The following is a 71021-nucleotide window of genomic DNA, read 5'->3' as shown; positions in this document are numbered from 1 at the left end:
TAAAATTCGCAAAATGTACCCTGTTTTTAATTTGTAACTCTTGACAACTCAAAAATATAGAGGGCAAATTTTGCGAATTTTCCAAGTCCGGATTTTTTTAAATCTCCAAAGTAACCTTCTCCAGTGCAAAGACCTTGCGACTTGGAATAGTTATCTCTTAAATGACGTACTTAATTGCCAACGGATTCATTAAATATTGGGCTTCAGTGGGGCTTGGTGTCAATGAGTTGAGCAGGTTCGGATTCTCTTCGTCACATCCAGCGTACTCGGCACATAATGTAAATAAATCTTCTTAATGCATACGTATCTATATTATAAGCTGAAAATGTTTTTTGGCAACGGAAGTGAAAGTAATTTTCCGAAACGGAAGTGAAAGTAGAGAAAACAATAATATTAATTGGTTGAATTTTTAACATAAAATTCACTGTCGCCCGGCGGGAGTCGGGCTAATACGCTAGTATCATAAATTCGAAAAGTCAATCCCGTCAAACTTTCCGTGACATTTCTGTATTCTGATTGGTTACCGGCTTTCTGAATCCGCAAATCACAGCACGGCTATGACCATTTTTATAATTTAGGCTCAATTTGAAATATAATTTACGTTACAACATATGGTTCACCTTACGGTACAAATTATCGTGAAACGTGTTGTACAACAAATGGCACAATATATTGTACAACAATGTTAAGAAACTTAAACGTTAGCAACATAAATAAATTTCCTTAGCTACGTACAAAAATTCCTTAGGAATATAAGAAAAGTTCATTAGCAACGTTAAAAAACTTCCTTATCTATATTAAAAAAACTTCCTTAGCAACGTCAAAAAATCCTTAGCAACGTTAAAATAGTTCCTTAGCAACATAAAAAAAAATTCCCTAGCAACGTGCAAAAGATTCTTATGAACGTCGATAAAATTCCTTAGTAAAAAACTTAATGTGGGCCATCTTTAGGACGGGCTTATGGGCTAGTAAATACAATATTTATAATGCCTAAAATAGTCTTATACCTACATTAAATGGCATCTAAATATCCCTGACCTTTCCCTGACTAGCTAAAATTTTGCGATCGACTTCAAAACTTCAAAATTCAAAATTCTTATTTCAAAACGAAATTGAAAAATTAAGCTCCTCGTGACCGTAAAAGTGTATTTTTATTTAATTTGACCTTCTTTTGTATGTCCTGAGTACGTGGCTTTAACTAAAAATTTTAAATAAATATCATCTGAAATCTGATATATATTACGGAACCTACTCGAACATTTTATGCTACGTGCACGACCGGCAAACTCATCAATAAATTGATCGCATTATCCAAAATGCTACAGAGGAAAGAGGTCCTGATTGAATTATCTATGTCGTAAAAGTAGTTTCCATTTAATCCAGCGACGTACCGAATGGGACGCATGGCGGTAAAGTAGCGTCGCAAGTATTTGTCTTCGGGTCGCCCATTTCCGCTCAATTGAGTCACCCATTGTGCCAGAGAGGTTTTTGAATTTTCTAAAATCGACACGATAACGGGGAGGAGTTGTTCCGTGATGATTAACACGATGAGGATGAAGAAGGGGAAGATGAGATAGAATCCGAGTGGGACGATGTTGTGGAGGCGGATAGTGCCGTAGATGGACCCCGCTCCCAGCCAAATTCCGGTCTGGAGGAGGAGGAAATTGGGCGTAGCGTCGTTCTCCTGCACGGCGAGGACCAACAAGGAAATTTGCGTGTAGGAGTAGAGCACTGGCAGGATGTGTGAGACAGGGCTAAATTTAGGGTTTAAAAAATTTGCATAATTTCATTATTTTTAACCCTTTAAACTGTAACGACGACAATAGTCGTTTTATAAGAAATGGTTTAATTCGGGAATACGACAAAAGTCGTCCTGAAAAATCGTGGTCATGGCGCGGAAGGAAGACTATTGTCGTTTCTAGGAGGTCATTGATTTTCACCATTTTCTCTCTAAAATTTGTTGCAATATTGAGGGATTTCTCCTATGCCAACACAATGCTAAATTTGAAGATTTTCTTCCCGAAAATTTGGATATTTCCCTATACAACGCAATGTTAAATTTTTGATTTTTCAGTTTTTCGAGTGTTATTATAACTCCTGAATTTCTCCTCCCTCGCCATGACCACAACATACTTATAGCGTCCCCGATTTAATGCATTTTCTTGTTAATCATACACGTTAAAGGGTTAAAGGTATTTCAGGTGCAAGTATAACTACCGAAAGTTTGTGTTTTTTGGCATGTTTTTACTTGCAAGGAATAACGGTTAGAAATGCGAGGCGCAAAAACCGGGTTTTTCACCATTATAATTCACACTGCGCGCCTCTAGATGGCGCAGAGTTCTTGTAACCTACCTTTCATGCGTTTTTGGTTTACAGTGCAAGGAATGTAGGAAACACGTGAGGAACGAAAAAATGATTTTACATACTTAAACAAAATTGGAAACAATTATGAATGATTTGGTCCAAAAATTAGTGAGTTTTCCCTTTCATCATTGTTCAAATTAAATAAAACCAAAATAAGCTTACCTGCAAGTCAAATCGATTTTACCCATTTTCCCCACAATTCGGGTCAACAACTGGATCGGTAATACTGCCAAGTATCCAATCATTGGGAAAATTCGGACACTTTCGGCAAAGCAGATGTACGCAATGACGGCCGAAATAGATCTGATCACAATTTGGACGATAATCAATTCATACACGGCTGTTGGGATGAAGTCCTCCAACACGAATTTGTACACGTCAAGGTTAGCAATCATGCCGAAGGGGACGGCGATCAGGGGGATGTAGGGGAGCGGGAAGAACACGGCGGACATGGCGAGCCCAAAAGTGTCAATGTCACCGGACAGGTTGCGCCAGATTGGTTGTTTCTTCGTCTTCTTAGCCTTCATTTTCTCAGATGCACCGGCTGAAAATTTCGCAAGTAATAAAATGTTTGCCAATTTTACATACGCTTTATAAAATTTTTCGAAACAAAAGCTTGTCTCTAAAATATAGGGTGGAAAAACTGCCAAAAATTTCAAGTTTACAAATTTTTCTACGGAATAATTTAAGGAAAATGTAAAAAATTTTCAGTATTGAGATAAAAATTTAAAAAAAATACACATCATTTTATTAAGAGGTGGAATTAGATATTTAGCAGATAAAACACGAACTATCTTAAATAAAAACGAGGGCAATATCCACAATTTAGTGGGCATATTCCAGCAATTTGGGAGGGAACTTAACTTAATTCCTACCTTTACTAGTGGCATTGACCTGCTCGTCATGAAACCGGATCAGCCAATTTACCCTATCGATCGCTTCTTGGCCATATTTCACGACATAGACCACAATTCCCACAACGATACTTCCAGCCCCAGAAACCATCGTGTACAAGATCGTATGAACCATCGTAATGTGTTCTTTAGGTTTAATAAATTGGCGAATCACAACGTACCCCGTACTCCCCATGGTACAAGCGAAAAAGAGAAAAAACACGTTGAAAAACCAAGCTGAATACAGCGCTTTGCTTAACTTTGTAATGGTAAATTGGTTAGATTTTGGGTTGTAACTGATCGGGATTTTGCAGAGGTGGTCGTTCACTTTGAAATTGTAGGTGAGAGATTTAAAGGCAAGTGGGGTTGGCATGGTGACGTATTACAAGAATTTTCAGGTGGATTATGGACTAAATTTTAACCATTTTAGAGACAAAACTAAGAAAGATTTATACAAATCGCATATGCAGGAATGGACAATCGAAGTGGAGCACAACAACAAGCAAATGAGACACGTGCGATATGTAAAGTTGGCAACATCCGTAGAGTAAATTTATTTTCAGTTAAAATATACATGAAATGGGTATAACTTTCTTGGACGGGCTGAACTGTAAATGCTGACTTTATTAAATTAAGACCAAGAGCAATATGTATATCTTCCAGAATAAGCTTGAAACGGAATTTAGGGATACCTTAGAATCATTTTTACCCACCGGATTATACTTTATATTTTGGCAAATTTGCCAAAAATGCCTGCCTACCATTAGGATCCTAAATGGACACGTATCATTCAACAAAGTTTACGTTCCCATGAAATTAATGTCGTATGTAAACAATTTGGAAAGCTACATAATTCATATTATAAACCTTGAAATCAATTGGAGCAAAACTTCTAAACCGTTTACCAATTTTCAACAACGTACTTAACCATTTTGATACAAAACATGAAATGAATTATATATTTACATAAATGGATTAAAGTTGGCACAAGTCTAGCATACAAATCTAAATAAACAAATCTAATAAATAATTTGATCTAACAAAACAGGATAGGGAAAAAATCCTATCTTGCCCATGCTAGCCAGCGTTACGTAATTTATGGACGGCGCCTTTTAAAATTAGCGCCCCAAATAACAATATAGGTAGTTAGGAAGCGCACCAAATATCTGTCAAATCTCAACAGTATATATCATAAAGTATCCTCAGTTCCAAGAGAAGGTGATAAGATTTAAATCATTTCCATTCTCTAATCTTTATTAGTTTCGGAATATACTTGGAAATGGAGAGTGCAACCCGAGCGCATCATTTCATTTTGGATTTCCCAGAGGTGACTTTAATTAAAAATATTTCATACTGATTGGTAACATTTCACAAATAATTCACAAAAGATTTTTTTGTCCAGATAATTTCCAGAATTATGAAATTCCTATCCACGTCAGACTTAGAATCGTCCTCTCTGATCAACCCCACCTGGGAGAACGTAGCACTGGAACACCTCCTGATTCGAAATCCAGTCGATATCCAGCTAAACTCCGATATTAACGATTCCACCGAGCTCACCACCCTGGCCAACTTGTCACCTAAATACGTCAAAATTTTGACATCGGATGACACTAATTTTGACATTTTACTCCCGAAACTAGCACTCTTACATACCTTGAATTTAAATGCCGTAAAGAAACTTGAAATCGAACTCAACCTCGATAACGTGGGGTATTATTTGGTGAAAATTTGCGAATCCTTAAAAAATCTGAGAACTTTAGAAATCAAACTTTCCTACACCATTTATAAGAAAATACTTCCTGCGGATCACCCCTGGCAAAAAATATTTCCCAATGGGGACACCCAAACGGCAAAAAAACTGAGAACTCTGTCCATCCACATGTTTCATTCGTCTTGGAAGGATAAAGTATTAAGGTGCGAAACCGCGGTGTGCGTTGCTACCCGAATTTTACACGTTTTTCGTCACCTGCAGCACCTCAGGTTATCTGGCATTCCTGCATTACCCCTGCTAAATATGGAAGGTATCAATCTACCCCAATTAGAATCACTTTCAACAGAAACAATAAGAGGTTTACTAGCGCATGAAAGGTTCCTGCCATTCTTACAAAGCAACCATTCACCGCGTAAAACTATTTTCGCCAATGTGACCCGACTCGAATTTAGCCTGCTAGCGTACAGTGAACCAGACGATTTCAAAGACCTCCTTACCCTCCTGGCACCCCAGCTGAGACATTTCTGCATCTCTCGAATAAGTTCGGTCTGTTCCTCGGGAACCGTTGTGGTCCCGATTCTCCCCAAGTTAAAGGTTTTTGAAATTTGCAGACGTCAAAATACATGCATGGATTCCACTCTATATTTGAATCCTGGTCTTACCTTAAATTTTGAGTCTGGGGTACGAGACGAGGTTCAGTTAGTGTACAGGAGACAATTTCCCGCTTTGGAGAAATTAATTGTGCGCGTTGCCCCGCAACGTTTGTACGATAAGCTGGATAAAGCTATCCACTTCGAAGCAACGGTGGTTTTCTTGTCGGAGGGTCTCGAACCTTGTGAGACGTTGAAAAATTTGGATATTTCCATTCCCACGGTGGATGAGGTTAACCTGAGGAGGAAAAAAAGGCACCGGTTGTGCACGTGTGGCGTAAAGGTTTGCGGGTATTGTAGTTGTGTGGAGGACATGAGCGACATTTACGACAGGATAATCACCATTTTTCCCAAGCTGGAAGACCACTTGGTCGAAAGGCAGAGTATGAAGGAGAGATCGGCAGATATTAAAATGTTTAAAGAGTTGGCCGACAAGTTGGGGATTTCTGATGGGAATGATTTTAATAGAATGTTTAAAAAATAGTAAGTCAAACGACGAGAAATTTAATTGCACAACCTGGCCACGTTGAACTCAATTTTGTAAAGGAATAGGTTTGTCTAATTGGAAGTTTAATCTATATAGATGGGCAATTTTATAGGTGTAAAGATATCTGACGTGTTTAGATGTTAAATTGTACCGAAATTCGGATTTGGGTGGGGGTGTGGGTGGAATTATAAATGAGTTGAGTAGGTTGGGCTCCAGTACAGACGAAACTTTGTATTATGTAAATACCTAAATATGTACGTTAAATTCATTCTTATGCCCCTTCTGAGTTTACTCTAATTTTACTTGCATATATACAAAACCTCAACTTTCTCAGACTTACTGTGTGCAATTGTTTATCCCAATTTTTATACAAGTCTAGACTGGGTCGTGTTTATTATGTCCGATTCAAATAAACAACATCCTCATTGATAAAATAATCGATTCTCTCAAGTTTAATACTTTACGGTAGAATTCAAAGCATTGTTAAAATTGTTTAGCAATTAAAAAATTCCAATGCAGGATGTTACTCGTTACAGGCAAAATAATGTAGACAGGAAGGACCCGTTCTGTGCGACGTGTTCAGTCATATTTCACAAATAGCAATGTTACATATTCCTCCAAATTTTTTAACGAAACTAAAAATCGCGATTAAAATTAGAAAAATATATCCGTTACATCTTGTCTAAGAAATTTAACACTACAATCAAATTTAAGTAAATTGCTATCTGAAATTAAGCGAAATGGATACATTTTTTGTTGCCAATTGTGTTAAAAGTTGGAGTAAAATTTATAAATTTTACACCGTCTTAATTTTATACGTAATTTCTCAGTCTCAACTTTCCCAGTGTGAAAAGACAGTACTGACGCCTAACGATATCTCCACGATGCCAATAACGATCGCTTCTTACGGTCCGGATGTCGCCCGAGCCAAAAAATACGTCTATTTGTCCGGAGCCGCCTACTGTTTCAACATTCCCGCCTGGAAGTGTCCGTACTGCGAGAAAGCGCAAGGTTTTGGGTATGACTTCCACGCGCTAATTGTCAACAAGCAGGCCAACACGCTGGCTTTTATCGCGATTAACAAGGAGCTCAAGGAGGTCGTGGTTACGATTCGTGGAACGCTAAATGTTGCGAATGTGGTGCAGGATATCCACCCTTCAATTTTGAGCATTGAGACAGGGTCCAGTCCTCTTGGGAGGGGAAAAAGTAAGGGACCGGAAATACGGATCCACACCGGCATGATTAACGCAACCAACTCACTCTACCCGGAAATAGTGGAAAAGTTTGGCAAGGTTTTAAAAGAGAATGAAAACTTTGAAGTTGTGCTTGTAGGTGGGTGAGCTTTACTGTGATTCTTTTGGGGATATTTGTGGGTATTTATAATATTGGTAAAACGGTGCTGGAGGAAATTGCTGGAATTTTGTTAATTTTGGTCGTGATTAGAAATTTGAGTATATTTAGCGTCGGACAAATTTGCTACGTCATATAAACCTTGTAAATTATGTTAGAAATTGCACAACTTTGTAAATTTTGGACACTGAAAATTGTGAAATGTTTGGCGATTGAATCAAGGCCATTCCAAAACGTTTTTAATGGCAAAATTGTAACGCTGTTCACAACTACTTATAATTTTCTCAAATGTTAAAATGTGCACTATGAAGCCTTAATAGTAATTTACTCAATTTGGAAATTTTTGACAGTAGCAATTTTGACCAGTTTTAGACACTTTTGACCAAAGCGATTCCTAAATGATATTAAATGAAAAAATCCAAACGATCATTTTCTCCTAGGATAAAGTGCAAATGATGCAGCCTTAAAAACTATTTTGATCTACAGGCCACAGTCTCGGCGCAGCTGCAGCGTCTCTAACCCTTTTCCAGCTAAAAGAAGAAATCCGACTCCCCGCAGATTTTCCGACACCGAAATCCTACGCGTATTTCGGCTACGGCACTCCCCGTCTGGGAAACCAGGCTTACGCGGACTACTGGAACGGTCAAGCCATGCAAATTACCCGGGTCATAAATAAGGCGGATTTTGCCGCGTACACACCCCCTTCCCTGGGTGGGTATGTCCATCATGGCAACGAATTATGGCTGTCGCCGACCGGGGAAGAAAAAGTGTGTTCCAAAACGGTTTACGAAGACCCGAATTGTGCGAATTCGATCGCTTCGATGTCGAACTTGCAAGACCATTTGCAATACTGGGATGTCGAATATTTATCTTGCGCTCGGGCAGATCCGTTGGCCACGGCGGGACAATTCGTCATTCCGGTGGTTTAATGAGAAGTATGTAATTTGCGGAGGAAATTAGATCAGCATTTTTTAAAATTCATTGGCAATCTTTGTGAAATTAGTGTGTAATGAGTGAATAAAATTTATGGAAATATGCGACATGTAGCTAACTTGTGTATTATTTAGGAGACATTTCACCATGATTCAAGAGATGCGTTGATTGCATAAATATTATGCTATCCAAATATTCTACGTATGTATGTATTTACATACATATAACGGGAGACAAAGTACAAAAATTTAGATAAACATGACGCTTTGTTTCCAACCCCTCAGTTTGAAAATTTCAGAAAATTCTGCCCCATCGATCCGTTTGAGGCTTTAAAAATTATTTTCGGCACGAAATCATTCGTTTATGAGTTGATATTGCTGCGTCCAGAGTTGCAAAGTGCTAGGAATCAGTTAGAAATTTAAAAATAAATCAAGAATACTTTTTTTTAAGACTAAATAGGTTTTGTGTCACCAGCTGTAATGGCGCCGTGCGGCAAACCTACTCTGTGGGCAATTCAATAATTATTTGGGTTGTGTAAAATTTTGTATGTTGAAATATATTATCTACTCTTTGAAAAAAATAGATATTCAAAGTTTACCGATTTTTAAGAATAAAATGATGAGTGAAGAACTGTCGGGCCGAGGTGGCAGCCCGGCCCGAACGTTTTCGTACAGCCTGGCCAAGTAATTCTGGCAGCCATGAGGTCTGACCTGAATTGATATTTTCCACAAGAGTAAAAGCAACGGCTGTAATAATGATCTGCTAAATATTACGCAAATTGTAAGCCATTATATATACATCAAAGTTGCAGGAGTGCAAAAAGGTTGCTATCTCATTCTAATAAGGTCCGTCTATTCTATTAAGGCCTCGGTAAGAATATTTTGCCAAAGGCCCGAGCGGATGGGGCGACTATATAATTTCTTTGTCTAGGTACGGTTTTGGGCTGGATGGGGGACTGGTCGTACTCGAGTGCACTTCATCCATGAGTATATGCACATAAGTGTACATGCAAAGAAGTTGGTTCCTCACTAACTGAAAGAGGCTGCTCAAATATTTACTTTAATTCTGTATCCTGCCATTTCACGAGACAAGTATTCTCCGAAAGTTCTATTTTCCTTTGTTCGTATTGGGTATAATGCTAGTTTAAATTGATGTGAATAAATTTTATAATACGCACGTCCACTTCTATTCGTTGTTCTGGAGAAAACCCAAGCTTAACGTAAAATCTTTAAAATGTAGTCGCAGTTGCTTGATTAGTAGCCGTTTGTTATTTCGTAATTTTACAAATAGTGGCCTTATTAAAATCGGACAGTGTTTCGCTTTTGCCGGCTAAAATCGTTTTTTGTTGGCCAGTGGTCAAAAGTGGTCAAAAGTGGTCGAAAATGGCCAAAATGGTAGAAAGTGGTCAAAAGTGGTCAAAAGTATTCTATTGGCTAATTGTTTGCGCGGCGGGGTTAAACAGACTCTCGGCCAGTATTATTTATTCTTTGCACAAAGAATAATCAGTTCTTACAAAGTAATTGAAATATTCTGTAATAATTACCAATCTAATAAATTCAACGTGGACAAATGTAGTAAGTAATTTATACATTTGCTCGATACTTGAATATTTTAATTGCTCATTTAATTGGTCAATTCATAACTATTCCTGTTTCAATTATTAATGATGCAATGTGTAATTTATTGCTTATTTGTATAGTTAATAACCAATTTTAAAATTTTAGATCCAATCAAACATAGATAAGTAGCCTTCAACTTGCTCTGCTAGATCCTGATGAAATCCTGAATGTCAAATCATTAATTTATCATTATTCATTGTCGCACAATGCCCCATTTTTGCATTTTGGCCACTTTTGGCCACTTTTGACCACTTTTGACCATTTGCCACCTATTCTGGTAAGTGGTCAAAAGCCACTTTTGGCCGCTTTTGACCGGCGGTCTGGCCAATCTGGTTTTTGCCAAGCGAAACACTGAAATCGGATGCTTATCTAAACAATAGCCAGGTTGCAAGTACCGACTTTGTAAATAGTCGACTTCAGCCACTATTTGAGTTTTTACGATACCTACATATTAAAATAAACACGTGTGAAATAAAGTTAGGTTCGACCATCGTTTAAAAATGGTTTAACCTAGGTCCGCCCACTAAGACTCAGAGCAAATTGAGCGAACTGAAGGTCTCAAATTCTCAAATATTATTCAAGATAGCATCATTACCCATAAATCTATTGGGACGTTGATATTAATCATTTTGTTTTACTAAAGCTATAGCAGTAAATTAACAAAAAAATGTTTAACAGAAGAAAATATCAGCTTGTTTGGGTGGTTATACTTTTCTATGCAACATATGCACTTGGAGCTCTTATAAAATTAGGGGTAGAGGAAGAACACAAATTCGAAAATATTAAAATTGCCGATTACTTTATACCGTTTCAAAATTGTACCATCATAGTCAAAATAGGAGCAAATATTTCTTCACACATCAAAACAGAAAATCCTCCCCCTATAATCCTCGAGCTGTATGGTTTTAATGGTAGAGAAATGATAGAAGCCAGATTTTCCATACAGCGAAGAAGAAACCCTTCGCCACATTGTTGGGCATCGTTCTCCATTTTTCCTGAGTATAATGGAAAGGCAAAGTTCGACGAGCCCTATTTCTTCAAGACCTTAGGATTAGGACCCGACTTTATAGATCCTTTCTTGCCACGCCAATACTTTATTTTTGTCACAACTATTAAGCCGAGGATTCAACATTTTGTTAAAAATATGGACTACATGAATTTGCAATTGTTAGGTTTAAGAGAAGTGATAATAGTCAATGTTAACCATAACGGAAACGACTTCATCGATACAGAACTTCCGAGTAGCCACTTATCGATGTATTACCACAACATATACTACATTGATAAATCAATCCGTGGAATGGAACCATCTCAGCAATGGTACCACATAGAATGTTTGCCTCACGAATGCTTCCCCCAAATTGATCTAGTTTCCAGAAATATTTCTATGCTAAACAAATACTTTTGGTATGCGATACGAATCTTTGATAACAAGATGCACCATATTCATCACTTGTTTAAAATGGTAGAACAACGAACTCTCCCCAATTTGCAATATCGTAACATCGCAAATTTGTCAACTTTCAATGGTTTCGTAGCTTTCTGGCTATTGCAGGACTTGATGAAACACGATTATCCAGATTTCGCGTCCATTCACAACTTCCCTCCAATTATGCAAATTCCCAGATATAAGTTTACTGGACTTACTTATGTTGCACACGATATACAAAAGTTTAGCTATTTGTCATGTTATCAAGTAAAATCGACAAACTCTGTCATTTTATCGGAACTAATGGCACCATTTGAAACAACAGTTTGGATGTGCGTTATGGCCAGCCTAATCGCCGTCATCCTACTTTTGACTGCTGCATTGGACAACTTCATGTCAAAGGGGATACTCCTAACTGTTGGAATATGTCTAGAAAATTCAGTATTGGAATATTTATACACTTATAAATCTATCAAATATCACGTGGGTGTTGGAACTGTCACCTCCTGGACGAACAAGACCTTCAATCCGCCAACTTGAGCGAGTATAACCGATATATGAATTTTTATCAAGAAATTCTTCTCCATTCAAGCCAAGTCGCCAGGTTGGGGCGTGGTTATCCGCGACTGGACGGATACATCAAGACAGCAAACAGTCTGGTTAACGGGATTCGACCATATTTTGGCATAGGCAGCGACGGCAAAAATTATTGGAATGGGACATTTCGATTTTATCCAAATGGAGAAATGCGATATAATCCGAGTACACTCAGCGAATTCCCGATCCAGCCCATATCATATAGAGATCATGCTATACTGATAAAAAATATGTCAACTTGCGCGAAAATTGCGCTAATTGATACGAAAGATCACATTATTGCATTAACACCCTTTCTCAACGATAATTCTGACCACATAACGTATCTGAGTGGCCATGACGATGTGTACTTTACTGTAATGCGTGGCTGGTCGTTACATCCAGTTCGGGAGAGTTATGGAGCAAAACGACTTAAAGTACTGATGTCTTCTGGAATTTTTAAATATTTGAAGACACTATATAACTTATGGCATCCGGACAGGTTGTTTCAACATTATGCTAATTTTTTTTTTTTTTTTTTTTTATTTTTAACATTGGTATTTCAACCTTCTTATTCAATTAATAATCATGAGAGTACAAAACAAATCACATAACTAAATAAAGAACTAAAACTATGATTTGTATCGAGGTATGATAAAATTATTATTATTATTATAGTTTTTTTTTTTTTTTTTTAATTATTGGTAAAATATTAATTTTGTATATTACGACAAATTTTGCCTACGAATTATGGCGGTGATTTTCTTCTTGAGAGGACAATATCATAATGCCGTCATGGGTAGGAACTAAGCATTTTTGTCCTCTCCTTCATCTTGATGACCACGTGAGAGATATCATGAATAATTGCAATTACAATATAAAAAGTAACATACAACTTAACTTTACTTTGGGTAGTCATGCACAAATAGTGAAAGTTAATGCATCAAAACCCTAAATTAATATTAATTTTACTATTTGTAATTTCGTAAATTTTAAATTTATCCCACTTATCATAAAATTTGGATATCAAACTCTTATTGAGATTACATGCATGAAATTCTGTAATTATGCGTCCATACAACATGTGGCGGTATGAAGAGATTAGGTTAAAGGAACCAGAGTAATTGTTAAGCCTATGAACAAAGCATTGATAAATAATATAGTAAGCATAAAAGATCAAAATATTGGCACCCGCATGCTTTGTGCCATGAAGAAAGGCGTCCTCGAAGTCTCGTGCGTGTATTTTTACCTTGGTCAACAGCTTGGCAACCGCTTGCTTCAAATCTGTGACATGCTCACAAACTAAATAATGTCCGACTTTTGGCCTTTCAATATTACAATATGGGCAGCAATTGTTATCATAAAAATTCATCGATAGTGCAAGAGACGACGTTAGCCCCACGCCATGCCACATTTTAAAAACCACATCTTTCTCCGGATTTGACACTGCAGTGGCTACTAAACGTTCCCACTGCGAGAGTGAGCAAAAACCCGAATCTAAATTTTCACATTTAATATTTTTATGAGATCTCAAACTATGTAGGTAATTAGTGTTCTTAGACAAATTGACTAGAGTGGGTGAATGAAAAAGCGAGGAAATTGCGAGTTGAGTATTTTCAGACTCTGTAACCATGGCAACCAGCTGAACATGTTTCTGCCTTTCGGCCAACACATGCCTATGCGTTGCCGTTGGCAACAACTCTAACCCTACTAAATAAGTCTCATTTAATAAATCTCCTATTTTAGAAATATTGCACCTGCGAAGATAATTATGACTAATACCACCAAAAATAAATTTGCTGTTAATATGAATACTGTGAAGACGTTCCCTATCACATGAAATAAGTCTCACTCCAAGCACCTGGGTCACCATCATTATCTGCTCATAATACTTTGTTAACTTATTATCACCATTTAGAATTTTGGTCACTTGATTTACTGACTCATTTAGAAAATATTTATCACTACACAAACCGAGAACTTTTTGTAAAAATGTGAGTCTAAAAGTAGCGATTTCCGCTACAGGACTTCGCACGCCAAGACCCCCATTTACCAAGGGTAAGTACAAAAACGAACGGGCAACCCATCTCTTCGATTTATACCAAATGTAATTTTCAATTTTTGTGCAAATTTGATTTAAAATTTCTGTGGGGGGATCCAGTACTTTGAAAAAATACCAGAAAACAGGAAGTAAGAAGGTATTCACTATTTTACTGCGTGAAAAATGACTCACTGGGGCACATTTTTTAGTATAAAATTCCAACTTTGAATCAAACTTGGCCATAAGTCTAGTAAAATTTTGAGCCATATAATCATCACTGCCAAAATAAATTCCCAAGATTTTCAATCCATCTGAAACTACTGGGAAATCTACCGGCCTATGAAGATTATACACTCCTAGTTTTAATATCACAGATTTACTACTATTTAATTTTGAATTGGAAAATACTTTTTGTACTCCGACACAACGGTTGAAATTTGGTTTTCATGGCCAAGAAACGTATTCGTATCATCGGCGTATCCCGACAAATAAATATGTGGGTACCTGCGCCAGGCACTGGGACCCGAAATCCTTAACTTTTTGTTCAAGTTGTATAAAAAAGGTTCAATTGCAATGCAGTATAGGGCACCAGCGCTGGGGTCACCCTGTTTTAACCCGACTTCTGTAGCAATGGGGGCTGTGAGGTCACTACCCACCGATACCACTAGCGTGAAATCTGTGTGCAACAACTTTACGTACTGGATTAATTTTTCAGGGTATCCAAAATTTTGTAACACTTGATACAGATACTCGTGATTTACTCGATCGTATGCAGCCTCTTGGTCAAGGCTAAAAAGAAGTCCATTGAGCTCACCACTTTGAAATGCATCACGCATGAATGTCAAATTATCAAATATGGACCTCCCTTTCACACCGCATGTCTGCCACGGACCAACGATGGAAGGGAGGGTGGGGTTTAAGCGTGCTTTTAATGCACTTGAAATTATTTTATAATCGGTATTGGTTAACGAGATTGTGCGGTAGTTTTTTAAAGTTTTGGGGTCACCAGCTTTAAAAATTAATGTGGCTACCGAACTTCGACATGATTTTGGAAAAGTTCCTTCTTCACGCGAAAATTCGGCAACTAATGCTAAAATTTTGGAAAATCTACTAGAAAAGGCTTTATAAAACTCAAAAGGTAAACCATCCAGACCTGGGGCTCTACCATTAGGAGATTTCAGAATAGAATCGAAAATCTCCTCTTCTGAGAAATCATGGTTACAGATTTCAGGGCATGCAATTTTAGGCATTCTATCCATAAAATCATTTAAGTTGGATAAATCAACTGAGGAGTGAGAAAACTTGTCCCTAAAAAATGAACCAACGTATTCTAATCGCTCATATGTGGACAAATCCGTCAACGCCTCGCCCACTGTGATCCCATCACGAGCGGTAGCAATTCTCCGGTCAGGAACATCACTGCATACCCCTTCACCGCAGATGGCACCTTCAACACTGTCCATGAAATTTTTAAATATCTCTGAACTAACTACATTTTGGGTGCGAGTCATTTTATTATACGTTGAACGAACTAATCTCTTTATATTCATTTTAGAGTATAAATCGGTTTCCATGGCAACCCGAATAATTTTACTTTTAAGCTTTTCGTAGCTTTCTAATGAAAAATCTGACAATAAAAATTTATCTAATATCGATCCAATGGTAAAAATAAAATCTGAATTTTTAAAAAGTGAAATTGGACATGTCCACAAACATTTACTCTTGTTATTATTCGTTGCCAGGGTTACACAAAAAACTAGGTGGTCGCCAATGAATGGAATAATATTCTGACTGACTAAGTTTTGAATTTGGGAACTATGTATATAGATTCTGTCTAGTCTAGCAGACGTACCATTCATTCGGCTCACAAAAGTAACATCTTTACCATGGGGGCACAAATGACGATATGCATCTACAAAACATTTCGAACTAATAAAATTTTGAAATTCTTTTGCAAACCCTTTCCTACTTTCGCTGCTACCAAATCTGTCTCTATCTAAATCTACTACAAAATTCCAATCCCCGAGTAGGAAGGTGCCATCAAACGTGGGAGCGGCAGCGATCTCTTTTCTTATTATGTGCATAAATTGTTCAGAATCGTTTCTGCGGAAAGGAAAGTGAACATTCATGATCATAAAAGTTTTGGATAAATATTGTATTATAATTTTGCTCATTTTGCCGGGAAAAAGTATATTTTGACTTATAATGGAGCATTTATGGTGAATATAAAATGCTGTACCACTCCCAAAGTGGTACACTCATTGAAAACTGGGGTATAGTTCTGAATATTAATTACTCCATGACGGAAGGGATCTTAATTTGTTTCCTGCAGACAAACTATTCTTGGATTAAATGAAATAATTAGCGATCTAAGGGCTTGTTTTTTAACTGAATTGCCTAGTCCTTGACAATTCAAGGTCCAGATGGTGATTACCATTTTATATTAAAAAAGAATGCCTTAAAACCATCCTGATCCGCTAAAGGGATGGAATTTAATCGACAATAACTTTGCCACTCCGTTTGCCTGTAATTATTATCAAGCAAGGCTTGACATTTTTTAAATTCGGCTGGATCTGATTCCAAAAATTCCCTAATCTGACTCAAAAGTGATGCGTACTTGGTAACCAAGCACTTGTTACTACTTGGTATCGAGCTATGTACCTCAACCAACATCGTTTCAATGTCCTTAGGCACTTTTGTAGTCATAAAAATTTCTTGACCAAGATTTATGTACTTACTTTCGATATTATTATTATCTTCTCTCCGGAGAGAACGTAAAAATAATATAAATCGATCCTTTGTGACAGATTTAATTTCTAAATTTACGCTATTCCACTTATCATAACCCCAATCACTAATTGTCTTGGGTCTTCCTTTAGCCTTTTTGTTACTGGACTGAGAAGATGACCTTTGAGAGGAGTCACCGTCACTTTCAAATACCTCATCAACACTAGATTCTTGTGAATCATTGACTCGTGGACGTTTGAAGGAGGATGTTGAAGTCCTCACTCCAATATCTACAGGAGCGTCATTTTTGCGTGACACTATATTTGAGTTGTTAATTGTTGGGTCAATTGATAATAAAGGTGCCGATCTCTGACCGAGGGACTTCTTAGCCTGGGCGGTGCAGTTCGCACTTACGTGATTTTTTTTCCCACATCGAAAGCATTTTTTTGCCCCAATTTGCACCCTGAGTTTGTAGACCTTGTCACTAACCTTTACATTAATCGAGTCTGGAACCCGAATACCTTTCGGAATTGCTAAATTCAAAATTCTTGTAAAAGAGATTATGTGTGCAAATTCCTCACCGGCCCCAAAAATAGATTGGTGAGAAACTTGACCACGAATTTCACCATATTTGGCGAAAGAATTTATTAAAATTTCGTCCGGAAGGAAAGGTGGAACTCCCCTAACAATTACTCTACGAATGGGATTTGCATACGCATATACTTTGACACTCGCTGCACCAAATTTTATAGTGTCAGCCTTAATAATAACATCAAAAGCAGCTTGATCTATAAACCAAATCGCCCAGTTTGCCGGCCCCAAACTATCAGCATGGGTGATACTCTTGGGGTCGACAAAACGAGCTAGACCCTTTAAAACATCCAAAAGGGACACATCTCTTATACGCCTAAGCACAATTCCATGTGCACTATTAACTGAAAATTGAGAGATTTGACCTTGGGACCCAAGTGCTTGAGAAAAGGACTTACTCTGAGCCAGATCCGGGTTTGTTTCCCCATCAGCTGGACTAGTAAATGAATCCATGAAAACCTCCTCGTCGTCAGGAATCATGATAACTTTCCTCCCCTAAGGGGGAAATACTCTATTTCACTTACACTATGAAAATATGACTTCTATGACAACTGCACCATAAAATTTCTTTTAAAAATTCCACTTAAACAGTAAAATTTATGAATTTAAAATAATAAGATTATGAGCAAAATTAAAACACACGAGCCATCGAGTCTCGCGCCTATGTCATTATGCTAATTGGACCCAGCCTAAATTAAATTCGGTCACAAGGCTAGACTTAAATTCTAAGGTTGCAGCTGGACTTTATGTTTATGGGCTTTGTGTTGTTGTATGCATCATTAGTATAGTCGGCGAATTAGTGTGGTTTCGTGGATACAAGATCTCCAATCTTGTGTTGTATCTTATCTTTTACTCTATCACCTCTTATATTGTATCTCCCATCATGGAAGCACCTGGCGGTATCCGAATGTTTTCATAAGCATTAATGGGTAAAGTCAATCTGAAAAGTTTAATTTAAACCTAAGAGCATGTATGTATCACAGCCTGATGAAAACCATGAAACCTAAGGAATAAAATTTCTCCCGTCAGTTTAAAGTGTATTTTAAATCCCAAAGATTTAAACAAACAGATATATCCGTATGTTAATATTAAAAGCTAATAAATAATATGGTTAACGTGGTTACAATTCATGCAATTACATATTCCATTGACTGATTTTCTACGTGTGCCAATTAGATAAAAAAGGGCATTTGATACAATTGTTCAATTAAAATTGTGATTTATTTCAACTTTTTACTAAAATATAATTCTGAATTAGTGATCAAACAGTTTAATATTTATGTATCACTCCTTAAACAGATTTCGATTATCTCGATCCGTAATCGCATTATCTGTATCCTGTTCACAGACGGACAAATCCTTCGCAATAGTTAGCTGAATCGACTTAATAATTACTTAGATACATTACTCTTGTAGTTACGTAGAGTCTAGACATGTAATAATAATTAAGTTGCATAAATGCAATGTGAGTTTTTCCTCGTCTTATTTTACATACGGGACCGTGCATAAATTATGACACGCGACAGAGGGTTCAAGGCTCCAATAATATTGTGACTACGTATGTATGTGTGACACGTGGGAAAGAGTCTAAGCATCCGTATGGTCTACGTGACATATTAAGATACTTGATGAATGTCCCCTACACATTTTATGTACTACATGCAAATTCTCAACGTCATCTTATTATGCACAATTATTTATCGTTGCATTTGAACAAATCTGCATATCGAGTCGCACGTACTAATTTTCATTTAAATACATAAAAAACCGTACCTACTGATAAAACCATTGTTAACCCCATTTTAAATATGTTTTGATATATGTACTTCTTCGCCTTCCAACGTCACAGTTATTTAACAATTGAACAATTCCAACCTAAAGAAAAAAGTTAGGCACTGTTAAACAACTAAAGTGTGCAAAATATTTCCAGTCTCAGAAATTTGCATAATTGGGATAAATTCCACTCCAAATTCCACTAAAGTCCAATGGATTCGTTTTTTGTCGTCCGTTGTATTCAAAATTTGAAGCTTCTTAACGCCGTCTTAATTTTATACATAATTTCCCAACCTGAATTTTGCCAGTGTGACGATGCCGCGCTAACGCCCGACGACATCGCCACGCTGCCAATTACGATCGCGTCTTACGGGCCGGATGTCGCCCGGGCCAAGAAATACGTCTACTTGTCCGGAGCCGCCTACTGTTTCAACATTCCCGCCTGGAAGTGTCCGTACTGCAAGAAATCGCAAAGTTTTGGGTATGATTTCGACGCGCTGATTGTCAACAAGGAGGCCAACACGCTGGCTTTTATCGCGGTTAACAAGAAGCTCAAAGAGATCGTGGTTTCGTATCGTGGAACGCTAAACATGCAGAATCTGGTGCAGGACATCCATCCTTTCGTTGTAAGCATTGAGGCAGGGTCTAGTCCCCTCGAGAGGGGTAAGAGCAAAGGACCCGAGATGTGGGTCCACACAGGCATGATTAATGCGACTAACTCCCTCTACCCGGAAGTAGTGGAAAAATTGGGAAAGGTGCTGAAAAAGAATGGCGACTTTGATCTGGTGGTGATAGGTGAGTGGTTTTTGTTACGTTGTGTTTTTCAGAGTTATTTGTACACATTTGTAAGACTGGTAAAAATTGGTGGGAGAGTTTGCGAGTTTTTCTAATAATTAGATAAAAAACATTATCATTAAAGTTTGACAACCAAGGTAACGCCTGGCAGAAACCTAATTGGACAAGATTTTGGTCAGGATTAGGATTTTGACCGCAGGTTAAACCACCATATAAATTTACTCCGAAATTTTGGGCATTGGTAATTTTGACCAGTTTAAGGCATTGGTAATTTTGAAAAGTTTAAGGCATTGGTAATTTTGAAAAGTTTAAGGCATTGGTAATTTTGAAAAGTTTTGGACACTAATAATTTTGACAAGTTTTGGATACTAGTAATTTTGACAAGTTTTGGACATTTTGCTCCAATCGATTCCCAAATGATTTTTTTAAATGGGTAAATTGAAACGCTGTTCTCCACAATCAGTTTCTTATATCATTAAGTGTGAACTATGAAGCGTTAAAAAATATTTTTCCCAACAGGACACAGCCTCGGCGCGGCGGAAGCCTCTCTCACCCTTTTCCTTCTAAAAGAAGGACTCGGACTTCCCAAAGATTTTCCAACTCCGAAATCTTACGCGTATTTCGGCTACGGAACTCCCCGGGTGGGAAACAAGGCCTACGCGGACTACTGGAACGCTCAAGCCATGCAAATTACCCGGGTAGTAAATAAGGCGGATTTCGCCGCGTATACGCCCCAAGCTCTGGGTGGGTATGTACATAACGGGAACGAATTGTGGATTATGCCGACCGGAGGGGAAAGAGTGTGCTCCAAGGAGGTCTACGAAGATCCATATTGTGCCAACTCCATGGCCGCCTTGTCGAATGTGCATGACCATTTGCACTATTGGGATGTTCACTTTTTGTCCTGCGCAGGAGCAGATCCGGTCGCCACGGCGAAACAATTCGTCATTGATATGCCTTCATGAGAAGTAATTTGAAGATGTCATGTTTTTTAGTTTTCAGAAAACAATTAAAAATGATTCTGTTCAGAAATACTATTTAAAACAACTAAAATTCTTATAGCCAAACTGTATACTTTTCGCATATGAGAATAAATATTTATGAATGTGCAAGAATAATATTCTGTATTGGGAGTCAATGTGCAGTAATTTATGTGAATATATTGACGAATATTTTCATACATTTATGTATAAATATGTACATATACATTCGGTAAAAGAAGTCTACATATATATGTACATTTATCTCTTCATCTATAATTTTTAGTTTGAGGCAGTATATGAATTAAGCAATAGTAACTATGATTTCACCTAAAAATTATCCTACCTCGAAATTGAGGATTTACATACATATGTACATACATATGTGATTTCATTGGAAAATACATAGGCCTGAAGTCAAATAAGTATGTTTTAAAATTGAAAATATGTATGAAATCCATTAGGGATAATTGCACACTTTTTTTGTACACTCTAAAGATTTTTGTTACCACGTAGGAAAAATTTTATATAAGAAGGAGTAAAACACATATTGATAAACTTGTCCCCTGTTATCTTTTGCACATTATGGTGCGAACATTAAAAGAAGAGTACAAGAATTTTTGAGTACTTGTTAACCTTCATCCCTCCTCAGTGACTTCGTTCGGTTTCAGGAGATCGGAAAATTATAATCAATTTCTTACCTTTAGGTAAGGTTAAATTAATCTCGAAACGTAGGTACATAAACCCATCGCCCTCCGAGGTCACTGAGGAAGTAAAAAAATGTACTCTTAATGTTCGCACCATACTGGTTACACGGTTAACTTGATGGTACATAACATAAATCCATTCCATACTTTTACAGGAAGTTTATAAAAATTATTACTATGGTGATTGATGGAGTCTCACGTTTATGTACACAACCGCACTGGACTGACAATGCGTTACACCGGATTGTTTAGAGTGCAGCAAGATACACGTGTAGATGTATGAACGACATCAATAAATTATTTGCATTTGTGTGTATAAAATTTGATCAAGCAAATTAATAAGCCACATGACATGTAAGTTGTAAATAGATACGTACACGGACTACATACTTACTTGTCTATTTACCTGCATACCTTCTTCTTCCACTGTTGGTTGAACATATATTCCCGTTCAAATAAATAAATCCCTAGCTGGATTGTCTTACAATTAAAAGAGTAGTACTGTTGTCACATAGGATCACTTTAGAAAGGTACAGAATATCCAACAGAATAAATAAGTATGTGGACTTCAAACCTAACACTTTTTGCTGTTCATTTCGCTGCAACAATTTGAAATCTTCCGATGCAAAGGTTCTGAGCATATTAGCATTCCTTGGCTATTAGATAAGTCGGAGTACTGCCAAGTACAGATTGTTTACGACGAAATTGATGACAATATACTTCAACCCGTTAGTTCCTTTAATTTTCGCCCCATCAGTATTATCTCAACGAATGAGTCTGCTAGCTATAGAAGTCCAAGGAAATCTGTCTGGGGCAGGCCCCGATTTTGGGGGGGTCAACCGGGGCAATTGCCCAGGGCGCCAATTTCTGAGGGCGCCGCGAGGCGCCCGAAGGTTTACGAAATGCAAATATTTTCTTTAAATTGCTTTCGGGTCAAAATGTTTTACAAATGTCTAGCTTTTCTTGATGCCTACAGGGGAATATTAATACGCATCCAACGAATTGAGGGTCGACATCTGTACCAAAATGACCACAATGCATGCTTTATTTAACAAACTGAAGTAAATTTCGTGAAAAATTCAGTAAGTTATGGCGATATTTGCGATGAGCGACCATTGGGTTGCAAGTGCGAGAGGTCGGCCGCTGAGCGACCAGATCGAGTAAACACAGGTTCTCTTTAAAGATGAGCAGAATTTTTTCCAAGTTCAAAAAAATTTGCGCAACCCAAAATTATTTCAAAATTTCCAAAAAGTTTACAAAAATGTAGCGCATTTTTAAATTTTTAGATAGTTTTTAAATTATATTTTTAATTCGTACAAATTTTCTGGGTTTGCGCAAGTGTTGTAAGAATCTTACAAGCATTTTCAAGTAATCAAGTTGGGTTGGTGGTAAATCGTCGTCGGAAGTTTGGTAGCGGACAAATCGAGGGAAGAACAACTCACTGGCGGACAAGTAAATAAAGAGGACAAGTCGAAGAAGAATATATGGTATTGTGGAATTGTCTTCTAGCTTTAAAATTTACACTCAAATTAAATTGTGTACAAGATTGTCAAAAATTAGGTTTCTTGTCTTTTTGAAAATTTCCATGCGTTAGTCCATCTACGCTTTAAGCATGGGACATCGCTATATGTTGGAGCAAAAGCAGTTGAACATTTGTGCGATAAGCGCCTGAATAATAAGTTATTCTTTGACTTATCTACAGCGTCGTTATGTCTTTTATCGACATGCGTAACTCTACCTAAGAACTTAAGTTCTTAGGTAAAATGCTAAGTAGCATTTTAATGCAACACGTTTTACAAAGTCATTTAATTCGAGCGTCTGATAATTTTCAACCAGATTCAATAGCCACCGATTTAGTTGAATTTGTACCGTTTAGCTGCGGGAGGGTTGCTAAAAATTTTGACACTCGACCGTGGCGTTACCACGGTCAAGTGTTGCTCACTTGAAAATGCTTCAGTAATCTGTGAGGGATATGAGAGCTTTCACACAAAATTCTGAAACGTCTGTTTCAATTTTCTAGTGAATTATTTGTCCAAGCTCCATTGCTTTTACCCTATTATCCACACTCCAAATAATGCTCTAAAATAAAATTGGATTCGAGGAAAATGTCAGACTACGACACTTTTCGCTCCCACGAGTTACCCTACTACGAGTTGTCCAACTACCACCCTACCCGCCTTCGAGTTATCCAACGATGATTTACCCGTAACCCATCAAGTTTATTTTTGAAATTGAGCAATTTTTCTCAAAATCTCAAATAATTTGCACAACTTCATAAAACTCCATAATTTTAAAGTATGTACTTGCAAAATACTTACAAAACTTGTCCAAATTAAAAAAAAAATATGTAATTTAAAGACATTCAAAAAATTTCAAAAATTTGTCAGATTTTTCGCAAGTTGTTGGAAGTTTTGAAATAATTTGTGTTGTGCAATTTTTTTAATTCGAAAAAATTCTAATAACCTCTGCGGACCACCTGTACTCGACCTGATCACTCAGCGGCCGACATCTCCCGATTTTAACCCGACGTACGCTCGTCACAAATGTCGTCACAACTTGACGAGTAGTGAATTTTACACTGAAATTCCTATCGTTTGTTGAAAAAGTCATGTATTTTGGTCATTTCTGGTATAGGGGTCGACCCTTAGCTCGTTGAACACTTCGGTATTCCATTTTTGGATATATAGATACTGCATACTTGAGGAAATGAAGCATGGACCGGCAAAACTTAGGATTAGTACACGGTGGCGAATAATATAACATTTTTCACTAGGAATATGCATATTTTCTATTGAGAATTCTTTCTTACATATAATTGCATTGCAAAATGAAACTGGTTTGAAATACGTCCTTCTTAAACAAAATGCAAAAACATGCACAAAATAAACATATGTGAAAATAAACAAATAAACATATAATCAGATCTGGTGGGGCGCCAGATTGGTCTTGCCCCGGGTAAAATTTTGCAAGATCGGGCGCTGGTCTGGGGTCTACATAAAATCAGTGGTTCAAAATGCAGAATCAGTTTTATTGTGTATAAGTTTTATTTTCCTGGAAATTTAGCTTTGCCTCAGCCTAACGCCGGAGACTCATGGCTGACGGCATCTCACCATCAATATAAACATGGTTTCCCTGATTTCTCTTCACCACTCATTCACAAAAACGTGTTCACAATTATGGTATCTGCTATTGAAAAATCAAAATTAAGTGAAATCTACTCGTATCCTTACTTCCCCAGAGGTCCAGGTACGGCGATTGGTGAAAATTTTGGGATTTTATTCCTTTCTCGAGATCAGCCCTTCGATCTCTGCGTACAACGTATCGGAATTAGATCCACGACGATTTCGACAATGCAGTGTGAAAAAAGCATAAACGGCAGTATTGTTCAGTTGTTCAGAAATTTACTTTCCACTCCTATCGCATGGAGGCTGAAGGGACTTGAGCTCATTGGAGATAGTAACCAGAAATATTTAGATTTCGGTAAATTAACCTTCCATTCTAACCCATTCAATCGATTGGAAAATGTCTCTGTTTACCAGCATCTATTGCAATCTGTGTTTGGCCACGCTAACGTTAGTCTATATTATCATGCTGAACGGTGGGGTGTCAATTACGGGGCTAGGTTAGGCTTCTCAAACACGCATGATCAATTGGTTGGATTGGACACAATGAGATTTATGGTATTCAGAATTCACGGCTATAAGTTTCTAACTTGTTACTCTGAGACGTTCATATCGTTTAAATTTTACTTATCTCCTTTTCACCCAGTAATATGGGGAATGCTAATTGGTACATTTGTTATTGTTTCAATTGTCTTTACTTTTTTCAAAAAATTAAAAAATAATCCTTCATACAAAGCTTTTTGTCCCTGGTCATTTGTTTTGGCAAATATTTTTGAAGAAAGTGGATATGTCCCAGTGACCCTTGAGAAACACCGTTTTTTTCGATTGATGATTGGCAGCTGGATTTTGATGTCCGTGATACTAACCAATTGCTACGATGGATTCATGATTTCAAGCTTAAATTCTCCACTTCTAAAGACTAACACCCCAGAGACTTTTCAGGATTTGATATGCCAAGAGAAACATATTATCGACAAGTATAAGGAAGGTGGCACTTAACTGATTGGCTTTTCCAGACCAGTGACGAAATGTCTCTACGATTTTTTAATCCAGTTGATTCAAAGTTATGTTACAAAATTTTATCCGAGGATTCCACCCAGTTTCTTACGTTAATTTACTCAAAAATGTGGCATAAATTGGTTGTTCAACACGCGGAGTCAATGCGATGGGCAGAATCTGCTTCACTGGACACTATCATAATCCTCCTTCTGGGAAATGGAAACCCACTCGTCCCTCACAACTTTAAGTATTCTAAAAGTTTTGAGAAGACAATCAAGGATATGTCGCAAATACAAGCAGATACAATTTATGACGAGGTTGTGAAGTGTGGAAAATCCGTTATTATCTTCAACCCTTACGTGATGAGGTCTAAATTTAATGACATGTCTAAGAAATATTTTCCAATAAAATTTTACAAGGGGAAAGACATTTTAAATATTGCCTTGGGTGGCTTGACTTTTGAAGGAGGGGGAAACTCAAAAGTCCCTCAATATTTTCAATCCCTGATTGAATCTGGAATTCAGGCGCGTCTAGATTCGGAGTGGGCGACGAGAGGATATTCCCGAAAGGCGGGGTACACTATGCCGGAACAGGAATACGATAGAGTTCGGCTTGGTGGTGCGATTCTTACTCGGTTCATTTTGTATGGGGTATTGATTGGTTCATCAATGTTGATTTGGATATTGAGTTAAAGAAAAAGTTGTATATTGCAGTTTTATCTGGAGGTAGAACATTTAAGCTGCTTGTATTAAGTATGTGTAAAAAATTTTTGGCACGGTGTAGCTTAATACGGACTGCGGTAACTGAATTATGAATATTAAAAAATAAATTAGGTGCACATAGTTGGACCATAAGTCTCCGTACAAGCATTTCTGGTGATAAATAAGAAGGTATTACAGTGATCAGAAGTCTAGCTGGTCGTGCCTCGGAGAAGATAGTTCAAAATATTCCAAAACAAGCTAAGGACTGTAAATACTTTATTAAGGAATTACATTTAGCTTATTCTAAAATTATAATTGTCATGCAGATTATTTAGTATTTTGCGACATTAATGTACTGCCTTAATTAGGTAATTTTAACATGTTCGTGTGAAATTTTAAATGTGTCTCGTCGTTAAGACGGGCCTATAGGCTAGTATCTACATATATACGTTAAATGCATTGTAATTTTGTCCGTCTCATTTTGCATATGTACGGGAACGTGCATAAATTATGTCACTCGAAGGGGGGTCCAAGGCTCCAGTTATATCGTGCCTACATACGTCCTAGAGGGGGAAGGTGGGTCTAGAAATTCGAGTATTTATGTGAAATAATTTATGCCAGTCCCTTTCACACTTTGCATGCAAATTCTCAACGTCATCTTATTTTGAACAATTATTTATCGCTGCATTTAAACAAATCTGTATCGAGTCGCAGGCATAGATCGGAGTACTTCGGGGCCGGAGTAAGTACTCCGACCTCCCAAAGGCCGGAGTACGCAACTTTATTTGGAGGCCGGAGTACGCGGAGGTCGGAGTACGCGAGATTTGCCGGAGGCCGGAGTACGGAGTACGTGTGGCTGGCCAGAGTACGGAGTACGCGGAGGCCGGAGTACCCAAGATATCCGATCTATGGTCGTAGGTATTAATTTCCTTTTAAATACATAAAAAACCGTACCTACTGATAAAACCATTGTTTCTCCCCGTTATAAGTGTTTTTACATAATTATCCGTCTACCAACGTCAGAGTTCTTTAACAATTGAACAATTCCTACGTATGCCGTTGCTCGTCACGAGGAAAATAGGGCAGTGAGAGGAGACCGTTCTCAACCCATTGTGCTCAGTTATTTGCATAAATTGCATTGTTACAAAGTACTCAAAAATTTGTAAATAGATTTAAATGCACGAATAAAGTTAGCAAAATATTTCTATTCCTTCCAGTCTCAGACATTTACATAACACACCGTAAAATAAAATTGGGATAAATTACTCTTTAAAATTTTATTAAATCGGGTAAAATGGATGCATTTTTTGCCATCCGTTGTTTTACAAATTGGACTAAAAGTTTGAAGCTTCACACCTTCTTAATTTTTACTCTGTGCGTATTTTCCCAACCTCAATTTTCCCACTGTGACGAGGCCATGCTGTCGCCCTCAGATATCGCCACGATTCCAATAACGATCAACTCGTACGGTCCAGATGTCGCCCGAGCCAAGAAATACGTCTATTTGTCCGGGGCCGCCTACTGTTTCAACATTCCCGCCTGGAAATGTCCGTACTGTAAGAAGTCGCAAAGTTTTGGGTATGACTTCGAGTCGCTAATTGTCAACAAGGAGGCCAACACGCTGGCTTTTATCGCGATTAACAAGGAGCTCAAGGAGATCGTGGTTTCGTATCGTGGAACGCTAAATGTCGCGAACGTGGTGCATGATATCCACCCTTCCGTCGTGAGCATTGAGGCGGGTTCCACTTCTCTCGAGAGGGGAAAGAGCAAAGGACCCGAGATGTGGGTCCACACGGGCATGATTAACGCGACTAACTCCCTCTACCCGGAAGTAGTGGAAAAATTGGACAAGCTTTTGAGAAAGCATAACGATTTTGAGTTAGTGGTGATTGGTAAGTTAATTTTGTTGTATTGATGATTCTTTGTACACATTTAAAACACTGGTAAAAATTGGTGGGAGAGTTTACTGTGAAACTTTTTAGCATGATTAAACGATATAAATTTTTGCTATGCCGCTCAGGTTTGATAGTCAGCTTTTAGCTAGGCAGAAACCTGGTTGGACGGGATTCTGATCAAGCGGCTTTAATTAAAGTATTGTCGAAATTTATACAATTTTGGACAATACCAATTTTGACCATGTTTTGACACTTTTTACCGATTTCTAAATAATTTAAAATGGAAAAAGTCCTACTCTGATTTTCATTATCATTTTTCCCTATGATAAATTGCGAATTTTGAAACCTTAAGAACTATTTTTTCCAACAGGTCACAGCCTCGGCGCGTCTGAAGCCTCTCTGACCCTTTTCCTGCTACGAGAAGAACTGGGGCTTCCCAAAGATTTTCCTAAACCGAAATCCTACGCATATTTCGGTTACGGCACTCCCCGCGTGGGAAACCAGGCTTATGCGGACTACTGGAACGCTCAAGCAATGCAAATTACCCGGGTCGTAAATAAGGCGGACTTTGCCGCCTATACGCCCCAAGCTCTGGGTGGGTACGTTCATAACGGGAACGAATTGTGGATCATGCCGACCGGAGGAGAAAGAGTGTGCTCCAAGGAGGTCTACGAAGATCCATATTGTGCGAATTCACTCGCCGGGTTGTCGAATGTGCATGACCATTTGCATTATTGGGATGTCCACTTTTTATCGTGCGCAGGAGCAGATCCGGTCGCCACGGCGAAACAATTCGTCATTGATATGCCTTCATGAGAAGTGATTTGCAGATATCATGTACTTTTTTAGTTTTCAGAGAACAATGAAAAAATTGATTTTGTTGAAGTATGCAATTATAATTCTGATAAATAAACTGTTTACTTTCCGTCTGTGAGAATAAATACTTATGGGAAATATGTGACATGAATATTCTACTTATATTAGGAGACAATGTGGAATAAATAATTTGTCTGAATAGATTTATGTACATCATATATAAGAATATTTACATATATACATGTAATTTTCCAATTTCATGCTAAAGGCAAACTTAATTTTGGCAACATACTTAAGGTTCCCATGGATGCCGCGTTGGCGCGTAATCTCACTCTGCCCCTATCCAATGTATTCAAATGCAATTTCTAAAATGGCATCAACTTCATGAGTGTTGAGATAAATGGGACTTTTGATATTTTAATGTAAAGCTAATTTTTGGTACTACAAAACCTTGGTATTTTGAAAAATTAGAAAATTCATTTTCTATTTTTGTACACTAATTTTTTTCAAAATGAATTTTCTAATTTTTCAAAACACCAAGGTTTTGTAGTACCAAAAATTAGCTTTACATTAAAATATTAAAAGTTGCATTTATCTCAAAACTCATGAAGTTGATTCGATTTTAGAAATTGCATTTGAATACATTGGATAGGGGCAGAGTGAGATTACACGCCAACGCGTCATCCATGGGAACCTTAAACAGTTTCCCATTTACCATTACCAGTGGTTCCTAGAAATTTTGAAACCTTCATACTTTTAAATCGGAATAAGAAACTGTAACCAGTGTAAATACACCCACACATTTATGTACATAATATTCAGTTTCATATTCTCTCTTCGGATCCTTTGCCGTGGTATAGCTCAGGTGTACCTCATCGATTGTTGTAAGTTCATAACTCTTATAAAACTATTGTCCTTCACAAATTGAAGAAAACTCTTCCAATATTTACTTTAACTCTTCACCTCGCCCTTTTCTCTGAAGTTTTTATTCCTTTGTAAACATGGAGTATATGCAATGTAAGGTTGGTTGAATTATACATATGAATGTTCCCTACCATTAATTATTCCAGAGAAAATCCAAACTTACTAAAGGAAACACTTAAGCACAGACATTGTTTAAAAACGTACAATAACTTTAGAATTAGATAAGTAAATCCTTGAAGTTTAACCTTTTTTCGCCCACGAGTCTGGTTTAGACAAATATACGAAAACATATTAATCAAGATAGAAACATGAAGGGGCAAAATATTGAGACACCGACATTTACTGGGTAAAGCGATAGTTGCAGACTAATCAAAAATGTCTACTAGAAGGAAACCTCAACTTATTTGGATAATTATACTTTTCCAAGCAACATCTGCATTCGGAATTCAAATTAAATTTGGCACTGATGAAGAAAGCAAATTCCAAAAGATTGAAATTCCCGATTACTTTAACCCATTTGAAAATTGTACCATCATAGTCAAAATACCAACTAACACTTCAACCACTCAAACTGAACATCTCACCCCAATAATCCTCGAACGGTACGGCTTGAACCACAGAAAGATAACTGAGGACAAATTTTCTATTCAACGACGAAGAAATCCTTCGCCACATTGTTGGGCGTCATTCTCGATTTTTCCTGAATATTATGGAAGACCTGAGTCTGAAGAGTTATATTTCTACAAAATACTTGGATTAGGATCTGACTTTATAGATCCCATCTGGCCTCGTCAATATTTCATTTTCGTGACAACAATCAAGTCAAGGATTCAGCAGTATATGCAAAATATGGGAAATGTTACAGTTCCTCGGTTAGGTTTGAGGGAAGTTATAATCGTGGATACAACTTACGACTTAATTGGCGTATTTCCTTATCTAACGATGCATTACTACAACATGTACTACATTGATAAACCAATATGGGGAATGGAGCCATCTCAACAATGGTACCGGATAGAATGGTTGCCTAAAGAGTGTTTACCTCAAATTGAACTAGTTTCTAGAAATGTGTCAGGGCGAAACAAATATTTTTGGTATGCGATACGAACCGTTGATAAAAAGATATACCATATTCATGAATTGTTTAAAATGGTAGAACAACGAACTATCCCCAACCTGCGGTATCGGTACATCTCAAATTTAACAACTTTTAACGGTTTCGTAGCCTTTTGGGTCTTGGAAGACATGATGAAACACGATTATTCTAATTTCACCCCTTATCACAACATCCCCCCAATTATTCAACTACCAACGTATAACTTTCTTGGGCATACATTTATTCTCGAAGACATACAAAGGTTCAGTTATTTGTCGTGTTATCAAGTAAGGTCGACAAACTCGGTTGTACTATCGGAACTATTGGTACCGTTTGATATGACAGTTTGGCTATGCGCCATGGCCAGCTTAGTCGCAGGCATAGTTCTTTTAACTGCTGCGCTTGACAACTTCATATCAAAGGGGATACTCCTAACAATTGGAATGTGTCTAGAAAATTCCGTATTAGGATATTTATCTTATAACAAACCGACCAAATTTCAAGTTGCTGTGCGTACTCAGATAACAATTCTAGCCTTGCTAGAAGGAACGCTGCTTTCAAATTTCTACAAAACTTACTTCACTATGGAAATGATTGTCCCCAAGATATACAAATCTCCATGGAATGGTGTAATGAATGTCGAAGGGATTAAAATTATAATGCCGTTCTACCTACTGAACAAGACCTTCAATCCGCCAATTTGAGCGAGTATAACCGATATTTATATTTTTATCAGGAAATACTCCTTCGATCAGGTCAACTAGCTGGGCTGGGAGGTGGCTACCCTAGACTGGATAGATACATCAAGTCGGCGAATAATCTGGTCAACAGGCTCAGACCATATTTTGGGATTGGAACTGATGGGAAGGAATATTATAACGGGACCTTTCAATTTTACCCGAATCGAGAATCACGATATAATACGAGCATCATGAACAAATTCCCGATCCAGCCGATCTCCTACCGGGATCATGTTGCACTGATAAAAAATATGTCGACTTGCTCCAAGATGGCGTTAATTGATACGAAAGACCACATTTCAGCGTTAACACCTTTTCTCAACCATAATTCTGACCACATAACGTATCTGAGTGGGCATGATGATATGTACTTTACTGTAATGCGTGGCTGGTCGTTACATCCAGTTCGAGAGAATTATGGAGCAAACCGGCTTAAACTGCTGATGTCATCTGGGATTTTTAAATATTGGAAGACTCTATACAACTTGTGGCATCCGGAGAGGTTGTTTCAACATTATGCTAATTGGACCCAGCCTAAATTAAATTCGGTCACAAGGCTAGACTTAAATTCTAAGGTTGCAGCTGGACTCTATTTTTATGGGATTTGTGTTGTTGTTTGCATCATTAGTATAGTCGTGGAATTAGCGTGGTTTCGTGGATACAAGATCTCCCATCTTGTGTTGTATCTTATCTTGTACTGTATCCCCTCTTATATTGTATATCCCATCATGGAAGTATTTGGAGGTATCTGAATATTTACATATGCATTCATGGGTAAAGTCAATCCGAAAATTTTTATTGATACCTGGAAGTATGTATATCAATGGGATAAAAACCTTAAAACGGTTACTGTTAGCAAAGGAATAAAAAATCTTCCATCAGTTTAACGTGTATTTTTTATTATAAAAATTTAAATAACTAGAAATATTAGTATATGTTGATATTCAAAACTTATAAATAAATGGCTAGATTTCATGCAATTATTCCATTGATTTATTCTTTACGTTTGACAATCAGATTAAAAAGTCGTTTGATACAATTTTCTAACTAACATTTTGCAAAATATAATTCTGAATTGATCTTGAAACAGTTTTGTATCATTCCTCAAACATATTTCTATTATCTCAATCCGTAATCGTGTTATACTGTTCACAGACGGACAGACAGACGGACAAACTCTTCGTAATAAGTATCTGAAGCTACTTAATAATTCCATCCTGTGGTCCCGGATTCATTAAACATACGGTGTTAGGGGGGTTTGGGGTCAAATACTTGAGCAGGTTCTCTTCGAATCCAGCGTACACGGCACATCCATAACCTAGAAGTATATGCACACCCTAAAAAAATCCGGTAATAAATTCTTAACACCGCGTATTACCGTCTGTGTCGTAAGATTACAAAGGATGGGCCACTTAACTTGAGAAATTTTCAAACGCTCACGCGTAAAAACTGGCCCAACTTAAACAAATCCGGCCTACACTGTTTGATAGACAAACCAATTAGGTCAAACTGTGATTTTTTTCTTCTTGAAAATCTGTAAAACGGCTCCTCCCTTATTTTTTTGAGTGGGGGTACTAGTGAAAAAGTTTTCCAGCCAGGGTTGTACCAGAAGTGTTATTAAAAAAGGGTCAATGCACTTGGACATGAAATTTTTTTGGCCTCAATTCATGGAATATTAAGTACAGAAGGCGTTAGAAGGCAAGCAATTAATAAGGTACTGCCTACACCCCCTAAAAAACTCCCCCTATCATTGTGGACGAAAAAGGTAAAAACACAGCTTTACCGTTTGATCAATCAGGAAATCCCAAAGAGAATTCGCAGTATGGGGAAACTACTAAAATCGAATCCCACAACTATTCAAAGAGTTATTAAAAGAGATTTGGACAAGGTGAAACCGAAGCAAACAAAACTACATGAGTTAAACGTGCATCACATCACTAATTTTCACTTTTTTGCAAAAAAGCTGTACAAGAACAACCTTGCTGGAGCTCGGGACGAAAAAGTGGTCACAATCGACGAAGCTTTGTTCAGGGTAGATGACCTGAACGGGACAAGGCAAGTTTGCTGTACGTCGTGGAGAAAATGTACGAATTAGTTACAACTTAAGATGAACTTTGGAAGAGTTTTCAAGACTAGTGGTTAAAAATAATTCTTCAAAAGTGTCTTGAAATGTTTTCGTCAATTAAAAAGCGGTTCAGACTTGTAGCAGAGACTAAGGGGCATCATATGGAGTAAATTAATTATCATAAAAAAGTTCATATGTGGGTTAGAAAGGACAAGGGATTAAAAGGGTCCTTTTGTTTTTATGCCTCATTAGAAGGGACACTTTGTTTGAGCATAACTCTGCGTAGTTTGTATGGTCACTTCTGACCACATATTATTACATATGTATGAATGTCTCCTATGTACTGTCAAAACCTTAAAACCAAGTTGTTTAATAAAAATCACCATCAGTCTAAAAATATCTTCCAGCGAGATCATTTTTACTTTCATGGTAGCAAAGCCGTTAGTTTGTATGATTCATATTGTTGGTCTCAACCTGCCTCATTGAGTGTCTCAAAAGTGCCCCAGTCTCAGAGTCTGTTAAAGTCTCACAACGAGAAGAACCGTTTCCTGTTCAACACTTGATAAACTGAAGTAGATCAGTGTTATTGTTGTGAAGTGAAAAGTGAATTCATCAGTTAATAATAGCAGTAAGTCTCCACTGCCCAGTGCCAGTCTGGACGGAGTAAGCCTGTAAAAGTGTGCCGTGAATTGGACCATTGTTTGGACAAGAGACATCAACCCTTTGACTCTACACGAAGCTGAACCTTCCGCCCGAGGACGAGTTTTATTGAGGACGACCACTCTACCCAAATCCTGAGTTCCCGTCTACCAAATCTCGACCTTTTTCGATTCTACTGCTCTTTATTAGGCAAAGAGAAGGTAACAAGTCTATTTCTGTTTTTCGCTTCTGCTTTCCCTACTCCACAACGACAAGATGACATCAACAATCAAAAGAATAGATGTTACGCACATTGTCAAGCTAGACGACACCAATTACGCGAGGTGGAGACTTCAGATAACTTTACTTCTCAAGTCACATGACCTGTGGGAAGTGGTCAACGGCACTACCCAACGACCCGCAGATGAAGCGCAACAGCCAGCATGGGATAAAAATCCGTCTTGCTTACGTGAAATATTTACATCCTTGATGAACGTCTCCTACACACTTTGCATTTAAATTCTTAACTTTGTCTTATTCTGAACAATTCCATATTTATCGCAGTTTTTAGGTAAATCTGCACGTCATAACTTCCATTTAAATCCATAAATAAATCTACCTAATGATAAAACGATTGTTAATTTTAGGTAAATCTTCACCTTCCAACCTCACATTTATTTAACAATTGAACAATTCCAACGTAAAAGAAAAAAAAGTTAGCAACTATTAAACAACCAAAATTACCAAAATATTTTTAGTCTCAGAAACTTACATAACACACCGTACAATAAAATTGGGTTAAATTCCAATAAATTGAACGCGTTTTTTGTCGCACGTTGTGCTAAAAATTGTACCCAAAATTTGAAGCTTCTTAACGCCGTCTTAATTATATACATAATTTCCCAGCCTCACTTCTGTCAGGGTGACAAGGCAAAACAATTGACGCCCCACCAGATCGCCACGATGCCAATTACGATCGCGTCGTACGGACCGGATGTGGCCCGAGCTAAGAAATACGTCTATTTGTCCGGGGCCGCCTACTGTTTCGACATTCCCGCCTGGACGTGTCCGTACTGTGAGAAAGCGAAGAGTTTTGGGTATGAATTCGACTCGCTGATTGTCAACAAGGAGGCCAACACGCTGGCTTTTATCGCGGTTAACAAGGAGCTCAAGGAGATCGTGGTTTCGTATCGTGGAACGCTAAATGTCGCGAACGTGGTGCATGATATCCACCCTTCCGTCGTGAGCATTGAGGCGGGTTCCAGTGCTCTCGAGAGGGGGAAGAAGAGTAAAGGACCGGAAATATGGGTCCACACGGGCATGATTAACGCGACTAACTCCCTCTACCCGGAAGTTGTGGAAAAATTGGGAAAGGTTTTAAAAGAGAATGAAGACTTTGATGTGGTGGTGATAGGTGAGTGGGTTGTTTTGTTATATTTTGTACTTTTTGAGGTTATTTTTATAAATTTATGTAGATCACTGGTAAAAACTGGTGGGAGAGTTTATGTACTGTGGAATTTTGTTAGTTTTGCTAATGATTAGACGAAAAAAAATTTCTATGGAGCTAAATTTTGACGACAAGGTTAACCCTGGTAGAAACCTGATTGGACGGGATGTTTCTCAGAAGTAGAAACGGATTTTGACCACAAGTTAAACCAAATTTACTAGATGAAATTTTGGACACAAGCAATATTGACAAGTTTTGGACACTAGCAAGTTTAACAAATTTTGGTCATTTTTGATCTCATCGATTCCTAAATAATTTTTTAAATGGAAAAATTGAAACGCTGTTCTCCACAAGCATTTTCTTGTACCATAAACTACCAATTATGAAGTTTTAATACTAATTTTTTCACAACAGGACACAGCCTCGGCGCGTCCGCAGCGTCTTTAACCCTGTTCCTGCTAAAAGAAGGCCACGGACTTCCCAAAGATTTTCCTAAACCGAAATCCTACGCCTATTTCGGCTACGGCACCCCCCGCATAGGAAACCAGGCCTACGCGGACTACTGGAACGCTCAAGAAATGCAAATTACCCGGGTCGTAAATAAGGCGGATTTCGCCGCGTATACGCCCCAAGCTCTGGGTGGGTATGTCCACAACGGGAACGAATTATGGCTCGGGCCAAACGGAGAAGAGAAAGTGTGTTCCAAGGAGGTTTACGAAGATCTAAGTTGTGCCAACTCCATGGCCGCCTTGTCGAATGTGCACGACCATTTGCAGTACTGGGATGTCCACTTTTTGTCCTGCGCAGGCGCAGACCCGGTCGCCACGGTGGGACAATTCGTCATTCAATTGCATTAATGTAATTTGCAGATACATGTATGTCATGTTCTTTTTTAGGTTTTAGAGAACAATTAAAAAATAATTTTGATCAAATTTTAAATTTCGTACTATTTAGAACGATTTGAATTCCTGTAACCAAACTGTTTACTTTCTGTAATCGAAATTAGAATAATTATTTTAAATGAACATTTGGCCATGGTAATAAAAGTTTGTATGTATTTTTTGTTGTATGAAAATTAACTTTTTTAGTTTTTATCTTATGCAATAGTTTTTTTAACCCTATTTTGACCTCCTCCACCCCACCTCCTAAAATTGTGTAACATTCTGTCATTGGTGGTGGGGACGAGGAGATCATCCTTTTACCAGAAGGATGGCTTTGGTGTTTGGCAGTGAATTGCTTCTTTAAAGTGAGGTTTGTGCTAAGCATATTTTATTGTCTCTCCAGAACTTAGAATAAGAACATGTTCGCCTCGTGTCATTTAACACTCTAAAAATTTATATAATTATTTGGAATTGTGTGAAATTTAATACATCACCACTAAAGTAACTATGTATCTGTGACCACTTCGCCGTTTATTTGCAAATTTTCACAATCACACCACTCCACCGCAAGTTACCAAAAGTCACACATACACATTACATATGCAGTCATGGCCCATTTCTTTAAATTTTGATAGATAAACATCTATGAAAATACGACATGAACATTATTTTTTTGGAGACAGTGTACAATAATTTATGCGAATAATCATATAGGTACATATTTACATATATATATATGTACAACAATGTACATATATTTTATCTGCAAATACATATGTAAATATGTGTTTGCCAGTCTTATACATGTATTATTTTTTATGCAAACTTTCTGTTACACGCTCTGCTATGCACACATCTGTGTACAATTATTTATCGCTATTTCTAAACAAGTTTGAATTGGGTAGTTAAATTTTTACCTCGTCCTCATTGATTGTTTGCCTAATTTTTAATACTTTTTGTCACATTCTCAGCATTTCCTTACGTCGCAATTGTTAAGCAATTGAACAATGCGAGTGCAGGATGTTGTTCGTTGTAGGAAATATAATAAACGAAGTAAGCTCCACTTCGTGCTCAGTCAGTGATACGAAATATTTAACAAAGTCGCAGTTACTTACTTAATTCCCACATTTTTCTTACGCAAATCAAAATTTTACGTGTAAAATTTGACAAAGTCCATCTGCTTCTTAAACAACGTAACAAAATCTACTCCAATTTGAATAAATTTGAAAACATGGACACATTTTTCTTGTTTAGTTGTGTTAAAAATTGTGGAAAAATTTTGAAATTTCCCGCCCCCTTAATTTTAATCCTTTATTTAGTTTCCTTCCCTCCATTTTCTCGTAGCGACAAAGTCATGCAAACGGTCAACGATATTACCAAAATGCCCATAACGATCTCTTCTTACGGTCCGGATATCGCCCGAGCCAAGAAATACGTCTATTTAACCGGGGCCGCGTACTGTTTCGACATTCCCGCTTGGTCGTGTCCGTACTGTCAAAAAGCGCAAAGTTTGGGGTATGACTTCCACGCTCAAGTTTACAACAAGCTGGCCAACACGCTGGCTTTTATCGCGGTTAATAAAAAACTTAAAGAGATCGTGGTTACGTTTCGGGGGACGCTAAATATGGCGAATGTCGTTATCGATTTGCACCACTCAATCGTGAGCATTGACGCGGGTTCGACGGTGCTGGAGAGGGGGAAAAGTAAGGATGTGGGGGAAGCGTGATGAGGGTCCATACCGGATTTATTAACGCGACTAATTCACTATATTCGGAAATAGTGGAAAAATTGGGAAAGTTTTTACAAGAGGAGGACGATTATGAAGTTGTACTGGCAGGTGGGTGAGTTTCATTGAGTTTAATGTTTTATTATTTTGTTTATGTATCTGTAAATAAATGTTTTTTACATTGGTAAGAAGTTGGTGGGACAATGTAAGAATAGGATTTGATGGAAATTATTATACATTTTTGTGAATTTTTTTGTACAACTTAATTATGTAAATTTGGCTGATTTGATGTCCAATTTTTACAAGTTTGTCAACTGAAGATGAAAATAGACAGAATAGGACGCTAAATAAAATTGGACTAAACATGGATTTGATGGCTAGCTGGATAAAATAAGTGTTCAGTATACAAGCTTTCACAATTTGCAGGTATCTACGTCTTTAGTTGTCCCATTGTTGTAGAACTATTGTAAAATTGCTGTAAGATTATTGTAAAATTATTGTAAAATAATGAGGAAAATATGTTAAATAGCACATGAATGTCTCAATTAATCGAATATTTAGAAAAATTTGCATTATTGCAATTGTATTTGCGTGTAAATCATTTTCGTGCATTTTCATGCACTTTTTCGGATTTGTAGTCGGTGTTATTAAACGTTTCAACACGTTTCCGTGCACTAATTTGGTGCAGGTGTTAGTTAACAGCAGAAAAACTAGTTATAATGACCTGAATTAAGCAATTTTTTCACAGGTCACAGTCTCGGTGCGGCTGTAGCTTCAGTTACGCTGTTCAGGCTGAAAGAGGAAATCCAACTTCCCTGGGATTTTCCTACTCCGAAATCCTACTCTTATTTTGGATACGGCACGCCCCGCGTGGGAAACCAGGCCTACGCGGACTACTGGAACGGTCAAGAAATGCAGCTTACCCGGGTTGTCAATAAGGCGGATTTCGCCGCGCATGCGCCATCTTCCCTGGCTGGATACGTTCATCACGGCAACGAGTTATGGATTATGCCGTCCGGAGAAGAAAAAGTGTGTTCCAAGACGGTCTACGAAGATGAAAAATGTGCCAATTCCGTCGCCTCCATGGTGAATCTGCCAGAAATTGCTCAAGTACTCAAAATTTGGAAATAAATTTAGCAAAAGTTCATAAAGTTAGCAAAATATTTCCATTACCACCCGTCTCAAAAATTTACATAACACACGAATAAAAGTGGAATAAATTCCACTAAATTGGGAGAAATGGAAGCGTTTTTTGTCGTCCGTTGGGTTAAAATTATGAAGCTTCACGCCCTCTTAATTTTTACCTTGTACGTAATTTCGCAACTTCAATTTTTTCAATGTGCCGAAGCCATTCTGACGCCACACGAAATCGCTACGACGCCCATAACGATCGCGTCCTACGGACCGGATGTGGCCCGAGCCAAGAAATAAGTCTACTTGTCCGGGGCTGCCTACTGTTTCTGTTAAAATATGCATGTTAACAAAGTTTTCCATATTTATCAATTTTTAAGTTTGTCGACTTTTATGAGGGCTGAGCATTTTCCAACCTTTTTCCCAGGACAAGGGATTAAAAGGGTCCTTTTGTTTTTATGCCTCATTAGAAGGGACACTTTGTTTGAGCATAACTCTGCGTAGTTTGTATGGTCACTTCTGACCACATATTATTACATATGTATGAATGTCTCCTATGTACTGTCAAAACCTTAAAACCAAGTTGTTTAATAAAAATCACCATCAGTCTAAAAATATCTTCCAGCGAGATCATTTTTACTTTCATGGTAGCAAAGCCGTTAGTTTGTATGATTCATATTGTTGGTCTCAACCTGCCTCATTGAGTGTCTCAAAAGTGCCCCAGTCTCAGAGTCTGTTAAAGTCTCACAACGAGAAGAACCGTTTCCTGTTCAACACTTGATAAACTGAAGTAGATCAGTGTTATTGTTGTGAAGTGAAAAGTGAATTCATCAGTTAATAATAGCAGTAAGTCTCCACTGCCCAGTGCCAGTCTGGACGGAGTAAGCCTGTAAAAGTGTGCCGTGAATTGGACCATTGTTTGGACAAGAGACATCAACCCTTTGACTCTACACGAAGCTGAACCTTCCGCCCGAGCACGAGTTTTATTGAGGACGACCACTCTACCCAAATCCTGAGTTCCCGTCTACCAAATCTCGACCTTTTTCGATTCTACTGCTCTTTATTAGGCAAAGAGAAGGTAACAAGTCTATTTCTGTTTTTCGCTTCTGCTTTCCCTACTCCACAACGACAAGATGACATCAACAATCAAAAGAATAGATGTTACGCACATTGTCAAGCTAGACGACACCAATTACGCGAGGTGGAGACTTCAGATAACTTTACTTCTCAAGTCACATGACCTGTGGGAAGTGGTCAACGGCACTACCCAACGACCCGCAGATGAAGCGCAACAGCCAGCATGGGATAAGAAGGATATACAAGCACAATCCATCATTGTCCCCACTCTCAGTGCCACTCAAACAAATCATATTTATGACTGCGCTACATCAAAAGCAATGTTTGACAAGCTGAAAAGCATCAATTCATAACAAACAACATACCATGGCTAGATTCTTCAATTACAAAATTGGCAAGAGTCAGTCATTGATTGAAGCATTTGCAGAGGTGGAAGAGCTGGGCAGAAGACTAAATGAAATGGGAGTCGTCATGCCTGAAGCATCCATTGTCACAAAGATTGTCTCAAGTCTCCCCGACGAGGAGTATAATGCCTTCAAAAAGGCATGGGACAGCGTTCCGGATAAGGACCAGAGCATGATAATGCTACTTGCCCGTCTGAAGAAGGAGGAGTTGGAGAGGAAGGAATCCAAACCAGCAGCAACCAATCAAGATGCAGCAAAGGCATTCTTGACCCATGACCAGAAGAAAGGCAAGAAGAAACAGAGCATTGAAGAGTTGAAAAAGGCAACAACCTGCCATGGGTGTGGGAAAAAGGGCCACTGGAAAAGGGAATGCAGGAGTAATCCACAAAATCAGAGCAATAAACCTTCAGATAATCCCGCACAAGCCAATAGAAGCCCTGGGAAAGCGTTCATGCTAAATGCAATACAAACCCCCATGCAAGCACCCGTGACTGAACAAGTGTGGCTAAGCGATTCTGGAGCTAACCAGCATGTCTGTGGAGATAAGGCATGGTTTACAAGATATGAAGAGTTTGACACTCCCAAGTCAGTCTTCCTAACGGACAAAAGGGCTACACAAGCACTAGGAAAAGGGACAGTGACACTTGACGCTTACATCAACGGCATATGGGAGGAATGTACCATAGATAACGTGTTGTACATACAAGGGGCTGTCAACCTTTTTTCTGAGGGATCAATGGCTAAGAAAGGGTACTCCATCGTCCGTGACAAGAATGGAGCAACATTTTATCAGGATGGACGGTTTAAGGGGCCAATTGCCGAGTTCAAGAATGATATGTATGTCATGAAGTTTCGTCCCACTTCACAAATTATTGCTGCATACATGCATCCTGTGACTAATGCTAAACTATGGCATCAACGCTTGACACACATTAATATGAACTATGTGGTGGACTCCATCAAGAAAGACGCAGTTCGTGGAATTGACCTGGAGACCGTGTCACATAAAATTATGTGTGAAGACTGTGAGATTGGGAAGCAATCTCGAAAGCCATTTCCAGCCGCAACAAGAAATGCAACGATAAAACCAGGAGAAATGGTCCATATGGACTTAGCCGGAAAAATGCCTGTTGCATCCCTGGGAGGAGCTCAATATTTCTTACTCTTGAAAGACGATGCTACTGGCTTCCGCACTGTATATTTTCTCAAGAGCAAAGACGAAGCCAAGGATCGTATCAAATGCTACATTGAATTTATGGAAAATCAAACAGGAAGAAAGGTCAAGATATGCCGTTCAGACAATGGTGGAGAATTCTGTAATTCTACTTGGGATCATACTTCAGAGACCGGGGAATAATTCATGAAACAACCGTCAGCTACAATCCAGAAATGAATGGGAGGTCCGAACGTGAAATAAGAACTTTAAAAGACTGTGCTCGAACTATTCTGCTGGCAGCTAAATTACCCGAATCTTTATGGGCTGAAGCCGTTGCCACCACCGTCTACGTCCACAACCGAATACTGCAAGCAAGCAAGCAAAGTCCAAATATAACCGCATTTGAAGCAATATTTGGCAAGAAACCTTCACTCCGTCATTTGAGAGTCTTTGGTAGCGTAGCATTTGCACATATACCAGCCCAGAAAAGGACGGTCTGGGGAGCAAAGGGAGAGCGACTTATCCTGTGTGGGTACGCATCAGAGAGCAAGAAATATCGTCTTTACGACCCTGAGTCCGGACAAGTGGTTGAGGCAAGAAGTGTATCTTTCCACGAAGAAGCTTTTGAACCGACAGTAATGATACATGGCGAAGAAGAAAGAGATGAACCTGATGAATCCAAATCTGAAAAAGATGATGCAAAAGATGATGCACAAGATGATGCACAAGATGATGCAGAATGGACGGACGAGGAGAAATACGATCCCGAGGACCCACAGCCTGATCAAGTTGACCCACAGCCAGTACAACCTGACAACGAGAAAATGGGTGACGAATTAGAAGTCCAAGTTAAAACTGAAAAAGGAGACTACACGGCTCGCATTCCATCGCAAGGCACGACACGTGTTGTCTAGCCTGAAACAAGTAAAAAATCAGGAACCACTCGCAATTTAAGAGACAGAGCTAAAATTAAGAAACCAGATAGATATCAAGCTCATGCCATTTATGCAGACAAAGAACCTTCAACTTATAAAGAAGCCGTTGAGTCTAAAGAGAAGGAAGAATGGATAAAGGCAATGCAAGATGAGATTGAAAGTCATAAGAAAAATGGGACTTGGAAATACGTGAAGAGGCCAGCCAATGCAAGATTACTTGACAGTAAATGGGTATACAAGCTTAAACGTAAAATGGATGGAACAATTGATCGATTTAAAGCCCGGCTTGTCATACGAGGGCATAGACAGAAAGAAGGCGTCGACTATTTTGAGACATTCTCCGCCGTATCTCGGTACGAGTCCATAAGACTTCTACTAAGTATAGCTGCAGCAAATAGCTGCAGCAGCTAAGAAAATGCATATCGCACAGCTGGATGTCCAGACAGCCTATCTCTACGGGATTCTAAAGGAGACCATATACATGTCACAACCTGAGGGTTTCCACAATGGAGATGACTCCATCGTGTGCCTCCTGATCAAGGCTTTATATGGATTGAAACAGGCTGGAAGAACCTGGAATGAAACATTCACCGAATTTCTCGAGAAATTCGACTTGCACGCATGTTACTGCGATCCCTGTATATTTGTTGGAGATGTTGATGCAATAATCACTTATCTCAGCTTATGGGTGGATGATTCACTGGTCATTGGAAAAGATAAAAATGCCGTGCAGAAAATCATCAATGCAATCAAATCCTACTTTGAAATAACGATAATGGAGCCCACAGCCTATGTTGGGATGCAAATAATCAGAGATGGAAATGATGGTTTACTTTTGTCACAACCTTTTTACATCCGTAACCTGCTTGAAAAGTACAATATGCTGGAGTGCAACCCGACGAATGTGCCGATGCAACCTCATGCAGGAGAACTCGTCCCAGCCGCAACAATAAACGAGACCCTTCCGTATCGACAGCTCGTTGGATCATTAATTTACCTAGCCAAGTGCACACGCCCTGACATCTCATATGCAGTGTCCCGCCTGTCTCAGTTTATGCACGCATACGACGAAACTCACTGGAAAGCTGCAAAGCAAGTCCTCCGCTATTTAAAAGGCACCGAGGAACTCGGAATCAAATACAAACCGTGTGAGGATATGATTCTCAGGGGATATACAGATGCAGATTATGCTTCCGACAAGATGGATAGAAAATCTACAACAGGTTTTGTCTTCATGCTAAATGACAGCGTTATTTCATGGTCAAGCCAAAAGCAACCCATTGTCTCAATGTCATCAATGGAAAGTGAATATATATCTCTCGCTTCTGGAGCGCGTAAAGCCGTTTGGTTACGACGATTTCTAGAAGAATTAGGATTCCCACAAGAGTCCCCAACAATAATTCATGTTGACAACCAGAGTGCAATAAAATTGGTCAAAAATCCAGAGATGCACTCAAGATCCAAGCACATCGATGTCCGGTACCTCTACACAAGAGAGCTAGTTAGTACAGGACAGTTGGCAATTGAATATGTACATACCAGTGAACAAATTGCAGATGGATTAACTAAGCCACTACTGAAGACCCAGCATTTCAAGATGAGACACGATCTCAGTATGGAAAGAAATGAGACAAAGGAGAGCAAGGACAACCCAACTAAAGTAAAGAGAGGTCCCCTCCAAGCCAACTTCTCACTGATGAGCCTTCTCACCATCCTTCTTATGTTTATTACGCAAGCTTGTGGGGTGACACATCAGAATGCGATCCCTTTACTATGGAAAAAGAGTCCAATCCCAGTTACAACGGGATATAACCAAGTCCACTTGCTCGTCAAATTCATGAACCCGTGCGAAATTTTAACACAGGATCTACTCCATAAGGATTTAAGTGCCTATGCAACCGAGAAATGTAACAAAATATACGACGAAATGTTCCTAGATGAGCTAGAAAAAATGTGCCCTAAAAGAAAATTCTCCGATCATATTAATTCGCGACATACCAGAGAGATTGGACGAAGAGTGAAGAGAGTCCTCCCATTACTTGCAGTTGGAGTAATAATTGGTGTGACTGTCCTTGTAGCCGGCTTATCAGTTGGTGGAGCAATCAATTCGTTTGTTCAAACTGGAAGAATCTCTGCTTTGCAAGGAACAGTAGCGGAACAAAGAGAGATGCTGGATGAATTTGAACGTCGCGTGGAAATATCGGAAAGAGAGATTGAGAAGCTTAAGGTTAGCCTAAATGCTACACTAGAACAGCTTCAGCTACATCAGCTTGATCACGACGAACTCAAGGGAAAATCCATTGACACCAATTTCGCAATTGCCTACCTTACCAGTCGCCTCATGATAGGTAGAGAAATAATTAGAGAAGCAACAAGACAGTGGCGGCGAGGAAAAGTTTACGCACCACTAATGGATTTCTTTAATTTCACGTTACCCTGTGGTGATGCTTGCCCAGTCAGCTTCGCACAATCTCAAAAGTGCGAAATATCAGATGACAGAACCAAGCTGTATGTGGATTTCACAGCAACTGAAATTAACAAAGATTTGCAACTCATCGAGGCAGACTCCTTCGATCTCAAAGTTGAAAGGAAGAATGAAACCTGCGTTCTAAAGTACAAGGGACCCCATAATGCCATCCTTTCTACGAAAGATGACTGCGTATACTCCATCAATGTTAAGGAGCCTACAACCCCCGACCTAATTGTTTCGCCCACTCGAGGATGCACGCCAACAGCGAAAACAAAGAACTCCAATCACTTTGACATAGACCACTGTTATGACAAGAACCTTGCTGAACCATGGGATTTTGTACAAATCAAACTACACCATGGACAATATCATATCTACTGCCCTGGGTCCAATATTACCATTGAGAGGAAGCTGCAACAATGCCCTGCTAGCGTGTTCATCCTTCCAATGAATGCTAATTTTAAAATAAATGATATTGAATTTTCAGGAACTGAATCCAGCCTTGTTCACCAAGAGGTAGTCGACCCACTATTCACGATGAAAGCCAACTGGCACTTGCAGCCTAGTTTCAACTGGACCAGTCTGATGATCAATGGTTCCACTGACGAAGGAGGGTCAATCCACTACCACACAAGCAATGAACCAGCCTGGTCAACAATGGAATGGATCTTAACCCTTTGCATACTAATAATAGTTGCTCAAGCCACTCTTTGTGTTTTCCTTTTTCTGAAAAGCCGGCCAAATGTAATTTCGGTTAGGGCAAATCCAGTGGAAACTGCCGATATTGAACTTTAAAAATTGAGGGAGGATGTTAAAATATGCATGTTAACAAAGTTTTCCATATTTATCAATTTTTAAGTTTGTCGACTTTTATGAGGGCTGAGCATTTTCCAACCTTTTTCCCAGGACAAGGGATTAAAAGGGTCCTTTTGTTTTTATGCCTCATTAGAAGGGACACTTTGTTTGAGCATAACTCTGCGTAGTTTGTATGGTCACTTCTGACCACATATTATTACATATGTATGAATGTCTCCTATGTACAAAACCAAGTTGTTTAATAAAAATCACCATCAGTCTAAAAATATCTTCCAGCGAGATCATTTTTACCTTCATAATTTACGTATATTATATCAGATTATTCAAGTTATTGCCTCTTCAGAATGAATTTGTGTGAAACCAGGAGAAAGTTATATAAAGCGTTCGAGAGCAGCTGTGGCAGATGAGTGAGTGAATGTATACAAAGAACGAATGCAGCAGGGTTCAATACATTGAACATATATATTCAGCCGTAAATATTTATATTTATAAGGAGCCATCCCAAAGGAATGAAATGCATCCCCCAATACCCAAACACCATATCATGGGGAACTTGGGTATATTATGTCATCATTTTAGTGGTACATGCACCTAAGTCTTCCTATCTTTCCCATGTTAAAATTCCCTATCCCTTAATATACATAACGGTTGGTGCTCAAAACGAGAATTTTTGATTTTTGACGTAATATATGAATGGTCCCGTAATGCGAGAAAGAGGTCAGAGTCCAGAACCATTGCAGCGTCGTTATGGAAAAGACTCACTTTATATCTATGTAAATATTCCATGTCACAAACTAACAACTCATGCAGAGGCTGCGGAGCTCTGTGGGGACATATGGGGACGTTAACATTGTAGGATGGGGGGAGGGAGGAGTTTGTATAACATGCGCAGATGATGGGGACATCGAATTATCGTGGGGATATTGACCCTCTGTCCGCACGCTTTCGCGGCCACTGAACTCATTTATGTAAATAATCCATTACTTATAAATTCAGATTTGCCTATAGATACAGTGTCGGACAGATGTCTACGTCCACATAGTCGCGTCAATTTCATTTTCAAATTGTCACTGAACTACTGAACCAATTTTCATCATTGATATATCAAATTCTCACAAATTTAACGTAATTTCATAAAACATATGAGTTATTTCTGAAAATTCTGGGAAAACTGAGAATCATAGTGCAGAGCGAGAGAGGATGAAATTTGAGCGGACAAAAGTCTACGTCCACTTCACTTTAATTGTCAACAACAAAAATCTCTCCAATTTATAAAATCAGGTAACTTACAAATCTATCAATAACATATGCCGCATTAATTTTTAAATAATTTTCTTCCAGAAAAATATGATGGCGTCGACACGCAAGGAAATTCCTATCGCTATTCGAGATCTTGTCATTCAGGACTGGAAGGGTGGACAAAAAGGGGGGCTGTCGCAGAGACAAATAGGGACCAAGTATAAATTAGCAAGGACAACCATCCAGACAATCATTAAGAACTTTAGAGCTAAGGGTTCAGTCCAAAACAAGGTCAGAAGTGGTCGAAAACCGATTTTGGCTCACCGAGAAGTACGCCACGTGCTCGACAAAGTCAACGTTACACCCTCACTTAGTGCTCCAAAGCTATCTACCGAGATCAAGGAGATGTTCGGCAAACAGGTTAGTCCTATGACCATCCAAAGAACACTGAATAAGGGAAATTTGAAATCCCACAGAGCAGTCCGGAAGCCTCTTATTGTACCGAGGAATGCAACCAAACGAGTGAAGTTTGCCAGAGACCACATTTCCAAGCCACAAACATTCTGGGACATATTTTATGGACTGACGAGTCAAAGTTCAATGTCTTTGGGTCAGATGGGCGTCGTAGAGTGTGGAGATATCCAAAAGAAGCTTTGAATCCAAAAAATCTCAACCCCACAGTTAAGCACGGCGGCGGGTCGGTAATGGTGTGGGGATGCATGGCTTCAAGTGGGGCAGGAAAAATGGAATTTGTTGACGGAATTATGGACCAATACAAGTACCAGGGAATACTTGACCGTAATATCCAGGAATCTGTTCGAAAACTTGGACTTGGACGACGATTTGCCTTCCAACAAGACAACGATCCGAAACACTCTGCCACGTCCACCATGGAATACTTCAAGAAAAAAAAATTCCGAAGCTAGAATGGCCTCCCCAATCTCCAGACTTGAATCCCATTGAGCATCTGTGGGACCACATTGAAAGAGAAATAAGAAAAAAATCTTTTTCAGGAATTCCGGGCCTAAAATCCAGAATTCGTGAAGTTTGGGAAACCATTTCTGAAGATGTGACCAAGAATTTGGTAAACTCTATGACTCGACGCCTTGAAGCCGTGCTTAAAGCGAACGGAGGCCCAACCAAATATTAAAAATTAATTGTTATAACATTCCTTATAAATTACAGTTTTTTTTGTATGTTTTCTCTGACTGGACGTTGATTTTTGTCCATCCAATTGTTTTCATTTTGAATTAAAATACATCTCTGGCCTAAAATAAATTTTTTAGCGGAAAACTAATAATGTGCTATGAAATTACGTTAAATTTGTGAGAATTTGATATATCAATGATGAAAATTGGTTCAGTAGTTCAGTGACAATTTGAAAATGAAATTGACGCGACTATGTGGACGTAGACATCTGTCCGACACTGTATTTTTTATTTTGGGCGATTTGGGTACTTTTAGAGTAAATATCTTAATCACCAGTCACACTGCAGCGATAACCTAATGTGGACATGCGTGTCCACTGTGGACGGTGGACATTAGAATTTTTTGGACTCTGAAATTTGAAGCTACTACATAAATCTTATTTAAGAAAGTGTGTATGCTTGCCATAAAGTACAGAACTTTGAATAAATAAATATTTTTTGAACATGTATGTTTATACATACATAAATACATACATTCATACATACATACTCAATGAATTCGATAAATCCGTCCATTCATAAAAATGCAACTGCAATAAAAACTGCGAGTAGATTATTTTTATACATATTTGTTCAGTTCACCGAATCATGCTCATTCTTTAACTTTATCTTCACTGCGTCATGAATTGCAGATGCGTACAATTTTTACTTATGTATTTATGTATAAATTTCCACAATTCATCAATAACAGTATTGTACACAAGAATATTGAGAATAAATTCCTTCAAGTTAACTTCATAATTTCTGCTGGACTGCAATTTCTTAAGAGTAAGTGGTGTGGACGACCGGTCACTGCTGACGCTTCATAAATTAATACATATTTTAACTCAATTTTATTATCGAACTCAATCCGGCAATAAATTCGCATAAATAGCGGCAGCCTTCCAGCTTTTCCGTCATTCTCGAAGTAACCATAGCATTACAAACTTGGTAAATTTTCTCTCAAAAATGTACATTCCGTACATTATCTTCACCCTGGCAAGACTTTTCTACGAGGGACAAGATCACACTCCAGACAACTTGAGGCAAATTAATTTTAACTTATTTTTTACAAATCAATTTTAAATTAAATTGTAGTTATGAATTACATTTTGGTTTAATTAAGTTTTAAAGTTTAGTAAAAACTGGAATTAATTTGACTTTCATTTTTTTGAAATCAGCCCAATTACGGGATCAAATCGTCAAATCGTTTCTTACACGGCTGTCCAGCCGTTTCAAAATAAGATAAGAAAATTCGGCCCGAAAGGATATGCAAGGTAAAGAAGATTATTTAAATTAAAATATTTATTAATTTCGTGGAAAATATGCACTTACTATCCTCTTTATTTCGCTTATTATCATTGCACACACATAACACAAATTACATATCAGAAAAGCTGATTACAAAGGAGTCAGCTTTACATAAATATACATAAATATGTATGTATGTACCTATGTACAAATGTACATAAATAGTATATAGTTAGACCGGAAACATACTTATATACCAATTTAATTTAAATATATACAATTTCAGCCACATCCCGACCCGACATGACGCACCGCTTAGATCTAGTCTTACCCTTCATAAGTACGATAAATATTTATAATAATTTGGATCTTCTTTACGAGTTCGCATCGTTAAACTAAAGTTGGCAAGTTTGCAAAAACAAATTTTCTTGAGAATTCATTCGTGAACTTTTTTCCTCAAAATTACGAACTCGCAATGAATTCCCCAACACTAAAATAATTACTACCTATCAAACAATCTTCTCTTAAATGTAATAAATTAGTCCCACCAGCCTTCACGGCATCACGCAAGGGTCCACCGGCCTCCCGCTGGACGGTCTCATCCCCTTCGGCACTGACCATGGCGACAGCCCCCTCCAACATGCGGACGATGCCTTCGCTCAAATCCCGCTCTCCTACGATCCCTGGATCTTTGTAGAGACGCAGTACGACACCATATTCCTCAACACGAATGGCGGAATCTCACTCTTAAATGGTAAATATACTTGCGAATAGAATCCAGAATTCGAAATTCTAGGTAAAGCTAGATGCATATTTTTCTTATTCTTCACAACTTTTCTTCATAGTTCAAAATAAAATCTACATATAGATATGGATTTATTCTAAAGAGCGGTACAGATACGCGAATACGTATGTATGCATGTGCATAACTCTGCGCTTTTGCACAAATTTCTCGGCGTAAAGTTTTTCTTAAGAAAATTTAGCCAAATGTGTATAAAAAAAACTGCCAAATTTTCCAAAAAAGAAACTGTTCAAACTTCTTACTCTTCTCATAAATTGTAAAAGAAAATTTCAAATTGTTTTTTAATTATTTCGTATGTAGGCACCACCGAGTTCATCCCGCAATGTGGTCCACTCCCCCTCCCAATGATCACTCCACTCTGGGCCGATCCTGACATCCGGTTGGGTGGGGATATCTTTTATCGCCAAGCCACCGAAAGTGACACCATGTCGAAGGTGCTCCCATTTTTGCAAAAGGCCTTCCCCGACGATGCCCTGGACCTTCAGGCGCTCCAGTATGCCTTCATCGCCACGACGTACAACGTCCCGTTTTGCCACGCCCAACCGGAAACGGACACCTGTCCCGGGCTCGGGTTAAGAAACACGTTCCAAACGATTTTGGTGAGGGGCCAAGTGGATGCCTTCATTATTTATTTATATCATCAAATACAGTGGACGGATGCGCCAAGTGAGACCTTCGGTGATGGGGGAGACCCTTGCACAGGTAAGTTTAAAAGATGGAATTTATTGAACTTTTTTCTAACAAAAAACGATTTCTGGCTAATATAGATAGATTTCGTTTTAAGCCTTCCTTGTACAAACAACCTGGGAAAAAATATACAGCAAAAAATAGCAAAGTATTATGACATCTCTCTAAAAGAGTTAAAATCAGATTATATTTAGTCATTTCTCAACTGTCCGAATTTAATTTAAAATTGTGGAGGACCAATTTGTAGACTTGGTAGTTGCAAAATAAAATAATACACTCCAAATTTGACAGTTTTTGAGGGGGGGGGGAACTTAAGTTTAAATAGACATTAGAAAAATTGGAACTCACGGAAGCTGGCTGAAATTAATCGAAAACCCCATCGCCATTCTATTTGCCAAATTGCGGACTACAAATTAATCACCCAGAATCCAGAGTCTGCAAATTCCTTTAGATGAGAAATTGTTAAATGTGTGTTACTTTTTTTAAAACGATTTTGGTTATTTGCCATTAACCCCTAGTTTAAAACTACGCAATTTTTTGCTTCGCCTTAACCTCTTACGATCTATCAATACCAAGAATAGCGGTGACTAACTCTGTTTGTCTATCCAATTTGAACCTGGGCGCTGGAACTTGGTTTGAACACGGAGCAAAATGAGACACAACTCAATGTCATTGTAAATTTAATAAAAAACATAGGCTCCACACCTTGACTTTCAATGATTGAGGCATTATGAGATTATCAATTTGCTGTTCGTCGTGGAGAAAATGTACAATTACCTACGACTTTAGATGGACTTTGGAAAAGTTTTAAGGACGAGTGGTTAAAAATATGTAAGCCTTCAAAAGTGCCAGGAAGTATTTTCGCGAAGGAAAAAGAGCCGCAAACTTGTCAGTAAATAAATATTTTCATCTTTCACATTAAGGAACTAACGGCAAACATCCCGCCATGGCGGGTTTCGATTCGGGAGATGGCGTGAGTCGATTCGTCCTTCCTGGCTCCTGCACAACCAACGCTATCAATCTCGCCCAAACGACCAACATCAACATTCCTGGGGCCTGGGTTTTCCGCGTGCTGGACACGGTCGTCACGCCCTGCAACGTCACGTGCATTCCTGGCCTGCAATTTAGATCCGACCCGTACGATTGTCATTCCTACTACGAATGCGCCAACAATATCCCGTATTCCATGAAGTGTCCCTCCGACCTCGTTTTCAATCCGACGAAGGGCGTTAATGCGTGCGATTTCCCGTCAAGATATGAATGTGAACCCATTTGCACTCATTAACACATGGATTTTGACAACAAAATAACTATACTTCGATAAAAATGCAGAATTTTATTTGACCAAAGATCTGAAATAAAGCAAAATTTTAATTGGATAATGGAATCAAAAATACATATGTAGACTTGTATCCCCACAAATAAACTTATTTAAATAACATCTTTATAAAAAGTTATAAATTAAATATGCCTAAATATTTGAGAGAGGACCTCCAGTTTCAAAATAATGACTTGGTTCATAGAAATACTACTATGAGATTAATAATAAATTAGCCTGATTTGTAGCACAATTTAGATGGAAGCTTTATTAGAAACCGGGAATTGGTGCATACAAAATTAAAAACTTTAATTTTGAACAAAAGAAAAGTATTTTTTAATTGTTTACTGGAAAGTCAAAGAAAACATGATATCTGCAAATTCCTTCTCACTTTTACACATTAATGACGAATTGTCCCACCGTAGAGACTGGATCTGCTCCTGCGCATGACAAAAAGTGGACATCCCAGTAATGCAAATGGTCATGCACATTTGACAAGGGGCGAATGGAGTTGGCGCAATTTGGATCTTCGTAGACCGTTTTGGAGCACACTTTTTCTTCTCCGGTCGGCGTGAGCCATAATTCGTTCCCATTGTGGACGTACCCACCCAGAGCAGATGGCGTATACGCGCAAAAATCCGCCTTATTTACGACCCGGGTAATTTGCATTTCTTGACCGTTCCAGTAGTCCGCGTAAGCCTGGTTTCCCAAGCGGGGAGTGCCGTAGCCGAAATAGGCGTACGATTTAGGTGTGGGAAAATCTGCGGGGAGTCGGATTTCTTCTTTTAGCAGGAAAAGGGTTAAAATCGCGGCTGCTGCGCCGAGACTGTGACCTGTTGACAAACATAGTTTTTCAATATTTCATAGGTAATTCGCACTTTGGCTAAGCATGGTAAAATGATTGTGACGAACTGATTTCCAATTTTGGCATTAAAAATCATTTGGGAATCGATTTAATCAAAAGTGTCCAAAACTGTTTAACCTTTCTAATGACAAAATTTCAAAATAGAGTAAATTTTCACAGTAGTTAAACTTTCGGTCAAAAGCCGCTGGACCAGCATATCAGGTTTCTACCAAAGCGAAACACTGGCTGTCAAAATTGAGCGCCATAGTCGCACTTATTTATAAGGTTTAATCATGCCAAAAACTAACAAAATTCCACAAGTAAACTTTCCCCCCAATTATCACCCGCGTTATAAACGTGTACCAATTACCCTGAAAAATACCACACAACAAAACCCACTCACCTATCACCACCACATCAAAGTCTTCATTCTCTTTCAAAACCTTGCCCAATTTTTCCACTACTTCCGGGTAGAGTGAGTTAGTCGCGTTAATCATGCCTGTGTGAATCCTTATTTCGGGTCCTTTACTCTTTCCCCTCTTAAGGGGACTGGAACCCGTATCAAGGCTCACAGTGGAAGGGTGGATATCCGCCACCAGATTCGCCGTATTTAGCGTTCCCCGATACGAAACCACGATTTCCTTGAGTTTCTTAATCGCGATAAAAGCCAGCGTGTTGGCCTCCTTGTTGACAATTTGGGCGTGGAATTCATACCCAAAACTTTGCGCTTTCTGGCAGTACGGACACATCCAGGCGGGAATGTCGAAACTGAAAGTAAAAATGATCTCGCTGGAAGATATTTTTAGACTGATGGTGATTTTTATTAAACAACTTGGTTTTAAGGTTTTGACAGTACATAGGAGACATTCATACATATGTAATAATATGTAATATGAACATATATGAACATATGTAATACGAACTGCGTCTTTCTTGATGGAGTCCACCACATAGTTCATATTAATGTGTGTCAAGCGTTGATGCCATAGTTTAGCATTAGTCACAGGATGCATGTATGCAGCAATAATTTGTGAAGTGGGACGAAACTTCATGACATACATATCATTCTTGAACTCGGCAATTGGCCCCTTAAACCGTCCATCCTGATAAAATGTTGCTCCATTCTTGTCACGGACGATGGAGTACCCTTTCTTAGCCATTGATCCCTCAGAAAAAAGGTTGACAGCCCCTTGTATGTACAACACGTTATCTATGGTACATTCCTCCCATATGCCGTTGATGTAAGCGTCAAGTGTCACTGTCCCTTTTCCTAGTGCTTGTGTAGCCCTTTTGTCCGTTAGGAAGACTGACTTGGGAGTGTCAAACTCTTCATATCTTGTAAACCATGCCTTATCTCCACAGACATGCTGGTTAGCTCCAGAATCGCTTAGCCACACTTGTTCAGTCACGGGTGCTTGCATGGGGGTTTGTATTGCATTTAGCATGAACGCTTTCCCAGGGCTTCTATTGGCTTGTGCGGGATTATCTGAAGGTTTATTGCTCTGATTTTGTGGATTACTCCTGCATTCCCTTTTCCAGTGGCCCTTTTTCCCACACCCATGGCAGGTTGTTGCCTTTTTCAACTCTTCAATGCTCTGTTTCTTCTTGCCTTTCTTCTGGTCATGGGTCAAGAATGCCTTTGCTGCATCTTGATTGGTTGCTGCTGGTTTGGATTCCTTCCTCTCCAACTCCTCCTTCTTCAGACGGGCAAGTAGCATTATCATGCTCTGGTCCTTATCCGGAACGCTGTCCCATGCCTTTTTGAAGGCATTATACTCCTCGTCGGGGAGACTTGAGACAATCTTTGTGACAATGGATGCTTCAGGCATGACGACTCCCATTTCATTTAGTCTTCTGCCCAGCTCTTCCACCTCTGCAAATGCTTCAATCAATGACTGACTCTTGCCAATTTTGTAATTGAAGAATCTAGCCATGGTATGTTGTTTGTTATGAATTGATGCTTTTCAGCTTGTCAAACATTGCTTTTGATGTAGCGCAGTCATAAATATGATTTGTTTGAGTGGCACTGAGAGTGGGGACAATGATGGATTGTGCTTGTATATCCTTCTTATCCCATGCTGGCTGTTGCGCTTCATCTGCGGGTCGTTGGGTAGTGCCGTTGACCACTTCCCACAGGTCATGTGACTTGAGAAGTAAAGTTATCTGAAGTCTCCACCTCGCGTAATTGGTGTCGTCTAGCTTGACAATGTGCGTAACATCTATTCTTTTGATTGTTGATGTCATCTTGTCGTTGTGGAGTAGGGAAAGCAGAAGCGAAAAACAGAAATAGACTTGTTACCTTCTCTTTGCCTAATAAAGAGCAGTAGAATCGAAAAAGGTCGAGATTTGGTAGACGGGAACTCAGGATTTGGGTAGAGTGGTCGTCCTCAATAAAACTCGTCCTCGGGCGGAAGGTTCAGCTTCGTGTAGAGTCAAAGGGTTGATGTCTCTTGTCCAAACAATGGTCCAATTCACGGCACACTTTTACAGGCTTACTCCGTCCAGACTGGCACTGGGCAGTGGAGACTTACTGCTATTATTAACTGATGAATTCACTTTTCACTTCACAACAATAACACTGATCTACTTCAGTTTATCAAGTGTTGAACAGGAAACGGTTCTTCTCGTTGTGAGACTTTAACAGACTCTGAGACTGGGGCACTTTTGAGACACTCAATGAGGCAGGTTGAGACCAACAATATGAATCATACAAACTAACGGCTTTGCTACCATGAAAGTAAAAATGATCTCGCTGGAAGATATTTTTAGACTGATGGTGATTTTTATTAAACAACTTGGTTTTAAGGTTTTGACAGTACATAGGAGACATTCATACATATGTAATAATATGTGGTCAGAAGTGACCATACAAACTACGCAGAGTTATGCTCAAACAAAGTGTCCCTTCTAATGAGGCATAAAAACAAAAGGACCCTTTTAATCCCTTGTCCTGGGAAAAAGGTTGGAAAATGCTCAGCCCTCATAAAAGTCGACAAACTTAAAAATTGATAAATATGGAAAACTTTGTTAACATGCATATTTTAACAGAAACAGTAGGCAGCCCCGGACAAGTAGACTTATTTCTTGGCTCGGGCCACATCCGGTCCGTAGGACGCGATCGTTATGGGCGTCGTAGCGATTTCGTGTGGCGTCAGAATGGCTTCGGCACATTGAAAAAATTGAAGTTGCGAAATTACGTACAAGGTAAAAATTAAGAGGGCGTGAAGCTTCATAATTTTAACCCAACGGACGACAAAAAACGCTTCCATTTCTCCCAATTTAGTGGAATTTATTCCACTTTTATTCGTGTGTTATGTAAATTTTTGAGACGGGTGGTAATGGAAATATTTTGCTAACTTTATGAACTTTTGCTAAATTTATTTCCAAATTTTGAGTACTTGAGCAATTTCTGGCAGATTCACCATGGAGGCGACGGAATTGGCACATTTTTCATCTTCGTAGACCGTCTTGGAACACACTTTTTCTTCTCCGGACGGCATAATCCATAACTCGTTGCCGTGATGAACGTATCCAGCCAGGGAAGATGGCGCATGCGCGGCGAAATCCGCCTTATTGACAACCCGGGTAAGCTGCATTTCTTGACCGTTCCAGTAGTCCGCGTAGGCCTGGTTTCCCACGCGGGGCGTGCCGTATCCAAAATAAGAGTAGGATTTCGGAGTAGGAAAATCCCAGGGAAGTTGGATTTCCTCTTTCAGCCTGAACAGCGTAACTGAAGCTACAGCCGCACCGAGACTGTGACCTGTGAAAAAATTGCTTAATTCAGGTCATTATAACTAGTTTTTCTGCTGTTAACTAACACCTGCACCAAATTAGTGCACGGAAACGTGTTGAAACGTTTAATAACACCGACTACAAATCCGAAAAAGTGCATGAAAATGCACGAAAATGATTTACACGCAAATACAATTGCAATAATGCAAATTTTTCTAAATATTCGATTAATTGAGACATTCATGTGCTATTTAACATATTTTCCTCATTATTTTACAATAATTTTACAATAATCTTACAGCAATTTTACAATAGTTCTACAACAATGGGACAACTAAAGACGTAGATACCTGCAAATTGTGAAAGCTTGTATACTGAACACTTATTTTATCCAGCTAGCCATCAAATCCATGTTTAGTCCAATTTTATTTAGCGTCCTATTCTGTCTATTTTCATCTTCAGTTGACAAACTTGTAAAAATTGGACATCAAATCAGCCAAATTTACATAATTAAGTTGTACAAAAAAATTCACAAAAATGTATAATAATTTCCATCAAATCCTATTCTTACATTGTCCCACCAACTTCTTACCAATGTAAAAAACATTTATTTACAGATACATAAACAAAATAATAAAACATTAAACTCAATGAAACTCACCCACCTGCCAGTACAACTTCATAATCGTCCTCCTCTTGTAAAAACTTTCCCAATTTTTCCACTATTTCCGAATATAGTGAATTAGTCGCGTTAATAAATCCGGTATGGACCCTCATCACGCTTCCCCCCACATCCTTACTTTTCCCCCTCTCCAGCACCGTCGAACCCGCGTCAATGCTCACGATTGAGTGGTGCAAATCGATAACGACATTCGCCATATTTAGCGTCCCCCGAAACGTAACCACGATCTCTTTAAGTTTTTTATTAACCGCGATAAAAGCCAGCGTGTTGGCCAGCTTGTTGTAAACTTGAGCGTGGAAGTCATACCCCAAACTTTGCGCTTTTTGACAGTACGGACACGACCAAGCGGGAATGTCGAAACAGTACGCGGCCCCGGTTAAATAGACGTATTTCTTGGCTCGGGCGATATCCGGACCGTAAGAAGAGATCGTTATGGGCATTTTGGTAATATCGTTGACCGTTTGCATGACTTTGTCGCTACGAGAAAATGGAGGGAAGGAAACTAAATAAAGGATTAAAATTAAGGGGGCGGGAAATTTCAAAATTTTTCCACAATTTTTAACACAACTAAACAAGAAAAATGTGTCCATGTTTTCAAATTTATTCAAATTGGAGTAGATTTTGTTACGTTGTTTAAGAAGCAGATGGACTTTGTCAAATTTTACACGTAAAATTTTGATTTGCGTAAGAAAAATGTGGGAATTAAGTAAGTAACTGCGACTTTGTTAAATATTTCGTATCACTGACTGAGCACGAAGTGGAGCTTACTTCGTTTATTATATTTCCTACAACGAACAACATCCTGCACTCGCATTGTTCAATTGCTTAACAATTGCGACGTAAGGAAATGCTGAGAATGTGACAAAAAGTATTAAAAATTAGGCAAACAATCAATGAGGACGAGGTAAAAATTTAACTACCCAATTCAAACTTGTTTAGAAATAGCGATAAATAATTGTACACAGATGTGTGCATAGCAGAGCGTGTAACAGAAAGTTTGCATAAAAAATAATACATGTATAAGACTGGCAAACACATATTTACATATGTATTTGCAGATAAAATATATGTACATTGTTGTACATATATATATATGTAAATATGTACCTATATGATTATTCGCATAAATTATTGTACACTGTCTCCAAAAAAATAATGTTCATGTCGTATTTTCATAGATGTTTATCTATCAAAATTTAAAGAAATGGGCCATGACTGCATATGTAATGTGTATGTGTGACTTTTGGTAACTTGCGGTGGAGTGGTGTGATTGTGAAAATTTGCAAATAAACGGCGAAGTGGTCACAGATACATAGTTACTTTAGTGGTGATGTATTAAATTTCACACAATTCCAAATAATTATATAAATTTTTAGAGTGTTAAATGACACGAGGCGAACATGTTCTTATTCTAAGTTCTGGAGAGACAATAAAATATGCTTAGCACAAACCTCACTTTAAAGAAGCAATTCACTGCCAAACACCAAAGCCATCCTTCTGGTAAAAGGATGATCTCCTCGTCCCCACCACCAATGACAGAATGTTACACAATTTTAGGAGGTGGGGTGGAGGAGGTCAAAATAGGGTTAAAAAAACTATTGCATAAGATAAAAACTAAAAAAGTTAATTTTCATACAACAAAAAATACATACAAACTTTTATTACCATGGCCAAATGTTCATTTAAAATAATTATTCTAATTTCGATTACAGAAAGTAAACAGTTTGGTTACAGGAATTCAAATCGTTCTAAATAGTACGAAATTTAAAATTTGATCAAAATTATTTTTTAATTGTTCTCTAAAACCTAAAAAAGAACATGACATACATGTATCTGCAAATTACATTAATGCAATTGAATGACGAATTGTCCCACCGTGGCGACCGGGTCTGCGCCTGCGCAGGACAAAAAGTGGACATCCCAGTACTGCAAATGGTCGTGCACATTCGACAAGGCGGCCATGGAGTTGGCACAACTTAGATCTTCGTAAACCTCCTTGGAACACACTTTCTCTTCTCCGTTTGGCCCGAGCCATAATTCGTTCCCGTTGTGGACATACCCACCCAGAGCTTGGGGCGTATACGCGGCGAAATCCGCCTTATTTACGACCCGGGTAATTTGCATTTCTTGAGCGTTCCAGTAGTCCGCGTAGGCCTGGTTTCCTATGCGGGGGGTGCCGTAGCCGAAATAGGCGTAGGATTTCGGTTTAGGAAAATCTTTGGGAAGTCCGTGGCCTTCTTTTAGCAGGAACAGGGTTAAAGACGCTGCGGACGCGCCGAGGCTGTGTCCTGTTGTGAAAAAATTAGTATTAAAACTTCATAATTGGTAGTTTATGGTACAAGAAAATGCTTGTGGAGAACAGCGTTTCAATTTTTCCATTTAAAAAATTATTTAGGAATCGATGAGATCAAAAATGACCAAAATTTGTTAAACTTGCTAGTGTCCAAAACTTGTCAATATTGCTTGTGTCCAAAATTTCATCTAGTAAATTTGGTTTAACTTGTGGTCAAAATCCGTTTCTACTTCTGAGAAACATCCCGTCCAATCAGGTTTCTACCAGGGTTAACCTTGTCGTCAAAATTTAGCTCCATAGAAATTTTTTTTCGTCTAATCATTAGCAAAACTAACAAAATTCCACAGTACATAAACTCTCCCACCAGTTTTTACCAGTGATCTACATAAATTTATAAAAATAACCTCAAAAAGTACAAAATATAACAAAACAACCCACTCACCTATCACCACCACATCAAAGTCTTCATTCTCTTTTAAAACCTTTCCCAATTTTTCCACAACTTCCGGGTAGAGGGAGTTAGTCGCGTTAATCATGCCCGTGTGGACCCATATTTCCGGTCCTTTACTCTTCTTCCCCCTCTCGAGAGCACTGGAACCCGCCTCAATGCTCACGACGGAAGGGTGGATATCATGCACCACGTTCGCGACATTTAGCGTTCCACGATACGAAACCACGATCTCCTTGAGCTCCTTGTTAACCGCGATAAAAGCCAGCGTGTTGGCCTCCTTGTTGACAATCTGCGAGTCGAATTCATACCCAAAACTCTTCGCTTTCTCACAGTACGGACACGTCCAGGCGGGAATGTCGAAACAGTAGGCGGCCCCGGACAAATAGACGTATTTCTTAGCTCGGGCCACATCCGGTCCGTACGACGCGATCGTAATTGGCATCGTGGCGATCTGGTGGGGCGTCAATTGTTTTGCCTTGTCACCCTGACAGAAGTGAGGCTGGGAAATTATGTATATAATTAAGACGGCGTTAAGAAGCTTCAAATTTTGGGTACAATTTTTAGCACAACGTGCGACAAAAAACGCGTTCAATTTATTGGAATTTAACCCAATTTTATTGTACGGTGTGTTATGTAAGTTTCTGAGACTAAAAATATTTTGGTAATTTTGGTTGTTTAATAGTTGCTAACTTTTTTTTCTTTTACGTTGGAATTGTTCAATTGTTAAATAAATGTGAGGTTGGAAGGTGAAGATTTACCTAAAATTAACAATCGTTTTATCATTAGGTAGATTTATTTATGGATTTAAATGGAAGTTATGACGTGCAGATTTACCTAAAAACTGCGATAAATATGGAATTGTTCAGAATAAGACAAAGTTAAGAATTTAAATGCAAAGTGTGTAGGAGACGTTCATCAAGGATGTAAATATTTCACGTAAGCAAGACGGATTTTTATCCCATGCTGGCTGTTGCGCTTCATCTGCGGGTCGTTGGGTAGTGCCGTTGACCACTTCCCACAGGTCATGTGACTTGAGAAGTAAAGTTATCTGAAGTCTCCACCTCGCGTAATTGGTGTCGTCTAGCTTGACAATGTGCGTAACATCTATTCTTTTGATTGTTGATGTCATCTTGTCGTTGTGGAGTAGGGAAAGCAGAAGCGAAAAACAGAAATAGACTTGTTACCTTCTCTTTGCCTAATAAAGAGCAGTAGAATCGAAAAAGGTCGAGATTTGGTAGACGGGAACTCAGGATTTGGGTAGAGTGGTCGTCCTCAATAAAACTCGTCCTCGGGCGGAAGGTTCAGCTTCGTGTAGAGTCAAAGGGTTGATGTCTCTTGTCCAAACAATGGTCCAATTCACGGCACACTTTTACAGGCTTACTCCGTCCAGACTGGCACTGGGCAGTGGAGACTTACTGCTATTATTAACTGATGAATTCACTTTTCACTTCACAACAATAACACTGATCTACTTCAGTTTATCAAGTGTTGAACAGGAAACGGTTCTTCTCGTTGTGAGACTTTAACAGACTCTGAGACTGGGGCACTTTTGAGACACTCAATGAGGCAGGTTGAGACCAACAATATGAATCATACAAACTAACGGCTTTGCTACCATGAAAGTAAAAATGATCTCGCTGGAAGATATTTTTAGACTGATGGTGATTTTTATTAAACAACTTGGTTTTAAGGTTTTGACAGTACATAGGAGACATTCATACATATGTAATAATATGTGGTCAGAAGTGACCATACAAACTACGCAGAGTTATGCTCAAACAAAGTGTCCCTTCTAATGAGGCATAAAAACAAAAGGACCCTTTTAATCCCTTGTCCTGGGAAAAAGGTTGGAAAATGCTCAGCCCTCATAAAAGTCGACAAACTTAAAAATTGATAAATATGGAAAACTTTGTTAACATGCATATTTTAACATCCTCCCTCAATTTTTAAAGTTCAATATCGGCAGTTTCCACTGGATTTGCCCTAACCGAAATTACATTTGGCCGGCTTTTCAGAAAAAGGAAAACACAAAGAGTGGCTTGAGCAACTATTATTAGTATGCAAAGGGTTAAGATCCATTCCATTGTTGACCAGGCTGGTTCATTGCTTGTGTGGTAGTGGATTGACCCTCCTTCGTCAGTGGAACCATTGATCATCAGACTGGTCCAGTTGAAACTAGGCTGCAAGTGCCAGTTGGCTTTCATCGTGAATAGTGGGTCGACTACCTCTTGGTGAACAAGGCTGGATTCAGTTCCTGAAAATTCAATATCATTTATTTTAAAATTAGCATTCATTGGAAGGATGAACACGCTAGCAGGGCATTGTTGCAGCTTCCTCTCAATGGTAATATTGGACCCAGGGCAGTAGATATGATATTGTCCATGGTGTAGTTTGATTTGTACAAAATCCCATGGTTCAGCAAGGTTCTTGTCATAACAGTGGTCTATGTCAAAGTGATTGGAGTTCTTTGTTTTCGCTGTTGGCGTGCATCCTCGAGTGGGCGAAACAATTAGGTCGGGGGTTGTAGGCTCCTTAACATTGATGGAGTATACGCAGTCATCTTTCGTAGAAAGGATGGCATTATGGGGTCCCTTGTACTTTAGAACGCAGGTTTCATTCTTCCTTTCAACTTTGAGATCGAAGGAGTCTGCCTCGATGAGTTGCAAATCTTTGTTAATTTCAGTTGCTGTGAAATCCACATACAGCTTGGTTCTGTCATCTGATATTTCGCACTTTTGAGATTGTGCGAAGCTGACTGGGCAAGCATCACCACAGGGTAACGTGAAATTAAAGAAATCCATTAGTGGTGCGTAAACTTTTCCTCGCCGCCACTGTCTTGTTGCTTCTCTAATTATTTCTCTACCTATCATGAGGCGACTGGTAAGGTAGGCAATTGCGAAATTGGTGTCAATGGATTTTCCCTTGAGTTCGTCGTGATCAAGCTGATGTAGCTGAAGCTGTTCTAGTGTAGCATTTAGGCTAACCTTAAGCTTCTCAATCTCTCTTTCCGATATTTCCACGCGACGTTCAAATTCATCCAGCATCTCTCTTTGTTCCGCTACTGTTCCTTGCAAAGCAGAGATTCTTCCAGTTTGAACAAACGAATTGATTGCTCCACCAACTGATAAGCCGGCTACAAGGACAGTCACACCAATTATTACTCCAACTGCAAGTAATGGGAGGACTCTCTTCACTCTTCGTCCAATCTCTCTGGTATGTCGCGAATTAATATGATCGGAGAATTTTCTTTTAGGGCACATTTTTTCTAGCTCATCTAGGAACATTTCGTCGTATATTTTGTTACATTTCTCGGTTGCATAGGCACTTAAATCCTTATGGAGTAGATCCTGTGTTAAAATTTCGCACGGGTTCATGAATTTGACGAGCAAGTGGACTTGGTTATATCCCGTTGTAACTGGGATTGGACTCTTTTTCCATAGTAAAGGGATCGCATTCTGATGTGTCACCCCACAAGCTTGCGTAATAAACATAAGAAGGATGGTGAGAAGGCTCATCAGTGAGAAGTTGGCTTGGAGGGGACCTCTCTTTACTTTAGTTGGGTTGTCCTTGCTCTCCTTTGTCTCATTTCTTTCCATACTGAGATCGTGTCTCATCTTGAAATGCTGGGTCTTCAGTAGTGGCTTAGTTAATCCATCTGCAATTTGTTCACTGGTATGTACATATTCAATTGCCAACTGTCCTGTACTAACTAGCTCTCTTGTGTAGAGGTACCGGACATCGATGTGCTTGGATCTTGAGTGCATCTCTGGATTTTTGACCAATTTTATTGCACTCTGGTTGTCAACATGAATTATTGTTGGGGACTCTTGTGGGAATCCTAATTCTTCTAGAAATCGTCGTAACCAAACGGCTTTACGCGCTCCAGAAGCGAGAGATATATATTCACTTTCCATTGATGACATTGAGACAATGGGTTGCTTTTGGCTTGACCATGAAATAACGCTGTCATTTAGCATGAAGACAAAACCTGTTGTAGATTTTCTATCCATCTTGTCGGAAGCATAATCTGCATCTGTATATCCCCTGAGAATCATATCCTCACACGGTTTGTATTTGATTCCGAGTTCCTCGGTGCCTTTTAAATAGCGGAGGACTTGCTTTGCAGCTTTCCAGTGAGTTTCGTCGTATGCGTGCATAAACTGAGACAGGCGGGACACTGCATATGAGATGTCAGGGCGTGTGCACTTGGCTAGGTAAATTAATGATCCAACGAGCTGTCGATACGGAAGGGTCTCGTTTATTGTTGCGGCTGGGACGAGTTCTCCTGCATGAGGTTGCATCGGCACATTCGTCGGGTTGCACTCCAGCATATTGTACTTTTCAAGCAGGTTACGGATGTAAAAAGGTTGTGACAAAAGTAAACCATCATTTCCATCTCTGATTATTTGCATCCCAACATAGGCTGTGGGCTCCATTATCGTTATTTCAAAGTAGGATTTGATTGCATTGATGATTTTCTGCACGGCATTTTTATCTTTTCCAATGACCAGTGAATCATCCACCCATAAGCTGAGATAAGTGATTATTGCATCAACATCTCCAACAAATATACAGGGATCGCAGTAACATGCGTGCAAGTCGAATTTCTCGAGAAATTCGGTGAATGTTTCATTCCAGGTTCTTCCAGCCTGTTTCAATCCATATAAAGCCTTGATCAGGAGGCACACGATGGAGTCATCTCCATTGTGGAAACCCTCAGGTTGTGACATGTATATGGTCTCCTTTAGAATCCCGTAGAGATAGGCTGTCTGGACATCCAGCTGTGCGATATGCATTTTCTTAGCTGCTGCAGCTATTTGCTGCAGCTATACTTAGTAGAAGTCTTATGGACTCGTACCGAGATACGGCGGAGAATGTCTCAAAATAGTCGACGCCTTCTTTCTGTCTATGCCCTCGTATGACAAGCCGGGCTTTAAATCGATCAATTGTTCCATCCATTTTACGTTTAAGCTTGTATACCCATTTACTGTCAAGTAATCTTGCATTGGCTGGCCTCTTCACGTATTTCCAAGTCCCATTTTTCTTATGACTTTCAATCTCATCTTGCATTGCCTTTATCCATTCTTCCTTCTCTTTAGACTCAACGGCTTCTTTATAAGTTGAAGGTTCTTTGTCTGCATAAATGGCATGAGCTTGATATCTATCTGGTTTCTTAATTTTAGCTCTGTCTCTTAAATTGCGAGTGGTTCCTGATTTTTTACTTGTTTCAGGCTAGACAACACGTGTCGTGCCTTGCGATGGAATGCGAGCCGTGTAGTCTCCTTTTTCAGTTTTAACTTGGACTTCTAATTCGTCACCCATTTTCTCGTTGTCAGGTTGTACTGGCTGTGGGTCAACTTGATCAGGCTGTGGGTCCTCGGGATCGTATTTCTCCTCGTCCGTCCATTCTGCATCATCTTGTGCATCATCTTGTGCATCATCTTTTGCATCATCTTTTTCAGATTTGGATTCATCAGGTTCATCTCTTTCTTCTTCGCCATGTATCATTACTGTCGGTTCAAAAGCTTCTTCGTGGAAAGATACACTTCTTGCCTCAACCACTTGTCCGGACTCAGGGTCGTAAAGACGATATTTCTTGCTCTCTGATGCGTACCCACACAGGATAAGTCGCTCTCCCTTTGCTCCCCAGACCGTCCTTTTCTGGGCTGGTATATGTGCAAATGCTACGCTACCAAAGACTCTCAAATGACGGAGTGAAGGTTTCTTGCCAAATATTGCTTCAAATGCGGTTATATTTGGACTTTGCTTGCTTGCTTGCAGTATTCGGTTGTGGACGTAGACGGTGGTGGCAACGGCTTCAGCCCATAAAGATTCGGGTAATTTAGCTGCCAGCAGAATAGTTCGAGCACAGTCTTTTAAAGTTCTTATTTCACGTTCGGACCTCCCATTCATTTCTGGATTGTAGCTGACGGTTGTTTCATGAATTATTCCCCGGTCTCTGAAGTATGATCCCAAGTAGAATTACAGAATTCTCCACCATTGTCTGAACGGCATATCTTGACCTTTCTTCCTGTTTGATTTTCCATAAATTCAATGTAGCATTTGATACGATCCTTGGCTTCGTCTTTGCTCTTGAGAAAATATACAGTGCGGAAGCCAGTAGCATCGTCTTTCAAGAGTAAGAAATATTGAGCTCCTCCCAGGGATGCAACAGGCATTTTTCCGGCTAAGTCCATATGGACCATTTCTCCTGGTTTTATCGTTGCATTTCTTGTTGCGGCTGGAAATGGCTTTCGAGATTGCTTCCCAATCTCACAGTCTTCACACATAATTTTATGTGACACGGTCTCCAGGTCAATTCCACGAACTGCGTCTTTCTTGATGGAGTCCACCACATAGTTCATATTAATGTGTGTCAAGCGTTGATGCCATAGTTTAGCATTAGTCACAGGATGCATGTATGCAGCAATAATTTGTGAAGTGGGACGAAACTTCATGACATACATATCATTCTTGAACTCGGCAATTGGCCCCTTAAACCGTCCATCCTGATAAAATGTTGCTCCATTCTTGTCACGGACGATGGAGTACCCTTTCTTAGCCATTGATCCCTCAGAAAAAAGGTTGACAGCCCCTTGTATGTACAACACGTTATCTATGGTACATTCCTCCCATATGCCGTTGATGTAAGCGTCAAGTGTCACTGTCCCTTTTCCTAGTGCTTGTGTAGCCCTTTTGTCCGTTAGGAAGACTGACTTGGGAGTGTCAAACTCTTCATATCTTGTAAACCATGCCTTATCTCCACAGACATGCTGGTTAGCTCCAGAATCGCTTAGCCACACTTGTTCAGTCACGGGTGCTTGCATGGGGGTTTGTATTGCATTTAGCATGAACGCTTTCCCAGGGCTTCTATTGGCTTGTGCGGGATTATCTGAAGGTTTATTGCTCTGATTTTGTGGATTACTCCTGCATTCCCTTTTCCAGTGGCCCTTTTTCCCACACCCATGGCAGGTTGTTGCCTTTTTCAACTCTTCAATGCTCTGTTTCTTCTTGCCTTTCTTCTGGTCATGGGTCAAGAATGCCTTTGCTGCATCTTGATTGGTTGCTGCTGGTTTGGATTCCTTCCTCTCCAACTCCTCCTTCTTCAGACGGGCAAGTAGCATTATCATGCTCTGGTCCTTATCCGGAACGCTGTCCCATGCCTTTTTGAAGGCATTATACTCCTCGTCGGGGAGACTTGAGACAATCTTTGTGACAATGGATGCTTCAGGCATGACGACTCCCATTTCATTTAGTCTTCTGCCCAGCTCTTCCACCTCTGCAAATGCTTCAATCAATGACTGACTCTTGCCAATTTTGTAATTGAAGAATCTAGCCATGGTATGTTGTTTGTTATGAATTGATGCTTTTCAGCTTGTCAAACATTGCTTTTGATGTAGCGCAGTCATAAATATGATTTGTTTGAGTGGCACTGAGAGTGGGGACAATGATGGATTGTGCTTGTATATCCTTCTTATCCCATGCTGGCTGTTGCGCTTCATCTGCGGGTCGTTGGGTAGTGCCGTTGACCACTTCCCACAGGTCATGTGACTTGAGAAGTAAAGTTATCTGAAGTCTCCACCTCGCGTAATTGGTGTCGTCTAGCTTGACAATGTGCGTAACATCTATTCTTTTGATTGTTGATGTCATCTTGTCGTTGTGGAGTAGGGAAAGCAGAAGCGAAAAACAGAAATAGACTTGTTACCTTCTCTTTGCCTAATAAAGAGCAGTAGAATCGAAAAAGGTCGAGATTTGGTAGACGGGAACTCAGGATTTGGGTAGAGTGGTCGTCCTCAATAAAACTCGTCCTCGGGCGGAAGGTTCAGCTTCGTGTAGAGTCAAAGGGTTGATGTCTCTTGTCCAAACAATGGTCCAATTCACGGCACACTTTTACAGGCTTACTCCGTCCAGACTGGCACTGGGCAGTGGAGACTTACTGCTATTATTAACTGATGAATTCACTTTTCACTTCACAACAATAACACTGATCTACTTCAGTTTATCAAGTGTTGAACAGGAAACGGTTCTTCTCGTTGTGAGACTTTAACAGACTCTGAGACTGGGGCACTTTTGAGACACTCAATGAGGCAGGTTGAGACCAACAATATGAATCATACAAACTAACGGCTTTGCTACCATGAAAGTAAAAATGATCTCGCTGGAAGATATTTTTAGACTGATGGTGATTTTTATTAAACAACTTGGTTTTAAGGTTTTGACAGTACATAGGAGACATTCATACATATGTAATAATATGTGGTCAGAAGTGACCATACAAACTACGCAGAGTTATGCTCAAACAAAGTGTCCCTTCTAATGAGGCATAAAAACAAAAGGACCCTTTTAATCCCTTGTCCTGGGAAAAAGGTTGGAAAATGCTCAGCCCTCATAAAAGTCGACAAACTTAAAAATTGATAAATATGGAAAACTTTGTTAACATGCATATTTTAACAGAAACAGTAGGCAGCCCCGGACAAGTAGACTTATTTCTTGGCTCGGGCCACATCCGGTCCGTAGGACGCGATCGTTATGGGCGTCGTAGCGATTTCGTGTGGCGTCAGAATGGCTTCGGCACATTGAAAAAATTGAAGTTGCGAAATTACGTACAAGGTAAAAATTAAGAGGGCGTGAAGCTTCATAATTTTAACCCAACGGACGACAAAAAACGCTTCCATTTCTCCCAATTTAGTGGAATTTATTCCACTTTTATTCGTGTGTTATGTAAATTTTTGAGACGGGTGGTAATGGAAATATTTTGCTAACTTTATGAACTTTTGCTAAATTTATTTCCAAATTTTGAGTACTTCGTAGCAATTTCTTTATCCAAATAACTGGCTACAATGGGAATAAAGCACAATATTTTACCCCTGACGACCAGCAACCGCCTACGTTGGAATTGTTCAATTATTAAACAACTGTAAAGTTGGAAGGCGAAGAATTACATACATATATCAAGAAGTATTTATAATGAGAACAACAATAGTTTTATGATTGAGTAGGTTTTTTTATGTATTTTAACGGGAAATATTATGTACCACGCGATGCAGGATGCAGATTTGCTTGCATATAAACAGCGATAAATAATTGTTCATAGTAAGATGACGTTGAGAATTTGTATGCAAGTTGTGTAGGGGACATTCATAAATTATGTCACGTAAATATCACAAACTTCCCTCCAACATATAACATGTGTGTCACAGATAGGATATCTTTGGAGCCTGTGACCCCCTCCGCCCCTTCTCGCGTGACATAATTTATCCACGGTTGCGTATGCAAAATCACAATGCATTTAACGTACTCGTATGTAGATTGTAAATACCGTAAAAACTCGAACAATAGTCTGGGGCTACTATTTATAAAATCGGTGTCTGGGACCCGGCTACTATTTGAGCAAGGCTATTGATTTTCATTTCCTGAATCAAGCTCAAATTAAATTTGAGAACAACACCGATTTTGCCCTTGGAGTCGTAGTCCATTAGAATATTATTCTGCTCGACCTGCTCTTCAATGATTTTTTCGATGACCTAAATTCGTGTTTTGTCATCGATTCATGGCTTCGATAGCGTGTAACTACAATCATATTGAATTATAATTTAATTATCTCAACCAACTTTCAATAAGTGTGGTTTTATGGAAATAGAGACGAGTCTATTCGAATATGGCTAGTATTTGGACAGGGCTACTATTTGGGCAAGGGTACTATTTACAAAATTTTGAAAATAGGGACGGCTACTATTAGAGCAACGGCTACTATTTGAGATTTTACGGTATGTATTTTTAAGTTTCGTATGTGCAGTGTACGTTAATTTTGTTCAGAAGATGCAGAACCTGCTCAATTTATTGACCGCAAACATTACTGAAGCCGT

The 71021-nt window shown here is 38.9% G+C and overlaps 8 protein-coding genes across 8 annotated transcripts; 6 read left to right on the top strand and 2 right to left on the bottom strand.

Annotated features, from left to right (window-relative positions):
- Window positions 1-6992: 6992 nt before the first annotated feature.
- Window positions 6993-8387, top strand: LOC110859627 (lipase). The gene is made up of 2 exons (XM_022108590.1): window positions 6993-7440; window positions 7945-8387. Exons 1-2 carry the CDS (start codon window positions 6993-6995, stop codon window positions 8385-8387), a joined length of 891 nt encoding a protein of 296 aa, XP_021964282.1.
- A 10972-nt stretch (window positions 8388-19359) lies between these two features.
- Window positions 19360-20907, top strand: LOC110859626 (lipase). Its single transcript, XM_022108589.1, has 2 exons — window positions 19360-19942; window positions 20462-20907. Exons 1-2 carry the CDS (start codon window positions 19360-19362, stop codon window positions 20905-20907), a joined length of 1029 nt encoding a protein of 342 aa, XP_021964281.1.
- Window positions 20908-27868: 6961 nt separating this feature from the next.
- On the top strand, window positions 27869-29162 carry LOC110859625 (lipase). The gene is made up of 2 exons (XM_022108588.1): window positions 27869-28343; window positions 28717-29162. The coding sequence occupies exons 1-2, from the start codon at window positions 27869-27871 to the stop codon at window positions 29160-29162; spliced, it is 921 nt and encodes a 306-aa protein (XP_021964280.1).
- Window positions 29163-35589: 6427 nt separating this feature from the next.
- LOC110859624 (lipase) lies at window positions 35590-36987 on the top strand. Its single transcript, XM_022108587.1, has 3 exons — window positions 35590-36040; window positions 36488-36900; window positions 36970-36987. Exons 1-3 carry the CDS (start codon window positions 35590-35592, stop codon window positions 36985-36987), a joined length of 882 nt encoding a protein of 293 aa, XP_021964279.1.
- A 1348-nt stretch (window positions 36988-38335) lies between these two features.
- On the top strand, window positions 38336-39811 carry LOC110859623 (lipase). Its single transcript, XM_022108586.1, has 3 exons — window positions 38336-38657; window positions 38735-38791; window positions 39429-39811. The coding sequence occupies exons 1-3, from the start codon at window positions 38336-38338 to the stop codon at window positions 39809-39811; spliced, it is 762 nt and encodes a 253-aa protein (XP_021964278.1).
- Window positions 39812-50015: 10204 nt separating this feature from the next.
- Window positions 50016-53400, top strand: LOC110859662 (sushi, nidogen and EGF-like domain-containing protein 1). The gene is made up of 6 exons (XM_022108634.2): window positions 50016-50141; window positions 50277-50372; window positions 50633-50686; window positions 50889-51100; window positions 51449-51850; window positions 52759-53400. Exons 1-6 carry the CDS (start codon window positions 50065-50067, stop codon window positions 53118-53120), a joined length of 1203 nt encoding a protein of 400 aa, XP_021964326.1. The 5' UTR covers window positions 50016-50064; the 3' UTR covers window positions 53121-53400.
- A 3974-nt stretch (window positions 53401-57374) lies between these two features.
- LOC110859622 (lipase) lies at window positions 57375-58851 on the bottom strand. The gene is made up of 3 exons (XM_022108584.1): window positions 58530-58851; window positions 58395-58451; window positions 57375-57757 (listed from the first exon to the last, which is right to left on the bottom strand). Exons 1-3 carry the CDS (start codon window positions 58849-58851, stop codon window positions 57375-57377), a joined length of 762 nt encoding a protein of 253 aa, XP_021964276.1.
- A 1348-nt stretch (window positions 58852-60199) lies between these two features.
- On the bottom strand, window positions 60200-61597 carry LOC110859621 (lipase). The gene is made up of 3 exons (XM_022108583.1): window positions 61147-61597; window positions 60287-60699; window positions 60200-60217 (listed from the first exon to the last, which is right to left on the bottom strand). The coding sequence occupies exons 1-3, from the start codon at window positions 61595-61597 to the stop codon at window positions 60200-60202; spliced, it is 882 nt and encodes a 293-aa protein (XP_021964275.1).
- Window positions 61598-71021: the final 9424 nt, after the last annotated feature.

This window comes from Folsomia candida, unplaced genomic scaffold, assembly GCF_002217175.1.
Source record: "Folsomia candida strain VU population unplaced genomic scaffold, ASM221717v1 Fcan01_Sc027, whole genome shotgun sequence".
In the NCBI taxonomy this organism is placed as follows: Eukaryota; Metazoa; Arthropoda; class Collembola; order Entomobryomorpha; family Isotomidae; genus Folsomia; species Folsomia candida.
The sequence above is the reverse complement of the archived record's forward strand: the minus strand, read 5'-3'. Positions and strand labels throughout refer to the sequence as shown.

Coding starts and splice junctions, on each gene's coding strand:
- LOC110859627 (XM_022108590.1), top strand. CDS start 6,993: ATGCCAATAACGATCGCTTCTTACGGTCCGGATGTCGCCCGAGCCAAA. Junction 7,441..7,944: donor CTTTGAAGTTGTGCTTGTAG/GTGGGTGAGCTT, acceptor TTTGATCTACAG/GCCACAGTCTCGGCGCAGCT.
- LOC110859626 (XM_022108589.1), top strand. CDS start 19,360: ATGGATTCGTTTTTTGTCGTCCGTTGTATTCAAAATTTGAAGCTTCTT. Junction 19,943..20,461: donor CTTTGATCTGGTGGTGATAG/GTGAGTGGTTTT, acceptor TTTTCCCAACAG/GACACAGCCTCGGCGCGGCG.
- LOC110859625 (XM_022108588.1), top strand. CDS start 27,869: ATGCTGTCGCCCTCAGATATCGCCACGATTCCAATAACGATCAACTCG. Junction 28,344..28,716: donor TTTTGAGTTAGTGGTGATTG/GTAAGTTAATTT, acceptor TTTTTCCAACAG/GTCACAGCCTCGGCGCGTCT.
- LOC110859624 (XM_022108587.1), top strand. CDS start 35,590: ATGCCAATTACGATCGCGTCGTACGGACCGGATGTGGCCCGAGCTAAG. Junction 36,041..36,487: donor CTTTGATGTGGTGGTGATAG/GTGAGTGGGTTG, acceptor TTTTCACAACAG/GACACAGCCTCGGCGCGTCC.
- LOC110859623 (XM_022108586.1), top strand. CDS start 38,336: ATGCCCATAACGATCTCTTCTTACGGTCCGGATATCGCCCGAGCCAAG. Junction 38,658..38,734: donor GGTGCTGGAGAGGGGGAAAA/GTAAGGATGTGG, acceptor ATTCGGAAATAG/TGGAAAAATTGGGAAAGTTT. Junction 38,792..39,428: donor TTATGAAGTTGTACTGGCAG/GTGGGTGAGTTT, acceptor ATTTTTTCACAG/GTCACAGTCTCGGTGCGGCT.
- LOC110859662 (XM_022108634.2), top strand. CDS start 50,065: ATGTACATTCCGTACATTATCTTCACCCTGGCAAGACTTTTCTACGAG. Junction 50,142..50,276: donor CACACTCCAGACAACTTGAG/GCAAATTAATTT, acceptor TTTTGAAATCAG/CCCAATTACGGGATCAAATC. Junction 51,101..51,448: donor CGGAATCTCACTCTTAAATG/GTAAATATACTT, acceptor TTTCGTATGTAG/GCACCACCGAGTTCATCCCG.
- LOC110859622 (XM_022108584.1), bottom strand. CDS start 58,851: ATGCCCATAACGATCTCTTCTTACGGTCCGGATATCGCCCGAGCCAAG. Junction 58,452..58,529: donor GGTGCTGGAGAGGGGGAAAA/GTAAGGATGTGG, acceptor ATTCGGAAATAG/TGGAAAAATTGGGAAAGTTT. Junction 57,758..58,394: donor TTATGAAGTTGTACTGGCAG/GTGGGTGAGTTT, acceptor ATTTTTTCACAG/GTCACAGTCTCGGTGCGGCT.
- LOC110859621 (XM_022108583.1), bottom strand. CDS start 61,597: ATGCCAATTACGATCGCGTCGTACGGACCGGATGTGGCCCGAGCTAAG. Junction 60,700..61,146: donor CTTTGATGTGGTGGTGATAG/GTGAGTGGGTTG, acceptor TTTTCACAACAG/GACACAGCCTCGGCGCGTCC.